At 41.5% G+C, this 72,089-nt stretch overlaps 3 non-coding genes and 3 pseudogenes across 3 annotated transcripts; all 6 read right to left on the bottom strand.

The window, feature by feature from the left end:
- Nucleotides 1-12,933: 12,933 nt before the first annotated feature.
- On the bottom strand, nucleotides 12,934-16,302 carry LOC149574707 (25S ribosomal RNA). The gene has a single exon (XR_016361073.1). It is a non-coding gene; the product is annotated as a 25S ribosomal RNA (ribosomal RNA).
- Nucleotides 16,303-16,409: 107 nt separating this feature from the next.
- On the bottom strand, nucleotides 16,410-16,550 carry LOC149574708 (5.8S ribosomal RNA; annotated as a pseudogene).
- A 702-nt stretch (nucleotides 16,551-17,252) lies between these two features.
- Nucleotides 17,253-18,960, bottom strand: LOC149574709 (18S ribosomal RNA; annotated as a pseudogene).
- A 10,704-nt stretch (nucleotides 18,961-29,664) lies between these two features.
- Nucleotides 29,665-33,014, bottom strand: LOC149574710 (25S ribosomal RNA). Its single transcript, XR_016361071.1, has one exon. It is a non-coding gene; the product is annotated as a 25S ribosomal RNA (ribosomal RNA).
- A 219-nt stretch (nucleotides 33,015-33,233) lies between these two features.
- On the bottom strand, nucleotides 33,234-33,387 carry LOC149574711 (5.8S ribosomal RNA). The gene has a single exon (XR_016361273.1). It is a non-coding gene; the product is annotated as a 5.8S ribosomal RNA (ribosomal RNA).
- A 702-nt stretch (nucleotides 33,388-34,089) lies between these two features.
- LOC149574712 (18S ribosomal RNA) lies at nucleotides 34,090-35,188 on the bottom strand (annotated as a pseudogene).
- Nucleotides 35,189-72,089: the final 36,901 nt, after the last annotated feature.

Consider the following 72,089-nt stretch of genomic DNA (forward strand, 5'->3'; position numbering starts at 1 on the left):
GGTGGGAGTACTTGGTGGGCCAACCTGGTGGGGTGACTTGATGAGTAGACTTAAAGAGTCAACTTGGTGAGAGTACTTGTTCTAGTGACTTGATGAACGGACTTAAAGGGTCAACTTGGCGAGGTGACTTGATGAACGGACCTAAAGAGTTGACTTGGTGAGAGTAGTTGGTGGGGTGACTTGATGAATAGACTTAAAGAACCAACTTGATGAGAGTAGTTGGTGGGGTGACTTGATGAATGCACTGGAAGAATCGACTTGGTTAGAGTTCTTGGTATGGTGACTTGATGAACGGACTTAAAGAGTCGACTTGGTGAGAGTACTTGGTGGCACGACTTGATTAGCGGACTTAAAGAGTCAACTTGGTGAGAGTACTTGGCGGGGTGAACTGATGAACAGAGTTAAAGAGTCAACTTGGTAGGAGTACTTAGTGGGCTGACCTTGTGGGGTGATTTGATGAATGCACTTTAAGAATCGACTTGGTTAGAGTACTTGGTAGGGTGACTTGATGAACGAACTCAAAGAGTCAACTTGGTGAGAGTACTTGGTGGCGTGACTTGATGAGAAAACTTAAAGATTCAACTTGGTGGGAGTACTTGGTAGGGTGAACTAATGAATTGACTTAAAGATTCCACTTGGTGGGCCGACCTGGTGGGGTGACTTTATGAACGGACCTAAAGAGTCAAATTGGTGAGAGTACTTGTTCTGGTGAGTTGATGAACAGACTTAAAGAGTCAATTTGGTGGGGTGACTTGATGAAAGGACTTAAATTTTTGACTTGGTAGGGTGACTTTATGAATGAACCTTAAGAGTTGACTTGGTGACAGTACTTGGTGGGGTGACTTGATGAACAGACTTAAAGAGTCGACTTGGTTAGAGTACTTGGTGGGGTGACTTGACGAACGCACTTGAATAATCAACTTGGTTAGAGTAGCTGGTGGGGTGAATTGATGAACGAACTTAAAGAGTTGACTTGGTGAGAGTACTTGGTGGCTCGACTTGATGAGCAGACTGAAAGAGTCAAATTGGTGAGAGTACTTGGTGGGGAGAACTGATGAACGGATTTAAAGAGTCAACTATGTGGGAGTACATGGTGGGCCGACCTGGTGGGGTGACTTGATGAACAGACTTATATAGTTGACTTGGTGAGAGTACGTGTTCTAGTGACTTGATGAACAGACTTAAAGAATTGACTAGGTTGGGTGAATTGATGACAGGACTTAAAGAGTTGACTTGGTGAGAGTACTTGGTGGGGTGACTTGATGAATGAACTTAAAGGGTCAACTTGGAGGGGTGACTTGATGAACAGACCTAAAGAGTTGACTTGGTGAGAGTACTTGGTGGGGTGACTTGACAAACAAACTTAAAGAGTCGAGTTGGTGAGAGTACTTGGTGGGGTGACTTGATGAACGCACTTGACAAAGTGACTTGGTTAGAGAACTTGGTGGGGTGACGTGATGAACGGACTTAAAGAGTCGACTTGATGAGAGTACTTGGTGGCTCGAATTGATGACTAGACTTAAAGAGTCAACTTGGTGAGTGTACTTGGCAGGGTGAACTCATGAACATAGTTAAAGAGTCGAATTGGTGGGAGTACTTGGTGGGCCATCCTGGTGGGGTGACTTGATGAACGGACTTAAAGAGTCAACTTGGTGAGAGTTCTTGTTCTTGTGACTTGATGAATAGACTTAAAGAGTCGACTTGGTGGGGTGACTTGATGAAAGGAAATAAAGAGTCAACTTGGTGAGAGTACTTGGTGGGGTGACTTGATGAACGGACTTAAAGTGTCGACTTGGCAGGGTGACTTGATGAGCAAACCTAAAGAGTTGACTTGGTGAGAGTACTTGGTGGGGTGACTTGATGAACAAACTTAAAGAGTTGACTTGGTGAGAGTACATGGTGGGGTGACTTGATGAACACACTTGACGAATCGACTTGGTTAGAGTACTTGGTGGGGTGACTTTATGAACAGACTTAAAGAGTTGACTTGGTGGGGTGACTTGATGAAAGGACTTAAAGAGTCGACTTGGTGAGAGTACTTGGTGGGGTGACTTGATGAACGAACTTTAAGGGTTGACTTTGCGGCGTGACTTGATGAAAAAACCTAAAGAGTTGACTTGGTGACAGTACTTAGTGGGGTTACTTGATGAACGAACTTAAAGAGTCGACTTGGTCAGAGTACTTGGTGGGGTGGCTTGATGAACGCACTTGAAGAATCAACTTGGTTAGAGTTCTTGGTGGGGTAAATTGATGAATGGACTTAAAGAGTGTACTTGGTGAGAGTGTTTGATGGCGCAACTTGATGAGCAGACTTAAAGGGTCAGCTTGGTGAGAGTACTAGGTGGGGTGAACTAATGAACAAACTTAAAGAGGTTACTTGGTGGGAGTACTTGGTGGGCCGACCTGGTGGGGTGACTTGATGAATGGACTTCAAGAGTCAACTTGGTGAGAGTACTTGTTCTTGTGTCTTGATGAATGGACTTAAAGAGTCAACTTGGTGGGGTGACTTGATGAAAGGAGTTAAAGTGTTGACTTGGTGAGAGTGCTTGGTGGGGTGACTTAATGAACACACTTGAAGAATCAGCTTGGTTAAAGTACTTGGTGGGGTGACTTGATGAATGGACTCAAAGAGTCGACTTGGCGAGAGTACTTGGTGGTGCGACTTGATGAGTGGACTTAAAGAGTCAACTTAGTGAGAGTACTTGGTAGGGTGAACTAATGAACAAACTTAAAGAGTCGACTTGGTGGGAGTACTTGGTGGGCCGACCTGGTTGGGTGACTTGATGAACGAACTTAAAGAGTCGACTTGGTGAGAGTACTTGTTCTGATGACTTGATGAAAAGACTTAAAGAGTCAACTTGGTGGGGTGACTTGATGAAAGGACTTAAAGAGTCAACTTGGTGAGAGTGCTTGGTGGGGTGAGTTGATGAACAAACTTAAAGGGTCGACTTGGCGGGATGACTTGATGAAAGGACCTAAAGAGTTGACCTGGTGAAAGTACTTGGTGGGGTGACTTGATGAATAGACTTAAAGTATCGACTTGGTGAGAGTACTTGGTGGGGTGACTTGATGAACGCACTTGAAGAATTGACCTGGTTAGAGTACTTGGTGGGGTGACTTGATGAACAGACTTAAAGAGTAAACTTGGTGAGAGTACTTGGTGGCTCGACTTGATGGGCAAAGTTAAAGAGTCAACTTGGTGAGCGTACTTGGCTGGCTGAACTGATGAACAGACTTAAAGAGTCGACTTGATGGGAGTACTTGGTGGGCTGACTTGGTTGGGTGACTTGGTGAACGGGCTTAAAGAGTCAACTTGGTGAGAGTACTTGTTCTGGTGACCTGATGAACAAACTTAAAGAGTCAACTTGGTGGGGTGACTTGATGAAAGGACTTATTGAGTTGACTTGGTGAGAGTACTTGGTGGAGTGACTTGATGAATGGGCTTAAAGGGTCGACTTGGCAAGGTGACTTGATGAACAAACCTAAAGAATTGATTTGGTGAGAGTACTTGGTGGGGTGACTTGTGGAACAGACTTGAAGAGTCGATTTGGTGAGAGTACTCGGTGGGGTCACTTTATGAACGCATTTGAAGAATCGACTTGGTTAGAGTACTTGGTGGGGTTACTTGGTGAAAGGACTTAAAGAGTCGACTTGGTGAGAGTACTTGGTGGGATGACTTGATGAACAGACTTAAAGGGACAACTTGGCAGGGTGACTTGATGAACGGACCTAAAGAGCTGACTTGGTGAGAGTACTTGGTCAGGTGACTTGATGAACAGACTTAAAGAGTCAACTTGGTGAGAGTACTTGGTGGGGTGACTTGATGAAAACACTTGAAGAATCGACTTGGTTAGAGTTCTCGGTGGGGTGACTTGATGAGATTACTTGGTGGGGTGAATTGATGAATGAACAGACTTAAAGCGTCAACTTGGTGGGGTGACTTGATGAATAGACCTAAAGAGTTGACCTGGTGAGAGTACTTGGTGTGGTGATTTGATGAATAAACTTAAAGAGTCAATTTGGTGAGAGTACTTGGTGAAGTGACTTGATGAACGCGCTTAGAGAATCGACTTTGTTAGAGTACTTGGTGGGGTGACTTGATGAATGAACTTAAAGGGTTGACTTGGTGAGAGTACTTGGTGGCACGACTTGATGAGCAAACTTAAAGAGTGAACATGGTTAGAGTATTTGGTGGGGTAAACTGATGAATGGACTTAAAGAGTCGACTTGGTTGGCCGACCTGGTGGGGTGACTTGATGAGCGAACTTAAAGAGTCAACTTGGTGAGAGTACTTGTTCTGGTGACTTGATTAACAGACTTGAAGAGTCAACTTCATTGGGTGACTTGATGAAAGGACTTAAAGAGTCAACTTGGTGAGAGTACTTGGTGGGGTGATTTGATGAACGGACTTAAAGGGTCAACTAGGTGGGGTGACTCGATGAACGAACCTAAAGAGTTGACTTGGTAGGAGTAATTGGTGTGGTGACTTGATGAACAAACCTAAAGAGTTAACTTGGTGAGAGTACTTTGCGGGGTGGCTTTATTAACAGACTTAAAGAGTCGACTTGGTGAGAGTACTTGGTGGGGTGACTTGATGAACGCACTTGAAGAATTGACTTGGTTAGAGTAGTTGGTGGGGTGACTTGATGAATGGACTTAAAGAGTCAACTTGCTAAGAGTACTTGGTGGCATGACTTGATGAAGGAACTTAAAGAGTAAACTTGGTGAGAGTAGTTAGCGGGGTGAATTGATGAATAGACTTAAAGAGTCCACATGGTGAGAGTACTTGGTGGGCCAACCTGGTGGGGTGACTTTATGAACAGACTTAAAGAGTCGACTTCATGAGAGTACTTTTTCTGGTGACCTGATGAATGGAATTGAAAAGTCGATTTCGTGGGGTGACATGATGAACAAACTTAAAGGGTCGACTTCGTGGGGTGACTAGATGAGCGGACCTAAAGAGTTGACTTGGTGAGAGTACTTGGTGGGGTGACTTGATGAATGCACTTGAAGAATCAACTTGGTTAGAGTACTTGGTGGGGTGACTTGATGAACAGACTCAAAGAGTTGACTTGGTGAGAGTACTTGGTGGCGTGACTTGCTGAGCGGACTTAAAGAGTCAACTTGGTGAGAGTACTTGGTGGGGTAAACTGATGAACAGACTTAAAGAGTCAACTTGGTGGACCGACTTGGTGGGGTGACTTGATGAACAGACTTAAAGAGTCAACTTGGTGAGAGTACTTGTTCTGGTGACTTGATGAATAGACTTAAAGGGTCGACTTGGTGCTGTGACTTGATGAAGGGACTTGAAGAGTCAACTTGGTGAGGGTACTTGGTGGGGTGACTTGATGAACGTACTTAAATGGTCGACTTGGTGGGGTGACCTGATGAACGGACCTAAAGAGTTGACTTGGTGAGAGTACTTGGTGGGGTGACTTAATGAACAGACTTAAAGAGTTGTATTGGTGAGAGTACTTTGTGGGGTGACTTGATGAATGCACTTGAAGAATCGACTTGGTTAGAGTACTTCGGTGGGTGACTTGATGAATGGACTTAAAGAGTCGACTTGGTGAGAGTACTTGGTGGCTCGACTTGATGAGTAGACTTAAAGAGTCAACTTGGTTAGAGTATTTGGTGGGGTGAACTAATGAACGAACTTAAAGAGTCAACTTGGTTGGAGTACTTGGTGGGCCAACCTGGTGGGGTGACATGATGAATGAACTTAAAGAGTTGACTTGGTGAGAGTACTTATTCTGGTGACTTGATGAACGAACTTAAAGAGTCAACTTGGTGGGGTGACTTGATGAAAGGACTTAATGAGTCGACTTGGTGAGTGTACTTGGTGTGGTGACTTGATGAATGAACTTAAAAAGTTGAGTTGGTGAGAGTACTTGTTCTGGTGACTTGATGAATGGACTTAAAGAGTTGACTTAGTGGGGTGAAATGATGAAAGGACTTAAAGAGTTGACTTGGAGAGAGTACTTGGTGGGGTGACTTGATGAACGGACTTGATGAACGAATGTAAGGAGTTGACTTGGTGAGAGAACTTGGTGGGGTGACTTGATGAAAAGAATTAAAGAGTCGATTCGATTCGATGAGAGTAGTTGTTGGGGTGACTTGATGAATGCACTTGAAGAATCGACTTGGTTAGAGTAGTTGGTGGGGTGACTTGATGAATGAACTTAAAGAGTTGAGTTGGTGAGAGTACTTGGTGGCATGAATTGATGAGAAGACTAAAAGAGTGAACTTGGTGAGAGTACTTCGCAGGGTGAACTGATGAACGTACTTAAAGAGTCAACTTGGTGAGAGTACTTGGTGGCACGACTTGATGAGCAGACTTAAAGAGTCAACTTTGTGGGCTGACCTGCTGGGGTGACTTGATGAACGGACTTAAAGAGTCGACTTGGTGAGAGTACTTATTCTGGTGACTTGATGAATGGACTTAAAGAGTCGACTTGGTGGGGTGACTTGATGAAAGGACTTCAAGAGTTGACTTGGTGAGAGTACTTGTTATGGTGACTTGATGAACGAACTTAAACGGTTGACTTGGTGGGGTGACTTGATGAACAAACCTAAAGAAGTTTCTTGGTGAGAGTACTTGGTGGGGTGACTTGATGAACAGACTTAAAGAGTCAACTTGGTGAGAATACTTGGTGGGGTGAATTTATGAATGGACTTGAAGAATCAACGTGTTTAGAGTACTTGGTGGGGTGACTTGATGAACGAACTCAAAGAGTCGACTTGATGAGAGTACTTGGTGGCGCGACTTGATGAGCAGACTTAAAGAGTCAATTTGGTGAGAGTACTTGGTAGGGTGAACTGATGAACAAACTTATAGATTTGACTTTGTGGGAGTACTTGGTGGGCCGACCTGGTAGGGTGACTTGATGAACAAACATAAATAGTCAACTTGGTGAGAGTACTTATTCTAGTGACTTGATGAATGGACTTGAAGAGTTGACTTGGTGGGGTGACTTGATGAAAGGACTTGAAGAGTCAACTTGGTGAGAGTACTTGGTTGGGTGACTTGATGAATGAACTTAAAGGGTCGACTTGGGAGGGTGACTTGATGGACGGACCTAAAGAGTTGACTTGGTGAGAGTACTTGGTGGGGTGACTTGATGAACAAACTTAAAGAGTTGACTTGTCGAGAGTACTTGGTGGGGTGACTTGATGAACGCACTTGAAGAATCAACTTGGTTAGAGTACTTGGTGGGGTGATGTGATGAAAAAACTTAAAGAGTCGACTTGGTGAGAGTACTTGGTGGCACGACTTGATGAGAAAATTGAAGGAGTCAACTTGGTGAGAGTACTTGGCGGGGTGAATCGATGAATGGACTTAAAGAGTCCACTTGGTGAGAGTACTTGGTGGGCTGACCTGGTGGGGTGACTTGATGAACAAACTTAAAGAGTCAACTTGGTGAGAGTACTTGTTCTGGTTACTTGATGAACTTACTTAAAGAGTCAACTTGGTGGTGTGACTTGATGAAAGGACTTATAGAGTTGACTTGGTGAGAGTACTTGGTGGGTTGACTTGATGAATGGACTTAAAGGGTCAACTTGGTGGGGTGACCTAATGAACAGACCTAAAGAGTTTACTTGGGTAGAGTACTTGGTGGGGTGACTTGGTGAACGGATCTAAAGAGTTGACTTGGTGAGAGTACTTGTTGGTGTGACTTGATGAACAGACTTAAAGAGTCGACTTGGTGAGAGTACTTATTTTAGTGACTTGATGAACGAACTCAAAGGGTCGACATGGTGGGGTGACTTGATGAAAGGACTTAAAGAGTCGACTTGGTGAGAGTACTTGGTGGAGTGACTTGATGAACGGACTTAAAGGGTCGTCTTGGTTGGGCGACTTGATGAACAGACCTAAAGAGTTGACTTGGTGAGAGTAAGTGGTGGGGTGACTTGATGAACAAACTTAAAGAGTCAACTCAATGAGAGTACTTGGTGGGGTGACTTGATGAACATACTTGAAGAATCTACTTGGTTAGTGTACTTGGTGGGGTGACTTGATGAACGAACTTAAAGAGTTGACTTGGTGAGAGTACTTGGCGGCGCGACTTGATGAGTGGACTTAAAGAGTCAACTTGGTGAGAGTACTTGGCGGGGTGAATTGATGAACAGACTTAAAAAGTCAACTTGGTGAGAGTACTTTTTTGGGGTGACTTGACGAACGAACTTAAAGAGTCGACTTGGTGAGAGTACTTGATGGGCTGACCTGGTGGGGTGACTTGATGAACGAACTCTGAGAGTCGACTTGGTGAGAGTACTTGTTCGGCTGACCTGGTTGGGTGACTTCATGAATGGACTTAAAGAGTCAACTTGGTGAGAGTACTTGGTGTGCCAACCTTGTGGGGTGGCTTGGTGAAAGGACTTAAAGAGTCAAGTTGGTGCGTCGACCTCGTGGGGTGACTTGATGATCGAACTTAAAGAGTCAACTTGGTGAGAGCACTTGGAGCACCCAACTGGGGAGCCGAGCTGGTGAGTTGAATTGGTGAGTGAGTTTAAAAAGGCAACTTGGTTGGGAAAGTTGGTGAGGGGAGATGGTAGGCTGACCTGGTGAGCCAACTTGTTGTGCAAACTGAAAGAGTGAACTTGTTGAGACTACTTGGTGGGGTGACCTAATGACCCCACTTGGTGAGGTAACTCAGTGAGAGAACCTATCCAACCCTTGGTCGCCAGCCCTGAGGAGAGGCAACTTGGCGAGCTGACTTGGTGAGAAAACTTAAAGAGTCAACTTGGTGAGGCAACTAGATGAGTTGGGTCATTGAGGTGACTTGGTGGGGTGACTCGATGAGCTGACCATGTGAGAAGACCTTATGAGTGAACTAAAAGTGTCAACTTGGCGAGCATGCTTGAACAGTCGACTTGTTGAGCTAACTTGGAAAGCCGACATGGTGGGCAGGGCTTAAGACGTGACTTGTTAAGGTGACACAGTAAGCTCCCCTTAATAACATAAACTTATAACAGAACCATAGAAATAATAGAAAATGCAAGAATAAAATGTGGTCTTGTCATTTGGACCACAGAAGTGGAATTGCATAATTCATAAGCACAATATGCTATCCCACATAGGTGCCTTCACTGCAGCACTCTGCAAGACAAGTTGCCAGCTATCACCCAGAGTTGTCCTAGATAACTTTTGAGCCTTTCTTAAATAGGCAATTATATGCCGACCGAGAAGGTTCTAGATGCTCAGACTTAATACCTATGGCTGGAAGACCCTAACAATACATATAAGTCTGCCTAATACATCAGAAATGCCAACTCCTAGTCTACTCGATGAGCTGACTTGGGGAGCTGTGAGCGGACCTAAAGAGTCAATTCTTTGAGGAAACTTGGTGGAGTGATTTGGCACAGACCACATGGTCAGATTACTTGGTGAGCTAACATTGCTAGCAAAATTGGCAAGCTAACTTATAGAATCGACTTGCTATCCCTAGCTAGGATCACACACCTGGGTCGACCCAACTTGGGTCACCTGATTAGGTCAACCCATCTCTATCATCCTAGCCTCGGGCGACCTGACTAGGTTGCCAGAGTGGGTCAACAAGGAAAAAAAAAATCATGGGAGGCCCTGTACAAAAAAAAGCTCTAAATTTTGGGCATTACAAAATAAAACAAGTTACCCACTTTTGGATCGCGCACAAGTTCTAGTTCACGTATTGCCAAGCCGACTCGAGGTGTTACGCCTAGCTAGCCAGATTCGAGGTAGGGTAGCCGAAACAATCTAATTTGAGAATTTTCTTTATAAAAAGAGATGATGATAGGCCCTGTAACGCGAAAAAGAATGAAATTTTGGGAGCTCAAAAAAAATGTTACCCGACTTTGGATTGCACACAGGGCTCAGGTCACATAGCATCGAGGTGCCTTGGGTGACATTATTCGAGTGAAAAGTTGATGATGGCATGAGTCATGCAAAACCATTTGAGGCCATTAAGGCTTGAGGCACTTTGAGTCGAGGTTGCTGAGGCAGGTTGGGTTGAAAACTTTGGGCATTAACAAAAAAGAAAAAGTTAACTACTTTTGGATCACGTACACGACTCGGGGCACTTAGAATCAAGTTGAGCACGGTGACATGAGTTGTGCAAAAAATTTGGAGATGACTCAAGTTGGGGTATCTAACTCTATTCAAGTTCAAAACTTTGGGAGATGACAAAAAAAAGAAAGAAGAAAAAAGAAAAAGTTACCCGATTTTGGATCATGTAAGTGACTCAGGCCACTCAGAATCAAGGAAAGTGTGGTGACATGAGACAAGCGAAAAAAAAATGGAGGTGGTTAAGGCTCAAGGCAATTCAAGTTGGGGTAGCTGAGTCGATTCGAAAACTTTGGCTGTTAGCCAAAAAAAGAGTTAATCGCTTTTGGATCATGTACATGACTTGGGTCACATAGAATCAAGTCAAGCACGGTGATATGAGTGGTGCAAAAAAATTGCAGGCGATTAAGGCTCAAGGAAATTTGAGTCGGGGTTGCTGACACAATTCGGGTTGAAATCTTTGTGTGTTAACCAAAAAAGGAAGAAATTAATTTCTTTTGGATCATGTACATGACTTGAGGCACCAAGTTGAGCACAATGACATGAGTCCTGCGAAAAAATTGGAGGCGGTTAAGGCTCGAGGTGATATGAGTCGGGGTTGCTGACACAATTTGGGTTGAAAACTTTGGCCATTAACCCAAAAAAAAAGTTGACCACCTTTGGATTAGACACATCACTTGGCACACTTAGAATCAAGGTTAGCACGGTGACATGAGTCATGCAAAAAAGTTTGAGGTAGTTAAGGCTCGACGCGATTCGAGTCGGTGTTGGGTTAGTTTTGCCGATTTGTGTTGGGGTTACCGACACGGTTCGAGTTGAAAACATTGGGCATTAACCCAAAAAAAAATATTGACCTCTTTTGGACCACGTACATAACTCGAGGCACTTAGAATCAAGTCAAGCATAGTGACATGGGTTGTGTAAAAAATTCGGAGGCAATTCGTGTCGGGGTAGCCGACTCAATTTGAGTTCAAAACTTTGGGCGTTAACCAAAAAAATAAGTTAACCAATTTTGGATCACGTACATGAGTCGTCTGCCCTCATGAAAATTACAAAACCCCACCCGCCTGGAATTTGCAGTTGGAAGATATTTATGCCCTCATGAAAATTTACAAACCCACCTACTCGAAATTTAGACTTGGAAGATTTTTCCACCCTCACGAAATTTACAAACCCCACCCGCTTCGAATTTGGCACTTGGAAATTATGAAACCCCACCCGCCCAAAATTTGGACTTGGAAGATTTTTTCGCCCTTACAAAAATTGCAAACCTGACCCGCCTGAAATTGCACTAATTACAAACCTGACCCACATGGAAATTGCACTTGGAAGACTTTTTCGCTCTCGAGGAAACTTTGGCACTTGAGATATTTTTTCGCACTTGCGGAAATCACAAAACCCCACCCACCAGGAATTTGGCACTTGGGAGACTTTTTCGCCCTTCAAAATATTGCAAACCCCACTAGCTCAGAATTTGGGACTTGGGAGATTTTTTTCCCCCTCATGGAAATTTTAAAAAACCCCACTCGCCCAAAATTTGGCACTCGGGAGATTTTTCTACCTTGACAAAAATTTCTACAAAACCCCTCCCTCCCACCTAGAATTTGGCACTCGGGAGATTTTTCTGCCATGGTAGAAATTACAAACCCCACTTGCTAGGAATTTGGCACTTGGGAGATTTTTACGCCCTCGCAAAAATTGCAAACTGCACTCACCGAGAATTTGGCACTTGGGAGATTTTTTCGCCCTCGTAGAAATTGCAAACCCCACCCACCCAAAATTTGGCACTTGGGAGATTTTTTTGCCCTCGTGAAATTTTTTATAAAACCCCACCCACCCAGAATGTGGCACTTGGGAGATTTTTTTGCCCCGGCAGAAATTACAAACCCCACCCGCCGGGAATTTGGCACTTGGGAGATTTTTTTGCCCTCACGAAAATTGCAAAGCCCACCCGCTCGAAATTTGGCACCTGGAATATTTTTCCGCGCTTGCACAAATTACAAACCCCACCACCAAGAATTTGGCACTTAGAAGATTTTTTCACCCTCGGGGAAATTTTTACAAAACCCCACCCGTTGAGAATATGGCACTTGGGATATTTTTTCACCCTCACAGAAATTTTCACAAAACCCCACTCGCCCTCAAAATTTGGCACTTGGGAGATTTTTCCATCCTGGTGGAAATTACAAACTCTACCTGCTGAGAATTTGGCACTTGGGAGATTTTTTCACCCTCACGAAAATTTTTACAAAACCCCACCTGCCGATAATTTGAAACTTGGGAGATTTTTCCGTGCTGGCAGAAATTACAAACCCCACCCGCCGAGAATTTGGGACTTGGGAGATTTTTTCCCCCTCGCAAAAATTTTCACAAAACCCCACCTGCTCAAAATTTGGCACTTGGGAGATTTTTCGTCCTGGCGAAAATTACAAACCCCACCTGCCGAGAATTTGGCACTTGGGATATTTTTTTGCCCATGTGAAAATTTTTACAAAACCCCACCCGCTAGGAATTTTGCACTTGGGAGATTTTTCCACCGTCGCAGAAATTTTCACAAAGCCCCACCTGCTCAAAATTTTGCACTTGGGAGATTTTTTTCATACTGGCAGAAATTGCAAACCCCACTTGCCGAGAATTTGGCACTTGGGAGATTTTTTTGCTATCGTGAAATTTTTTACAAAACCCCACCCACTGAGAATTTTGCACTTGGGAGATTTTTTCACCTTCGCAAAAATTTTCACAAAACCCCACCTGCTCGAAATTTGGCACTTGGGAGATTTTTTTGCCCTGGCAAAAATTACTAATCCTGGCCGAGAATTTGGCACCTGGAAGAGTTTTTCGCCCTCGCAAAAATTGTAAACCCCACCCACTTCAGAGTCAAAAATGTTTTTACGAATCGAGGCGATAGAGGGCTGAATCTCAGTGAATGTGGTAGCAAGGCCACTCTGCCACTTACAATACCCCGTCAGTTATTTAAGTCATCTACAAAATATTCTTCTCGCCGACCACTTGAAATTAATATCAAAGGTTGCTCCAATGGGCTAATGCACCAATTGGAGATGGCCAATGACACGAGCCCCTGGGAGTGCAAGAGCACCCCTACTATGGGTTGTGATGCAACCGGAGAGAGATATGCGCTGCATCTAGTGTGGATTCTGACTTAGAGGCATTCAGTCATAATCTGAGACATGGTAGCTTCGTGCCACTAACTTTTCAACCAAGCGCGATGACCAAATGTGTGAATCAACAGTTCCTCTCGTACTAAGTTGAATTACTATCATATTGTAGATCATCAATAGGGTAAAACTAACCTGTCTCACGAGGGTCTAAACCCAGCTCACATTCCCTATTGGTGGGTGAACAATCAAACACCATGTGAATTCTACTTCACAATGCTAGGAAGAGCCGACATCGAAGGATCAAATAGTAATGTCACTATGAACGTTGTGCTACCACAAGCTAGTTATCCCTATGGTAACTTTTTTGACACCTCTAGCTTCAAATTCTGAAAGTGTAAAGGATCGATAGGCCACGCTTTCACGATTTGTATTTGTACTAAAAATCAAAATCAAATGAGATTTTACCCTTTTGTTCCACACGAGATTTCTGTTCTCGTCGAGCTCATCTTGGACACCTGCGTTATCTTTTAACAAATGTGTCGCCCCAGCTAAACTCCCCACCTAGCAATGTCTTTTGCCTAGATTAGCATGCCCAGACGCACCTTAAGGCCAAAAATAGGGGCATTTCCCCATCTCGGCCTCACAAAATAAGTAAAATAATGTTAAAAGTAGTGGTATTTCACTTGCACCCAAAAGCTCCCACTTATTCTACACCTCTCAAGTCATTTCAAAAAGTCAGACTAGAGTCAAGCTCAACAGGGTCTTCTTTCCCCGCTGATTTTTCCAAGCTTGTTCCCTTGGTTGTGGTTTTGCTAGATAGCAGATAGAGATAGTGGGAATCTCATTAATCCATTCATGTGCATCACTAATTAGATGATGAGGCATTTGGCTACCTTAAGAGAGTCATAGTTACTCCTGCCATTTACTCGTGCTTGGTTGAATTTCTTCACTTTGACATTTAGAGCACTGGGTAGAAATCACATTGCGTTAGCATCTGTAGGGACCATCGCAATGCTTTGTTTTAATTAAATAGTCAAATTCCCCTTGTCTATACAAGTTCTGAGTCGACTGTTCGCCGCCTAGCGAATGCCCTCCGAAGGGGGCATTCTGTGTCTGCGACCTGATCGGCATGCGATGGCCTACCCTCACCGTGGGAGTAGCTCAGGTAGGCCACCAACAACCCATTAGTTTAGGGTGCAGACCCCTAGGCCTAGCCCTTAGAGCCAATCCTTTTCCTGAAGTTACGGATCCATTTTGCCGACTTCCCTTACCTACATTTTTCTATTGACCAGAGGCTATTCACCTTGGAGACCTAATTTGGTTATGAGTATGATCGGGTGTGAACAATACTTAGTACTCTAGATTTTCAAGTGCCATCAAAGGCGCACCATACACCGTGGGACGTGCGGTGCTCTTCCAGCTGCTGGACCCTATCTCTGCTTGAACTGATTTTTGGGTGGGCAGGTTGTTAAAAAGAAAAGATAACTCTTCCCGAGGCCCTCGCCAACGTCTCCAGATTTCCTAATGTTGTCATATGCCGCCACGTCTAGGTTCAAAAATATTAACCCAATTCCCTTTCAATGATCGTGTAAAGTGCACCCTTGAAATAGGGTTTCCCCATCTCTTAGGATTGACTAACCCATGTCCAAGTGCTGCTCACATGGAACCTTTCCCCACTTCAGTCTTCAAAGTTCTCATTTGAATATTTGCTACTACCACCAAGATCTACACCGAGGGCCGGTCCACCTAGGCTCACGCCCAAGGTTTCACAACAACCCCCACATCCTCCTATGCATCAAAGCCTAGCACTTGACCCGATGGCCGAGTATAGGTTGTGCACTTTAGCGCCATCCATTTTTGAGGCTAGTTGATTCAGCAGGTGAGTTGTTACACACTCCTTAGTGAATTTTGACTTCCATGAAGACTGTCCTGCTGTCTTAATCAACCAACACCCTTTGTGGGATCTGGGTTAGCCCACAATTTGGCACCGTAACTAGGCTTTTGGTTCATCCCACATCGCCAGTTTTGCTTACCAAAAATGGCCCACTTGGAGCTTGCAATTCCATGGCCCGTCTCAACAGAGCAGCCACGCCGACTTACCTATTTAAAGTTTGAGAATAGGTTGAGGGAATTATGCCCCTAATGCCTCTAATCATTTGCTTTACCCGATAAAAATCGCACATGAGCTCCAGCTATCCTGAGGGAAACTTCGAAGGAAACTAGCTACTGGACGGTTTGATTAGTCTTTCGCCCCTATACACAAGTACGATGAACGATTTGCATGTCAGTATCACTGCGGGCCTCCACCAGAGTTTCCTCTGGCTTTGCCTTGCCTAGGCATAGTTCACCATCTTTCAGGTCCCAACAGGTGTGCTTGCACTTGAACCCTTCATAGAAGATCAGGGTTGGTCGGTGGTACACCCCTCGAGAGGGGATCTTGCCAGTCAGCTTCCTTGCACCTCGTAGGTTTTCACAACTCGCCAACTCGCACACATGTTAGACTCCTTTGTCTATGTTTCGAGATGGTCAGATGGAAATCCCACTGGCTAGTGCCATGAGTACGTATGTGCCAGAGAGCCCACCATAAAGGCGCGTACTTCGCTCCTCGACTACTCACTTGTGCAACTAGAAGGTTTCACTTGTGCCGTCGCAACAGCCCATGCTGGAACGTCCCCCGAACCGAGTGACAGATTGGCTCACACCATTCCACATCTGACTAGGGCACATTGCCAGCCTCCATCTGCTTCCCTCCTAGTAATTTAAAACATTCTTTAACTCTCTTTGCAAAGTCCTTTTCATCTTTGCCTCACAGTACTTGTTCGCTATCGATCTCTCGCTCGTATTTAGCCTTGGATGGAATTTACCACCCAATTAGGGATGCATTCCCAAATAACCTGAGTCACTAACAGTGCCTCATGGTGTGATAGGGTCCAAGCCCGATGGGGCTCTCACCCTCTCTAGCGCCGCCTTATAGGGGACTTGGGCCTAGTCTGTCGCTAAGGATGCTTCTACAGACTACAATTCGACAGGCACAGCCATCCATTTTCATGCTGGGCTATTCCAAATGTTCTCATCATTACTAGGGGAATCTTGATTTGATGCAGCATGCCTGTATTGTGGTAGGCCGCTGGATCAAGAATAAATTTCCTCACGAGGAATTGTTCGATTAGCGCAAACAAATGCCGGCCTTTGGGAGCCACTGCTCGTCGTAACGGATCAATGGACCTTGTGCTCATTTCAGCTGACCATGCCACTTGCAAACATGGACGACCATCACAAATCACGTTCAAAGACTTGATGATTCATGGGATTCTGCAATTCACACTAAGTATCACATTTCACTACATTCTTCATCGTGGCGAGAGCTTAGATATCCATTGTCGAGAGTCATGCTTTTGTTATGTTTTTGTCTTTCGGTGACCCAATTGTGGTAGGCACTGGATCACACTTCATTCTTTGGATTTGTAAGGTGCGCGTTGCACTTGTGTGTTGGGTGTTGACACATCCTGAACCCCGAGCACTCGATGGGTGTGACGAGGAACGCTGTGGTGTGTCCCTGCAACATCGCCTTGCAAAGGTGGGAGTTGACACATGGGAGAGTCATGTCATCAGACAGGGCCCCTACCTTGCAAATCATGTGAGTGCACCCATCCTAAACATAGAACACTCCAAGCAATGAGTTAACACACCTGGGCAAGGCAACGAAGGGTTGTAGCAGTCCTGACTTGGCATCGTCGAAATGACAGATCCCTAGCACAACACCGCACATGCGATCAGGCCATGAAATCTCAATGGGGGATGAGGCTCAAACTCCCTCTAAACTAAAACCAAGTAGAGACCTCTCACTCTAACACATACATTGTTTGAAGGCACCGATCATAATCCAGATTGCATCCGAGTGTCTTCGCCCCACGGGGAATCTATGCTTTCGATCACGGCATTCGATGTGACCCTTGACCTTAACGGTGCTAGACTCATAGCTTGGCTATCTAGCACATCGCTGTAGGGCCAAGTTTCTACACATCACTAAGATTTTGGGGGCGGGGAGGAGGCTAGCTCCATCCCTTAAATGATTCAGGGTCTCAAACTGACAATGATCCTACCATAGGTTCACCTATGGAAAACTTGTTATCACTTCTCCTTCCTCTAAATGATAAGGTTCAATGAACTTCTCATGATGTTGCTAACAGGAACCACCATCATCGCTATGATTCGAACACTTCATTGAATCATTCAATTGGTAGGAGCGACGGGTGGTGTATACATAGGGCAGGGACATAGTCAACGTGAGCTGATTACTCACACTTACTAGAAATTCCTCGTTGAAGATCAATAATTGAAATGGTCTATCCCCATCATGATGCAATTTGCCAAGATTTCCCAAACCCTTCAGGCCAGGGAGAGAAACTCGTTGGTTGCATTAGTGTAGTGTGTGTGCGGCCCAGAACATCTAAGGGCATCATAAACTTGTTATTGCCTCAAACTTCCATGGCCTAGGAGGCCATAGTCCCTTTAAGAAGCTGGCCGCGAAGGGGAACCTCCACATAGCTAGTTAGTAGGCTAAGGTCTCATTCGTTAACTGAATTAACCAGACAAATTTCTCCAACAACTAAGAATGACCATTGACCACCACCGATAGAATTAAGAAAGAGCTCTCAATCTATCAATCCTTACTATGTCTAGACCTGGTAAGTTTCCCCGTGTTGAGTCAAATTAAGCCACAGGCTCCACTCCTGGTGGTGCCCTTCCGTCAATTCCTTTAAGTTTCAGCCTTGCAAGCATACTCCCCCTAGAACCCAAAAACTCTGATTTCTTAGAAGGTGCTGGCAGAGTCCTTAGTGCAACATCCGTCGATCCTTGGTTGGCCTCATTGATGGTTGAGACTAGGATGGTATCTAATCATCTTTGAGCCCCCAACTTTTGTTCTTGATTAATTAAAACATCCTTAGCAAATGCTTTTGCAGTGGTTCGTCTTCCATAAATCCAAGAATTTCACCTTTGACAATGAAATATGAATGTCCCCGATAGTCCCTATTAATCATTACTCCGGTCTCGAAGGCGAACAGAATAGGACTAGACTCCTATCAAATTATTCCAGGCTAATGTATTCAGAGCGTAGGCTTTCTTTGAGCACTCTAATTTTTTCAAAGTAACAACACCCAAACTGTGACCCAGCCAGTTAAGGCCAGGAACATGCCGCTGACAGAAGGGATGTGAGGGCGAGTGCACACAAAGAAGGTGAACCAACCGTATCTACCCAAGGTCCAACGAAAAGCTTTCTAAATGCAACAACTTAAATATATGCTATTGGAGCTGGACTTACCGCGGCTGCTGGCACTAGACTTGCCCTCCAGTGGATCCTCATTAAGGGATTTAGATTGTACTCAGTCCAATTACCAAACTCGACGAGCCTAGTATTGTTATTTATTGTCACTACCTCCCCGTGTTAGGATTGGGTAATTTGCATGACTTCTTCCTTCCTTGGATTGTGGTAATTTGAATGAAGCGTCACTAGCACAAAGACCGTGCGATCCATCAAGTTATCATGAATCATTGAAATAATTGGTGAGCCCGCGCCGACCTTTTATGAAATAAATTCATCCCTTCCAAGAGTCAAGATTTGGTGCATGTATTAGCTCTAGAATTACTACAGATATCCGAGTAGAAAAGTACCATCAAAGAAACTATAACTGATTTAATGAGCCTTCCACAGTTTCACAGTCTAAAATAGTTCATACTTAGACATGCATGGCTTAGTCATTGAGACAAGCATACGAGTACTGGCAGGATTGTAAGGCCACTCAGAGACATTCATTTCCTAGGCATATGCCTCCTACACGCCTGTTGAGGTGCACCCGCACAGACAAAAGTCTTCTTGATCGCAACAAACATTTTTCCCATGATGAAGGGCTAGTTGCTAAAGTGCCAATGGAGAACACTGTGCTGAAGGGTGAAGGGCCATGCAAGTTGAAAACATGGCTGGTCATCTGATTGGTAGGGGGGCATCACTGTGCATGTGACAACCTCAATTATAAGGCCGCTCAAGGGCATCATGTATAACACCCCCTACACACATTTATAGGTGATGAGAGCCCACTCGCATACACAAACATGTCTCAACCTCTACCAAATATCTCCCTTCCCAGCACAACTTTGCTAACCATTCCCCGTAAAACATGATCTGCCAGCATAGGTACAAAAAAGTTCCTATGGGTGAACACTCACACTAGTGTTGTCGAACAAGCTTCAATCACATGCACATGCACATACTGAAGAACTGCACTGTGAGGGAACCACCCATGAGCACCCACATCTTGGTAAAAAGCATTCATGCAATTTCTTCCCCTAGATAGACATGTTGGGCCTGCACTTGTTGGAGCATTGCAAAGATGAGCTCTCTAGTTCACAGGAGCCTGAGAAGAACATCTCGTACAAAACCTGTTCCCCCAAAATGCTCGAATCACAAATGCTCGCAGCAGAGTCGTAATGCAAAGATGTACATCACGCATGTGACCGAGTAAGGACACTCAAACACATCCATTTCCTAGGCATATGCCCCCTACATGCTTTTTTGGTCCACTCCATACAAATGGCCATACTCCAACAAGCCCTTCTAGAATTTTGCATCTGAAGAGAGATGAAATGCCTTGGGCTTTTTTTCCACACAATGCAACACCGAATGCTCTATTTAGGGGAAAGCTGAAGAAGAGTATCTCCTGCAAAACCCATGAGCCGCAACCTCTCAGATCGCACACGTAGGACAGGGCATGGAGAGTTTCCACATCCAAACAAAAATTAATAGTAATACTCTACGCTTCTACTGACCCATACCACAAAAGCTATCGCCACAGTGCCATGCACTTCTGTAGGATGAGATAGTGAAGAGGTGAGCACACACTGAGAATGTACTAGTGACTAAATTATGCGGCAACCAAACCTTTCGCCATCCCCTCTCAATCCCAAGACCCTACCAATTGGCAAAACTTGACATGGAGAGTGGACCCTTGATGAAATTAGGGACGTTGAGCAATGCACCCGTGCAACCGTCTCTTTCCTTCTTGCCGTCCGTAATGGATAAAAATGCAATGATAGAATGTGCCAAGAGACGGAGCCCTTGGCTAAAAGATACAACTCTATACAAAGCAACAAGTGCATCTTAGAATCAAACACCAAATGTGCAGTGTGTTGCGAGCCATGCAAACACTTACATTAAGGGTATCCAACAAAACAAAGCGACAAGTACCTCCCACCAGCTCCGCCATTGTGATTACCAAATGAGATATACTCACCGCCACAGATTAATGACCATCATTACTGTCTCGGAATAGATACAAGCACATCAAGCTCATCCAATCAACTAGATGAATTTCACCTTGAAGGGACCCAATCCAAAAGTTTTGGAGGTCATCTCCTAGAACTATCAAGAACAAGGCCAATCTTACATGCGAACTCTACTACTATGCAAACATAGGTCGACTTGGCAAGGTGACTTGATGAATGGACTTAAAGAGTCAACTTGGTGAGAGTACTTGGTGGCATGACTTGATGAGCGGACTTATAGAGTCAACTTGGTGAGAGTACTTGGCAAGGTGAACTGATGAATGAACTTAAAGAGTTGACTTGGTGGGAGTACTTGGTGGGTCGAACTAGAGGGGTGACTTGATGAACAGAAAAGAGTCGACTTGGTGGAGTGACTTGATGAAAGGACTTAAAGAGTCCACTTGGTGAGAGTACTTGGTGGGGTGACTTGATGAACAAACTTAAAGGGTTGACTTGGTGGGGTGACTTGATGAACGAACCTAAAGAGTTGACTTGGTGAGAGTACTTGGTGGGGTGACTTGATGAATAGACTTAAAGAGTCAACATAGGGAAAGTACTTGGTGGTGTGACTTGATGAGTGCACTTGAAGAATCGACTTGGTTAGAGTACTTGGTGGGGTGACTTGATGAACGGACTTAAAGAGTAGACTTGGTGAGAGCACTTTGTGGCACGGCTTGATGAGCAGACTTAAAGAGTCAACTTGGTGAGAGTACTTGGCAGGGTGAACTAATGAACAGAATTAAAGATTCGACTTGGTGGGAGTACTTGGTGGTCTGACCTGGTGGGGTCAGTTGATGAACAAACTCAAAGAGTCAACCTGGTGGGAGTACTTGGTGGTCCAACCTGGTGGGTTGACTTGATGAACGAACTTAAAAAGTAGACTTGGTGAGAGTACTTGTTCTGGTGACTTGATGAACGGTCTTACAGATTTGACTTGGTGGGGTGACTTGATGAAAGGACTTAAATAATCGACTTGGTGAGAGTGCTTGGTGGGGTGACTTGATGAATGAACTTAAAGGGTCGACTTGGCAGAGTGACTTGATAAATGAACCTAAAGAGTTGACTTGGTGAGAAAACTTGGTGGGGTGACTTGATGAAAAGACTTAAAGAGTTGACTCGGTGAGAGTACTTGGTGGGGTGACTTGATGAACGTAGTTGAAGAATCGACTTAGTTAGAGTACTTGGTGGGGTGAATTGATGAATGGACTTAAAGAGTCAACTTGGTGAGAGTACTTGGTGGCGTGACTTGATGAGCAGACATAAAGAGTCAACTTGGTGAGAGTACTTGACGGGGTTAACGGATGAACAAACTTAAGGAGTCAACTTGGTGAGAGTACTTGGTGGGGTGACTTGATGAACAAACTTAGAGGGTCGACTTGGTGGGGTGACTTGATGAACGAACCTCAAGAGTTGACTTGGTGAGAGTACTTGGTGGAGTGAATTGATGAACAAAGTTAAAGAGTCAACTTGGTGAGAGTACTTTGTGGGGTGATTTGATGAACGCACTTGAAGAATCGACTTGGTTAGAGTACTTGGTGGGGTGACCTGATGAATGGACTCAAAGAGTCAACTTGGTGAGAGTACTTGGTGGCGCAACTTGATGAGAAGACTTAAAGAGTCAACTTGGTGAGAGTACTTGGTAGGGTGAACTGATGAATGGACTTAAAGAGTCAACTTGGTGAGAGTACTTGGTGAGCTGACCTAGTAGGGTGACTTGATGAATGGACTTAAAGAGTCAACTTGGTGAGAGTACTTGTTCTGGTGACTTGATGAACAGACTTAAAGAGTCAAATTGGTTGGATAACTTGATGAAAGGACTTAAAGAGTCAATTTGGTGAGAGTACTTGGTGGGGTTACTTGATGAACAGACTTAAAGGGTCGACTTGGCAGGGTGACTTGATGAACTGACCTAAAGAGTTGACTTGGTGAGAGTACTTTGTCGGGTGATTTGATGAATAGACTTAAAGAGTCGACTCGGTTAGAGTACTTGGTGGGGTGACTTGATGAACGCACCTGAAGAATTGACTTGGTTAGAGTACTTGGTGGGGTGACTTGATGAACAAACTTAAAGAGTCGACTTGGTGAGAGTACTTGGTAGCACAACTTCATGAGAGGACTTAAAGAGTCAACTTGGTGAGAGTACTTGGTGGGGTGAACTGATGAACAGACTTAAAGAGTCAATTTGGTGAGAGTACTTTATGGGTCGACCTATTGGGGTGACATGATGAATAAACTTAAAGAGTCAACTTGGTAAGAGTACTTGTTCTGGTGACTTGATGAACGGAGTTAAAGAGTCGACTTGGTGGGGTGACTTGATGAAAGGACTTAAAGAGTCAACTTGGTGAGAGAGTACTTGTTGGGGAGACTTGATGAACGTACTTAAAGGGTCAACTTGGTTGGGTGACTTGATGAATGGACCTAAAGAGTTGACTTGGTGAGAGTACTTGGTGGGGTGACTTGATGTACAAACTTAAAGAGTTGACTTGGTGAGAGTACTTGGTGGGGTGACTTGATGAACGCACTTGAGGAATCGACTTGTTTAGAGTACTTGGTGGGGTGACTTGATGAATGGACTTAAAGAGTCGACTTGGTGAGAGTACTTGGTGGCTCGACTTGATTAGCAGACTTAAGAAGTCAACTTGGTGAGAGTACTTGGTGGGGTGAACTAATGAACAGACTTAAAGAGTCGAATTGGTGGGAGTACTTGGTGGGCTGACCTTGTGGGGTGACTTGATGAACAAACCTAAAGAGTCAACTTGGTGAGAGTACTTGTTCTGGCAACTTGATGAATGAACTTAAAGAGTCGACTTGGTGGGGTGACTTGATTAAAGGACTTAAAGAGTCAACTTGGTGAGAGTACTTGGTGGGGTGACTTGATGAACGAACTTAAAGGGTCAACTTGGTGGGGTGACTCGATGAACAGACCTAAAGAGTTGACTTGGTGAGAGTACTTGGTTGGGTGACTTGATGAACAGACTTAAAGAGTTGACTTGGTGAGAGTACTTGGTGGGGTGACTTGATGAACACAGTTGAAGAATCGACTTGGTTAGAGTACTTGGTGGGGTGACTTGATTAACGAACTCAAAGAGTCAACTTGGTGAGAGTACTTTGTGGTGCGACTTGATGAGCGAACTTAAAGAGTCAACTTGGTGAGAGTACTTGGTAGGGTGAACTAATGAACAAACTTAAAGAGTCAACTTGGTGAGAGTACTTGGTGGGCCGACCTGGTGGGGTGACTTGATGAACGGACTTAAAGAGTCCACTTGGTGAGAGTACTTGTTTTGGTGACTTGATGAATGGACTTAAAGAGTTGACTTGGTGGGGTGACTTGATGAAATGACTTAAAGAGTCGACTTGGTGAGAGTACTTGGTGGGGTGACTTGATGAACAGACTTAAAGAGTCGACTTGGTGAGAGTACTTGGTGGGGTGACTTGATGAACACACTTGAAGAATCGACTTGGTTAGAGTACTTGGTGGGGTGACTTGATGAATGAACTTAAAGAGTCAACTTGGTGAGAGTACTTCTTGGTGCAACTTGATGAGCGGACTGAAAGGGTCAACTTGGTGAGAGTACTTGGCGGGGTGAACTGATGAACGGACTTAACGAGTCAACTTGGTGAGAGTACTTGGTGGGCCGACCTGGTGGGGTGACTTGATGAATAGACATAAAGAGTCAACTTGGTGAGAGTACTTGTTCTGGTGACTTGATGAATGGACTTAAAGTGTCGACTTGGTGGGATGACTTGATGAAAGGACTTAAAGAGTGAACTTGGTGAGAGTATTTGGTGGGGTGAGTTGATGAAACAACTTAAAGGGTCGACCTGGTGGGGTGACTTGATGAACTGACCTAAAGAGTTGACTTGGCGAGAGTACTTGGTGGGGTGACTTGATGAATGAACCTAAAGAGTTGACTTGGTGAGAGTACTTGGTTGGGTGACTTGATGAACAAACTTAAAGAGTCGACTTGGTGAGAGTACTTGGTGGGGTGACTTGGTGAATGAACTTAAAGAGGTGACTTGGTGAGAGTACTTGGAGACAAGAATTGATGAGCGGACTTAAAGAGTCAACTTGGTGAGAGTACTCGGCTGGGTGAATTGATGAACAAACTTAAAGAGTTGACTTGGTGGCAGTACTTGGTGGGCCGACCTGGCGGGGTGACTCGATGAACGAACTTAAAGAGTCAACTTGGTGAGAGTACTTGTTTTTGTGACTTGATGAACGGACTTAAAGGGTTGACTTGGTGGGGTGACTTGATGAAAGGACGTAAAGAGTTGTGTTGGTGAGAGTACTTGGTGGGGTGACTTGGTGAACAGACTTAAAGGGTCAACTTGGTGGGGTGACTTGATGAACGAACCTAAAGAGTTGACTTGGTGAGAGTACTTGGTGGGGTTGACTTGATGAATAGACTTAAAGAGTCAACTCGATGAGAGTACTTGGTGGGGTGACTTGATGAATAGACTTAAAGAGTCAACTCGGACCTAAAGAGTTGACTTGGTGAGAGTACTTGGTGGGGTGAGTTGATGAATAGACTTAAAGAGTCAACTCGGTTTGAGTACTTGGTGGCGTGACTTAATGAACACACTTGAAGAATCGACTTGGTTAGAGTACTTGGTGGGGTGACTTGATGAACGAACTTAAAGAGTCGACTTGGTGAGAGTACTTGGTGGCACAACTTGATGAGTGGACTTAAAGGGTCAACTTTTTGAGAGTACTTGGCATGGTGAATTGATGAACAAACTTAAAGAGTCAACTTGGTAAGAGTACTTGGTTGGGTGACTTGATGAACGGACTTAAAGAGTTGACTTGGTGAGAGTACTTGGTGGGCCGACCTGATGGGGTGACTTGATGAACAAACTTAGAGAGTCAACTTGGTGAGAGTAATTGGTGGGATGACCTATTTGGGTGACTTCATAAACAGACTTAAAGAGTCGAGTTGGTGAGAGTACTTGGTTTGCCGACCTTGTGGGGTGGCTTGATGAACAGACTTAAAGAGTCAACTTGGTGTGCTGACCTCATGGGGTGACTTGATGATCAAACTTAAAGAGTTGACCTGGTGAGAGCACTTGGTGTGCCGACTTGGGGAGCCTAGCTGGTGTGTCAAATTTGTGAGCAAGCTTAAAATGACAACTTGGTTGGGAAAGTTGGCAAGGCGAGATGGTAGGCCGCCTAGGTGAGCCAACTTATTGAGCAAACTTAAAGAGTCAACTTTTTGGGCTACTTGGTGGGGTATCTTGGCAAGCCCACTTGGTGAGGCAATCTGGTGAGTGAACCTATCTAACCCTTGGCCGCCAGCCCTGAAGAGAGGCAACTTGGCAAGCTGACTTGGTGAGCAAACTTAAAGAGTCAACTTGGTGGGGCAATTAGATGAGTTGGGTCATTGAGGTGACTTGGTGGGGTGACTGGATGAGCTAACCATGCGAGAAGACCTTGAGAGTGAACTAAAAGTGTCAAATTGGCAAGCGTGCTTGAATAGTCGACTTGTTCAGCTGACTTGGAAAGTTGACATGGTGAGCAGGGTTTAAGATGTGACTTGGTGAGGTGATGCAGGAAGCTCCCCTTAATACCATAAACTTATAAGAGACTTGGCGAGTTGACCTAGCGAGAGAACTTAAAGAGTCAACTTGGCAATGTACTCGAGTCGGCTTGGTGAGATGACCTGGCGAGTGGGCTCAAAAAGTCAACATGGTGAGGTGACTTGGTGGGCCTACTTGATTAGTTGACTTGGTGAGCCGACCTGACGAGCTGACATGGTAAGCGAGCTTAAAGAGGTGACTTGGTGGGGTAACTCAACAAGCCAACTTATCGAGGCGATATGGTGAGTCAACTTGGTGAGCACACTTAAAGACTCAACTTTGTGAGGTGACTAAGTGAGTTAGCTTGTTGATACGAGTTGAGTGGGAGAACGTGGCGAGCAAACTTAAAGAGCTAACTTGGGCAGGCTGACCTGGTGAGCGAACTTAAAGAGTTGACTTGGCAACATACTTAAACAACCGACTTGGTGAGCTGACATGGTGAGTGGCCTTAGAGAAACAACTCGGTGGGGCAACTTGGTGAGCACACTTGCTGGGGCAAGGTGGTAAAATGACTAGGTGAGTCAACTTGGTGAGATGACTTAGGGAGCTGACTTGGTGAGCAAACTTAAGGATTTGACTTGGTGAGGCAACCTAAATAGTCAACTCTGTGAGCTGACTTGGGGAGCCAACATGGTGAGTGGTCTTAAAGAAGAGGTGACCTGGTGGGTCAACCTGGTGAGGCAAGATGGTAAGTCATCTTGGTGAGCCTATTTGACGAGCTGTGAGTGGAGTCAAAGAGTCAATTCTTTGAAGCAACTTGTTGGGGTTATTTGGCAAAGACCACATGGTCAGATGACTTGGTGAGCTATCCTAGCTAGCAAAATTGACAAGAAAACTTATATAATTGACTTGCTATCCCCAGCCAGGATCGCACACCTGGGTCAACCCAACTTGGGTCACCCGACTGGGTAAACCCATCTCCATCGCCCTAGCCTCGGGTGACTCAATTGGGTGGCCAGAGTGGGTCGACGAGGGAAAAATAAATCATGGGAGGCCCTATATAGCGAAAAGTGCTAAATTTTGGGCATTATGAAAAAAAAAAACAAGTTACCCACTTTTGGATCATGCACAGTTCTTAGTTCACTTATTTCTAAGCTGACTCGAGGTGTTATGCCTAGCTAGCGAGATTTGAGGTAGGGTAGCCAAAACGATCTAATTTGAGAATTTCCTTTATAAAAAGAGATCATGATAGGCCCCGTAAGGTGAAAAAGAATGAAAATTTGGGAGTTCAAAAAAAAATGTTACCCAATTTTGGATCGCGCATAGGGCTCGGGTCACGTAGCATCGAGGTGCCCTCGGTGACATGATTCGTGCGAAAAGTTGACGGTGGCATGAGTTATGCAAAAAAATTAGAGGCCATTAAGGCTCGAGGTGCTTCGAGTTGAGGTTACTGAGGTGGGTCGGGTTGAAAACTTTGGGCATTAACCAAAAAGAAAAAGTTAACTGCTTTTGGATCACGTACACGGCTCGGGGCACTTAGAATCAAGTCGAGCACGGTGACATGAGTCGTGCAAAAAATTTGGAGACAAATCGAGTCGGGGTATTTGACTCTATTTTAGTTTAAAACTTTTAGACTTGAAAAAAAAAAGAAAAAAGAAAAAAGAAAACGTTACCCAGTTTTGGATCATGTAAGTGACTTGGGCCACTCGGAATCAAGGCGAGTGCGATGACATGAGTCGAGCGAAAAAAATGGAGGCGGTTAAGGCTCGAGGCAATTTGAGTCAAGGTAGCTGATTCGATTCAAAAACTTTGGCCATTAGCCAAAAAAAGAGTTAATTGCTTTTGGATCATGTACATGACTCGGGGCGCATAGAATCAAGTCAAGCATGATGACATGAGTGGTGCAAAAAAATTGCATGCGATTAAGGCTCGAGACGATTTGAGTCAGGGTTGTTGACATAATTCAGGTTGAAATCTTTGGATGTTAACCAAAAAAGGAAGAAGTTAACCACTTTTGGATCACATACATGACTCGGGGCATCAAGTCGAGCACAGTGACATGAGTCCTGCGAGAAAATTGGAGGCTGTTAAGGCTTGAGGCAATACGAGTCAGGGTTGTCGACACAATTTGGGTTGAAAACTTTGGGCGTTAACACAAAAAAAATTGACTGCCTTTGGATCATGCACATGACTCGACGCACTTAGAATCAAGTCGAGCATGGTGACATGAGTCATTCGAAAAAATTGGAGGTGGTTAAGGCTCAACGAGATTTGAGTCAGGGTTGGGGTAGTTCGGGCGATTCGTGTCAGTGTTGCCGACATGGTTTGAGTTGAAAACTTTGGGCATTAACCCAAAAAAAAAGTTGACCTCTTTTGGACCACGTACATGACTCGGGGCACTTAGAATCAAGTCGAGCGCGGTGACATGGGTTGTGCAAAAAATTCAGAGGCGATTAGGCTCGAGGTGATTCGAGTCAGGGTAGTTGACTCGATTTGAGTTCAAAACTTTGGGCGTTAACCAAAAAAACAAGTTAACAAATTTTGGATCACGTACATGAGTTGTCTGCCCTCGTGAAAATTACAAAACCCCACCCGCTTGGAATTTCCAATCAAAAGATTTTTTTTCCCTCATGAAAATTTACAAACCCCACCCACTAAAAATTTGGACATGGAAGTTTTTTTGCCCTCACGAAATTTACAAACCCCACCCGCTCAGAATTTGGCACTTGGAAATTATGAAACCCCACCTGCCCAAAATTTGGACTTGGAAGATTTTTTTGCCCTCACAAAAATTGAAAACCCGACCCACCCGCAATTGCACTAATTACAAACTTGACTCACATGGAAATTGCACTTGGAAGACTTATTTTCCCTCGAGGAAGCTTTGGCACTTGAGAGATTTTTTCACACTTTTAGAAATCACAACACCCCACCTGTCGAAAATTTGGCACTTGGGAGATTTTTTCGCCCTTTCGAAAATTGCAAACCCCACCAGCTTAGAATTTGGGACTAGGGAGATTTTTTTTCCCCTCTTGGAAATTTTACAAAACCCCACTTGGCCGAAATTTGGCACTCATGAGATTTTTTTGCCCTGGGAGAAATTTCTACAAAACCCCTCCCTCCTGCCCAAAATTTAGCACTCAAGAGATTTTTCCACCCTGGCAGAAATTACGAACCCCACCGCCAAAAATTTGGCATCTGGGAGATTTTTATGCCCTCGCTAAAATTGCAAACCCCACCTGTCAAGAATTTGGCACTTAGGGAGATTTTTTCACCCTCCCAAAAATTGCAAACCCCACCCACCTGGAATTTGACACTTGGGAGATTTTTTTGCCGTCGTGAAATTTTTTACAAAACCCCACCCGCCTGAAATGTGGCGCTTGGTAGTTTTTTTCGCCTCGGCAGAAATTAAAAACCCCACCTGTCGGGAATTTGGCACCTGGGAGATTTTTCCAGCCTTGCAAAAATTGCAAACCCCACCCGTAGAGAATTTGGCACTTGGTAGATTTTTTTGCCCTCGCAAAAATTTTCACAAAACCCCACTCGCCCTCAAAATTTGGCACTTGGGAGCTTTTTCTGTCGTGGCAAAAATTACAAACCCCACCTGCTGAGAATTTAGCACTTGGGATATTTTTTCACCCTTGCAAAATTTTTTACAAAACCCCACCCACCGGGAATTTGACACTTGGGAGATTTTTTCTTCCTGGTAGAAATTACAAACCCAACCCATCGAGAATTTGGCACTTGGGAGATTTTTTGCCCTTGCAAAAATTTTCACAAAACCCCACCCACTCAGAATTTGGCACTTGGGAGATTTTTTCATCCTAGTAGAAATTACAAACCCCACCTATCGAGAATTTGGCATTTGGGAGATTTTTTTGCCCTCACGATTGCGATGAAACTAGAGAGAGATATGCACCGCATCTGGCATGGATTCTGACTTAGAGGCGTTCAGTCATAATTTGACACACAGTAGCTTCATGCCATTGGCTTTTCAACCAAGCGCGATGACCAAATGTGTGAATCAATAGTTCCTCTCGTACTAAGTTGAATTACTATCGCAACGCGGATCATCAGTAGGGTAAAACTAACCTATCTCACGACGGTCTAAACCCAGCTCACATTTCCTATTGGTGGGTGAATAATCCAACACTTGGTGAATTTTGCTTCACAATGATAGGAAGAGTCAACATTGCAGGATCAAAAAGCAACATCGCTATAAACGCTTGGCTGCCACAAGCCAGTTATCCCTGTGGTAAATTTTTTGACACCTCTAGCTTCAAATTCCAAAAGTCTAAAGGATCGATAGGCCATGCTTTCACAGTTTGTATTCATACTGAAAATCAAAATCAAATGAGCTTTTACCCTTTTGTTTGACACGAGATTTTTTTTCTCGTTGAGCTCATCTTAGGACACTTGCATTATCTTTTAACAGATGTGTTGCCCCAGCCAAACTCCCCGCCTGAAAATGTCTTCCACCCAGATCGGTGCACCTAGATGCACCTTAAGGCCAAAAATAGGGGCATTTCCCCATCTCTGCCTCACGGAATAAGTAAAATAACATTAAAAGTAGTAGTATTTCACTTGCGCTCAAAAACTCCCACTTATTCACACCTCTCAAGTCATTTCACAAAGTCAGATTGGAGTCAAGCTCAACAGGGTCTTCTTTCCCCATTGATTTTGCCAAGCCCGTTCCCTTGCCTGTGGTTTTGCTAGATAGTAGATAGGGACAGTGAGAATCTCGTCAATCCATTCATGTACGTCACTAATTAGATGATGAGGCATTTGGCTACCTTAAGAGAGTCATAGTTACACTCGCCATTTATCGGTGCTTGGTTGAATTTCTTCACTTTGACATTCAAAGCACTGGGCAGAAATCAGATTGCGTCAGCATCCGCAGGGACCATCGCAATGCTTTGTTTTAATTAAACAGTCAGATTCCCCTTGTTTGTACCAGTTCTGAGTTGATTGTTTGCTGGCTAGGGAAAGCCCTCTGAAGGGGGCATGTTGTGTTCATCGCCCGATCGACACACGACGGACCACCCTCACCACGGGAGTAGCTCGTGCAGGCCATCAACAGCCCACGAGTTCGGGGTGCAGACTCCTAGGCCTAGCCCTCAGAGCCAATCCTTTTATTGAAGTTACGGATCCATCTTACTGACTTCCCTTACCTACATTATTCTATTGAGCAGAGGTTGTTCACCTTGGAGACCTGATGCGGTTATGAGTATGACTGAGTGTGAATGGTACTTGGTCCTCTAAATTTTCAAGGGCCACTGAAGGTACATCGCACACTGCAGGATGTGCAGTGCTCTCCTAGCCGTTGGACCCTATCTCAATTGAACCGATTTTAGGGTGGGCAGGCTATTAAAAAGAAAAGAAAACTCTCCCCAGGGCCCTCGCCGACATCTCTAGATTATCTAATGTTGTCGTCCATCGCCATGTCTCAGTTTGAGAATATTAACCCGATTCCCTTTCGATGATCGCACAAAGTGCGCCCTTGAAATAGGGTTTCCCCATCTCTTAGGATCATCTAACCCATGTCCAAGTTCTATTCACATGAAACCTTTCCCCACTTCAGTCTTCAAAGTTCTCATTTGAATATTTGCTACTACAAGCAAGATCTGCACTAGGGGCCAGTCCACCTAGGCTCATGCCCAAGGTTTTGCAACAACCCCCATGTCCTCCTACACATTGGAGCCTGGCACTTGCCCTGATAGCCGAGTATAGGTTGTGCACTTCAGTACCATCCATTTTCGAGGGTAGTTGATTTGGTAGGTGAGTTGTTACACACTCCTTAGTAGATTTCAACTTCTATGACCACCGTCCTGCTATCTTAATCAACCAACACCCTTTGCGGGATCTGGGTTAGCACACAATTTAGCACCGTAACTTGGCTTTTGGTTCATGTTGCATCGCCAATTTTGCTTACCAAAAATGGCCCACTTGGAGCTCACAATTCTATGGTGTGGCTCAATAGAGCAGCCTTACTGACTTACCTATTTAAATTTTGAGAATAGGTCGAGGGTGTTATGCCCCCAATGCCTTTAATCATTTTCTTTACTCGATAAAACTTGCACGTGAGCTCTAGCTATCTTGAGGAAAAATTTAGAGGAAACCAGCTACTAGATGGTTCGATTAGCCTTTTGCCCCTATACCCAAGTCAGACAAACAATTTGCATGTCAGTATTGCTCCGGGCCTCCACCAGAGTTTCCTCTGGCTTCACCCTACTCAGGCATAGTTCACCATCTTTCGGGTCCCAACAGGTGTGGTCGCACTCAAACCCTTCATAGAAGATCAGGGTCAGTCGGCTGTGCACCCCTCGAGAGGGGATCTCGCTAGTCAGCTTCCTTGCACCTGTGGGTTTTTTGAACCCACCAAATCGCACACATGTTAGATTCCTTGGTTCGTGTTTCAAGATAGGTCGGATGGAAATCCCATTGGGTAGTGCCATGAGCACGCAAGTGCCTAAGAGTCTACCGTAAAGGCACGCGCTTGTGCTGCCGTGACAGCCCACGCTGGCACGTCTCATGAACCAAGTGGCAGACTGGCTCACACCATTTTGCATTTGATTAGGGCACATCGTCGGCCTCCATCAACTTCCCTCCTGGCAATTTCAAGCACTCTTTAACTCTCTTTTAAAAGTCCTTTTCATCTTTCGCTCATGGTACTTGTTCGCTATTGGTCTCTCACCTGTATTTAGCCTTGGACAGAATTTACCGCTCGATTAGGGCTGCATTCGCAAACAACTTGACTCATCGATAGCGCCTCGTGGTGCAACAGGGTCCAGGCCTGACAGGGCTCTCACTCTCTCCGGCATCCCCTTCTAGGGGACTTGGGCCTAGTCCGTCGCTGAGGATGCTTCTACAGACTACAATTCAATAGGCACGACCGTTAATTTTCATGCCAGGCTCTTCCTGGTTCGCTCACCATTACTAGGGGAATCTTGGTAAGTTTCCTTTCCTCTGCTTATTGATATGCTTAAACTTAGCCGGTATTCATGCTTGACTTGGGGATGCGGTAGAGATGCAGCATGCCTGCACTATGACGGGCCACTGGACCCAGAATAAAGTTCCTCGTGAGGAATCGTTTGATCAGCGCAAACCAACGCTGGCCTTTGGGAGCCACCACTCATTGCAATGGATCGATGAACCTCATGCTCATTTTAGCCGACCATGCCACTTGCAGACACAGACAACCATCTCTGCTTCTCACTAGGAAGGGAAATTTTGTAGTGTGACACCCAAGTAGACGTTCCCTTGGTCGAGGCCTTGGGTACAACTTGCATTCAAAGACTTGATGATTCATGGGATTCTGCAATTCACACTAAGTATCGTATTTTGCTACATTCTTCATCGTGGCGAGAATCGAGATATCCATTGCCGAGAGTTGTGATTTTGTTATGTTTTTATCTTTTGGCGACCCAAGTGCACAAGGAACTAGATTGTGCTTCATTTTTTGGATTTCTAAGGTGCGTGTTGCACCCATGTTTTGGGTGTTGACACATCCTGAACCCTGAGCACCCAATGGGTGTGACGAGGAATGCTATGGTGTGTCCCTGCCCCATCGCTTTGCAAAGGTGGTAGTCGACTCATGGGAGAGCCGTGTCATCGGATGGGGCCCCTGCCTTGCAAATCATGCGAGTGCACCCATCCTCAACATAGAATGCTCCAAGCGACGAGTTAACACACCTGGGCGAGGAAACAGGGGGTTGTGGCAGTACCAACTTGCCGCCATTGAAACAATGGATCCCTGGCACATCACCACGCACACGATCGGGCCATGAAATCTCAATGGGGGATGAAGCCTAATCTCCCTCTGAACTACAACTGAGTAGGGACCTCTCTCTCTGATGTAGACCTTGTTCAAAGGCACCGATCATAATCTAGATTGCATTCGAGTCTCTTTGCCCCGTAGGGAATCCACACTTTCAATCACGACATTTGATGTGACCCTCAACCTTGATGGTGTTGGAATCGTAGCTTGGCCATCCAGCACATCACTGTAGGGCCAAGTGTTCACATGTTGCCAAGATTTTAGGGGCGGGGAGGAGGCCAGCTCCATCCCCTACACGATTTAGGGTCTTGAACCAATAATGATCCTACCGAAGGTTCACCTACGGTCCTTAGAGCAACATTTGTCGATCCCTAGTCGGCATCATTTATGGTTGAGACTAGGATGGTATCTGATCATCTTCGAGCCCCCAAATTTCATTCTTGATTTATGAAAATATAATTGGCAAATGCTTTCGCAGTGGTTCATCTTCCATAAATCTAAGAGTTTCACCTCTGACAATGAAATACGAATGCCCCCGACAGTCCCTATTAATCATTACTCTAGTCCCCAAGGCCAACAGAACATGACTAGACTCTTATCATGTTATTCCATGCTAATGTATTCACAACATAGGCTTTCTTTGAGCACTCTAATTTTTTCAAAGTAACGGCACCAGAACTATGACCCAGCTAGTTAAGGCCAAGAAAATGCCATTGGCAGAAGGGACGTGAGGGCCAGTGCACACCAAGAAGGTGGACCGACTGTGATGACCCAACGTCCAACTACGAGCTTTTTAATTGCAACGACTTAAATATACACTATTGGAGATGGAATTACCATGGTTGTTGGAACCACACTTGCCCTACAATGGATCCTTTTTAAGGGATTTAGATTGTACTCATTCCAATTTCCAGACTCGATGAGCCCAGTATTCTTATTTATTGTCACTACCTCCCCATGTCAGGATTGGGTAATTTGCGTGCCTGCTACCTTCCTTGGATGTGGTAGCCATTTCTTAGGCTTCCTCTCTGGAATCGAACCCTAATTCTCCATCACTCGTCACCACCATGGTAGGCCTATATCCTACCATCGAAAGTTGATAGAGCAGAAATTTATATGAAGCGTCGCCAGCACAAAGGTAGTGCAATCCGTTGAGTTATCATGAATCACCAGAATAGTGGGCAAGCCCACACCGACCTTTTATCTAATAAATGCATCCCTTCCAAGAGTTGAGATTTGGTGCATGTATTAGCTCTAGAATTACTATAGTTATCCGAGTAGCAAAGTACCATCAAAGAAACTATAACTGATTTAATGAGCCGTCCACAGTTTCACACTCTGAAATAGTTCATACTTAGACATGCATGGCTTAATCTTTGAGACAAGCATATGACTACTAGCAGGATCAACTAGGTTTCTTCTAACAATGAGGGGACACCCAAGACTTGCTATAGCCAAGGGATGCCTGCCGCGATTGGAAACTGAAATTTGCATTCGTTCCATCATGCATCCTAACATAATCCTCGACACAAGCAACAAGAATGACATTCACAGCACAAGCAGGACTTGTAATGCTCAAAGAATTCACACAAGAGGAAAGTTTCCCATCATTGACCGGAGAGGACCAAATAGGGAGCCTCAGTTCACAGACACCTGGGAAGAATATCTCATACGAAACCCTTTACCCTCGAGCTCGCTGTCACCACTACTCGAAAAGAAGTCTCAAGTCTGTATGAGATGCACCGCGCACGTAGCCACCTCAATTGTAAGGCCACTCAGAGACATCCATTTCCCAAGCATATGGCTCCTACATTCTTGTTGAGGTGCACTCGCATAGACAAAAGTCTTCTCGATCGCAAAAAATATTTTCCCCATGACGAAGGGTTGGTTGTCGAAGTTCCTACAGAGACCACCGTGCTGAAGGGGGAAGGGCCGTGTGAGTCAAAAACATGGCTGGTCATGCGATTGGCGGGGGGGCATCACTGTGCACGCGACTACCTCAATTATAAGGCAACTCAAGGGCATCATGTATAAAACCCCCTATGCACATTTTTAGGTGATGAGAGCCCTCCCGGATACATAGACATGTCTCAACCTCTGCCAAATATCTCCTTTCCCAGCACAACTTCACTAACTGTTCCCTGTGACACGTGATCTGCCAGCGTAGGTACATAAAAGTTCCTACGAGTGAACACTCACACTAGCATTGTCGGACAAGCTTCAATCACATGAACATGCAGATAGCAAAGAACTGCACCATGAGGGAACCACCCGTGAGCACCCACATCTTGGCAAAAAGCATTCGTGTGATTTCTTCCCCTAGACAGACATGTTGGGCCTGCACTTATTAGAGCATTGCAAAGATGAGTGCTCTAGTTTGTAGGAGCTTGAGAAGAACATCTCGTATGAAACCCATTCCCCCAAAATTCTCTAATTACAAATGCTTGCAGCAGAGTCGTAATGCAAAGATGTACACCATGCACGCAACTGAGTAAGGACACTCAAAGACATCCATTTCCCAAGCATATGCCCCCTACACGCTTTTTTGGTGCACTCCGTACAAATGGCCACACTTTGACAAGCCCTCCCAAAATTTTGAATCTGAAGAGAGATGAAACGCCTTGGGATTTTTTCCCACACAATGCAACACTGAATACTCTATTTAGGGTGAAGCTTAAGAAGAGTATCTCCCGCAGTACCCATGAGCTGTAGCCATTTGGATTGCACGCACAGGATAGGGCATGGAGAGTTTCTGCATCCAAACAAAAATTAATGGTAATAGTCTATGCTTCTACTGGCCTAGACCACAAAAGCTGTCATGACAGTGCCATGCACTTTTGTAGGATGAGATAGTGAAGAGGCGAGCACACACCAAGAACGCACTAGCGACTAAATTATGTGGTAACCAAACCTTTCGCCAACCCCTCTCAATCCTAAGACCCTACCAATCGGAAAAACTTGAGGTGGAGAGTGGACCCTTGAAGAAATTAGGGACGTCGAGCAATGCACCCATGCAACCATCTCTTTCCTTCTTGCCATCTAGGTAGGATAAAAAAGCAATGATAGAACGTGCCAAGAGAATGAGCCGTTGGCTAAAAGATACCACTCCATACACTCAGCAACAAGCGTATCCTAGAATCGAACACCAAATGTGCAGTGTGTTGCGAGCCATGCAAACACTTACATTAAGGGTATCCAACAAAACAAAGCGACAAGTACCTCCCACCAGCTCTGCCATTGTGATTACCAAATGGGACATACTCACCACCATAAATTAATGACCATCATTACCATCTTGGAATAGATACAAGCACATCGAGCTCATCCGATCAACTGGATGAATTTCACCTTGAAAGGTCCCAATCCAAAAGTTTCAGAGTTCATCTCCTAGAACTATCAAGAACAAGGCCAATCTTACATGCAAACTCTGCTACTTTGCAAACATAGGTTACAATTAAAGAGCAATTGCAAAGCCATCACAATGGCCCGAGGCTAATGCTCTGAATAGGTCAATTTTCTCTTGCAACCACCATGTCGCCATTTATCGAGAGCTCTCTCCATTCACTTCATTCTGCACTTATACAGATCTGATGTCGTTGATTTTGTTTGGAATCTGAGGCCGCGTTTTTCCTTTCTCACACAAGCAATGGCTCTTCTGATCAATAGCCACAGGGAGCTTTCAATAAAAAAGGCTCCCTTGTCACTCGTGATGCATAGCCCAACTGCTAGATGACAGCTTGCCCTTCAGATTGCCATCCAGGCAACCACCACAACAGCACCATTGGAACAACAACCACTGCCGAACCATTCTGACAATTTTGTGCTGAAGAAGTTATTGCAAAGAGACGACTTTTGGGAGAGAGCCCTCCCAATGGAAATGATGCTGGTGCCAATATTTGAAATTTGAACAATGTGTTTTCCTTGAACACCAGCACTAATTATATTGGGGAGGGTCACCGAGAGATTTTTTTTATCAAAGCTCCCATTGTAGCCAGGATAGGCACAGAAAAAATTACTAGAGCACGAAGAACCCACCTCATGGCTAGACAATGGCTCGCCATTAGATCAACTCCCAAATCACTGAACAGAAACGCAGTAGAATGGCAACCGCTACCAAGTATCTTTCGTAATTGCGTTGGTCGAGTGATCAAAGAAGGTGATCTAAGAGAGAGTCCAAGGGTAGGCATTCATTGGGGGATTCATGCTGATGGCAAAAATTTATGTAATACCTGAGCAAACACCGGATGGAGGTGCTAGACGAGGGCTCCCATTTAGATCAAGTTTTAAAATCATGAAGTACACGCGGTGAGGGTTGAAAACCGCTACCAAACATTTTTTTGAAATTTCGTGAGTCGATTGATAAGAAAACATGATCTAAAGGAGAGTCAAGAAATAACACCTTGAGGGTGGGCTTCATGCACCTCTAATTGATTCAACATCAGTGTCCACCGTTTTGAAAATTGACACATCCATCTGCCTAGACACCAACGTTGAATCAATGAGAGGGGCATGGGAGAGGCTTGTGGAAACCACCTCTCCTATATTAGCTATTAGTGCAAGGCTCGCTCTGCATTAGAAATTAGCGAACACATTGACAACTGCCTTAAAAATCCAAATCGTTGAAAAATGTGACCAAACAGCCATCCACAACCCCATTTTTTATGAGGTCGACAGAGGAGCAAAAGATTGTCATCAGTTAGGAGATGTGAATTCATTGAGCCAAGGGAGTGAAATGGTCAACTTTTGGAGATCGGGTGGAACAGCTCAGGTGGGACAACTCGACAATACCATTTGCCTTGGTGCCTTTTTTGAGGTTTACTTGAGATGAGCGAACACAATGTCGGCCTTGATCGTCTAGGAGTCCAAGTAAGATGGCATGGCAACAACGGCTTGGTATTTGGAGTGCCCATGGTAGCTGGATGGGATTTTTTATGTTAGGTTGATTAACATTGATAGAGGATGAGACCAACTTGACATTTGGAGTTTCCTCAATAGCTTGTTAAGGATAGGTTGAATAGCAAAGACAGGCACAAAAATGGCTTGCAGGTTCACCGAGAGCTTTCAGTATCAAAGCTCCCATATAGCCATGATATGTACACCATGAAAAATTGCTAGAGCGCCAAGCACCCACCTAAATTTCTAGACAAGGGCTCACCATTAGATTGACTTCAAACTCAATGGACAGAGATGCTATATAATGGAAAATGTTGCTGCCATGCCTACACAAAATTGCATCAGTCAAGTTGTCGAAGAAGATGATCTAAGAGACAGTCCAGGCATAGCATTCGTTGGAGGATTCATGCCCATAGAAAATTGCCATTATACCAAGCAATGCTAGACTGCTAGACAAGGGCTCAAGTTTAGATCAAGTTTTAAAATCTCCAAAAAGACACGCCATGGGTCGGTAACCACTACCTCACCTTTTCCAAAATTGAGTGATTAGAAGACATGATCTAAAAGAGAGCTGAGGAGAAGCACTCAGAGGTCGCTTCACACCCCTTTAATTGATTCAACATTAGCATACACCAGTTGAAAATCCAACAATCCGATCCGCCTAGACACGAATGTTGAATCAATGAAAGGGGCATGGGAGAGGCTCACGGCAACCACCTCTCCTATATAAGCTATTAGTGCAAGGCTCGGCCACCATTTGTCAAGCACACTACCTCTCCTATATAAACTATTAGTGCAAGGCTTACTCTACATTAGAAATGTACATTCAATGGACAAGTACCTTAAAACCCAATTCAATGAAAAATGTGATCGAATTGCCATCCACAACCCCATTTTTTATGAGGTTGTCAATGGAGACAAATATTGGCATTGGTTAGGTGATTTGATTGCATTAGTTAAGGGAGTAAATTGATTAATTTTTGGAGACCTACTAGAATTTCTTGACTACCATTTTATATCGAAAGCTACCTGATTTGAAAATTATGACTCAAGTAAAATGGCTCGGGTGCCCATTTTATATCGCAAGCTAACCAAATTTGAAAATTATGGCTCGGCTTGAATTTTGTATCATAGCCAACAGAATTTGAAATTTATGGCTCAGCTAGAACGGCTCAACTTCCATTTTATATCCAAGGCTATCTGATTTGAAAATTATGACTCGACTTCATTTCGAGCACACTACCTCTGATATATAAGATATTAGTGCAAGGCTTGCTCTGCATTAGAAATATGCATTGATGTAGACAAGTGCCTTAAAAAATCAATTCATTGAAAAATGTAATCGAATAGCCATCCATGACCCCATTTTTGTTGAGTTTGGTAACAGAGCCAAAAACTGACATCGGTGACTTGGCGAGCAGACCTGGCTAGCAGAATTGGTAAGACTACTTGGTGAGCCGACATGGTGGGGTCACTTGATGAATGAAATTAAAGAGTCGACCTGGTGAGAGTACTTGGTGAGCCAACTTGGTGAGGTGACTTGGTGAACGAACTTAAATAGTCGACTTGCTGAGAGTACTCAGTGGGCAGACCTGGTGGGGTTACTTGATGAACAAACTTAAATAGTCAACATGGTGAGAGTACTTGGTGCGCCGACCTAGTGGGGTGACTTGATGAATAAACTTAAACAATTGACTTGGTGAGAGTACTCGATGGGCTGACCTGGTGGGGTGACTTGATGAATGGACTTAAAGAATTGACTTAGTGAGAGTACTCGGTGGGCCAACCTGGTGGGGTGACTTGATGAGAGTACTTGGTGGGCTGACCTGGTGGGGTGATTTGATGAACGAACTTAAAGAGTTGACTTGGTGGTCCAACTTTGTGGGGTGACTATATGAACAGACTTAAATAGTCGACTTGGTGAGATTAATTTGTGTTGTGACTTGATGAATAGACTTAAAGAGTGGACTTGGTTAGAGTACTTGGTGGAATGACCTGGTGGGGTGACTTGATGAACAAACTTAAAGAGTCGACTTGATGAGAGTACTTGGTGGGCCGACCTGGTTGGGTGACTTGATGAAAGAACTTAAAGACTCAACTTGGCAAGAGTACTTGGTGTGCTGACCTGGTGGGGTGATTTGATGAACACACTTAAAGAGTTGACTTGGTGAGAATACTTGGTGGGCCAACCTGGCAGGGTGACTCGATGAACGAACTTAAACAGTTAGCTTGGTGAGACTACATGGTTGGCCAACCTGGTGGGGTGACTTGATGAAAATACTTAAAGAGTCAACTTGGTGAGAGTACTTGGTGGGATGACCTCGTGGGGTGACTTGATGAATGCAATTAAAGAGTTAACTTGGTGAGAGTACTTGGTGGGCTGACCTAGTGAGGTGACTTGATGAATGAACTTAAAGAGTTGACTTGGTTAGAGTTCTTTGTGGGGTGACTTGATGAATGGACTTAAAGAGTCAACATGGTGAGAGTACTCAGCCTTGTGGGGTGACTTGATGGACAGACTTAAAGAGTCGACTTGGTGAGAGTACTTGTTGGGGTGACTTGATGAATGGACTTAAAGAGTCAACCTAATGAGAGTACTTGGTGGCCGGACCTGGTTGGATGACTTGATGAACAAACTTAAAGAATCAACTTGGTGAGAGTACTTGGTGGGCCAATCTGGTGGGGTAACTTGATGAACGGACTTAAAGAGTCGACTTGGTGAGAGTACTTGGTGGGCCGACCTAGTGGGGTGATTTGATGAACGAACTTAAAGAGTCAACTTGGTGAGAGTTCTTGGTGGGCCGACCAGGTGGAGTGACTTGATGAACAAACTTAAAGAGTAAACTTGGTGAGAGTACTCGGTGGGTTGACTTGATGAATGAACTTAAACAGTCAACTTGGTGAGAGTACTTGGTGGGGTGACTTGATGAATGAACTTAAAGATTCGACTTGGTGAGAGTACTTGGTGGGGTGACTTGATGAACAAACTTAAAGAGTCGACTTGGTAGGGTGAAATGATGAACGGACTTAAAGGGTTGACTTGGTGGGTTGACTTGATGAACAGACCTAAAGAATTTACTTGGTGAGAGTACTTGGTGGGGTGACTTGATGAACAGACTTAAAGAGTCAACTTGGTGAGAGTACTTGGTGGGGTGACTTGATGAACGCACTTGAAGAATCAACTTGGATAGAGTACTTGGTGGGGTGACTTGATGAACATACTTAAAGAGTCGACTTGGTGAGAGTACTTCTTGGCGCGAGTTTATGAGTGGACTTAAAAGTCAACTTGGTGAGAGTACTTGGCGGGGTGAACTGATGAACAAACTTAAAGAGTTGACTTGGTGGGCCAACCTGGTGGGGTTACTTGATGAACGGGCTTAAAGAGTCGACTTGGTGAGAGTACTTGTTCTGGTAACTTGATGAACGAATGTAAAGAGTCAACTTGGTGGCACGACTTGATGAGCGAACTTAAAGACTCAACTTGGTGAGTGTACTTGGCGGGGTGAATTGATGAATGGACTCAAAGAGTTGACTTGGTGAGAGTACTTGGTGGGCCGACCTATTTGGGTGACTTGATGAATGCACTTAAATAGTCAACTTGGTGAGAGTACTTGTTCTGGTGACTTGATGAATGGACTTAAAGAGTAGACTTGGTGGGGTGACTTGATAAAAGGACTTAAAGAGTTGACTTGGTGAGAGTACTTGGTGGGGTGACTTGATGAAAGGACTTAAAGGGTTGACTTGGTAGGGTGACTTGATGAATAGACCTAAAGAGTTATCTTGGTGAGAATACTTGGTGGGGTCACTTGATGAATAGACTTAAAGAGTTGACTTGGTGAGAGTACTTGGTGGGGTGACTTGATGAACGCACTTGAAGAATTGACTTGGTTAGAGTACTTGGTGGGGTGACTTGATGAACGGAATTAAAGAGTCAACTTGGTGATAGTAATTGGTTGCGCGACTTGATGAGCGGACTGAGAGAGTCAACTTGGTGAGAGTACTTGTCGGGGTGAATTGATGAACAGACTTAAAGAGTCGACTTGGTGAGAGTACTTGGTGGGCCGAACTAGTGGGGTGACTTGATGAACGGACTTAAAGAGTTGACTTCATGAGAGTACTTGTTCTGGTGACTTGATGAATAGACTTAAAGAGTCAACTTGGTCGGGTGACTTGATGAAAGGACTTAAAGAGTCGACTTGGTGAGAGTACCTTGTGGGGTGACTTGATGAATGTACTTAAAGGGTCGACTTGGTGGGGTGACTTGATGAATGGACCTAAACAATTGACTTGGTGAGAGTACTTGGTGGGGTGACTTGATGAACGCACTTGAAGAATTGACTTGGTTAGAGTACTTGGTGGGGTGACTTGATGAACGAACTCAAAGAGTCGACTTGGTGAGAGTACTTAGTGGCATGACTTGATGAGTGGACTTAAAGAGTCAACTTGGTGAGAGTACTTTGTAGGGTGAACTGATGAATAGACTTAAAGAGTCGACATGGTGGGCTGACCTAGTGGGATGACTTGATGAACGGACTTAAAGTGTTGACTTGGTGAGAGTACTTGTTTTGGTGACTTGATGAATGGACTTAAACAGTTGATTTGGTGGGGTGACTTGATGAAAGGACTTAAAGAGTCAACTTGGTGAGGGTAATTGGTGGGGTGACTTGATGAATGGACTTAAAGGGTCAACTTGGCGAGGTGACTTGATGAACGGATCTAAAGAGTTGACTTGGTGAGAGTACTTGGTGGGGTGACTTGATGAACAAACTTAAAGAGTCAACTTGGTGAGTATAATTGGTTAGGTGACTCGATGAACGCACTCACAGAATTGACTTGGTTAGAGTACTTGGTCGGGTGACTTGATGAATAGACTAAAAGAGTTGACTTGGTTAGAGTACTTGGTGGCTCAACTTAGTGAGCAAACTTAAAGAGTCAACTTGGTGAGAGCACTTGGTGGGGTGAACAGATGAACAAACTTAAAGAGTCAATTTGGTGGGAGGACTTGGTGGGCTGACTTGGTAGGGTGACTTGATGAATGGACTTAAAGAGTTGACTTGGTGTGAGTACTTGTTCTGGTGACTTGATGAATAGACTTAAAGAGTCAGCTTGGTGGGGTGACTTGATGAAAGGACTCAAAGAGTTTACTTGGTGAGAGTACTTGGTGGGGTGACTTGATGAACAGACTTAAAGGGTCGACTTGGCGGGGTGACTTGATGAATGGACCTAAAGAGTTGACTTGGTGAGGGTACTTTGTTGGGTGACTTGATGAATAGTTTTAAAGAGTCAACTTGGTGAGAATACTTGGTGGGGTGACTTGATGAGCACCTTTCAAGAATCAACTTGGTTAGAGTACTTTTTGGGGTGACTTGATGAATGGAATCAAAGAGTCAACTTGGTGAGAGTACTTGGTGGGTCGACTTGATGAGCAGACATAAAGAGTCAACTTGGTGAGAGTACTTGGTGGGGTGAACTGATGAACGGACTTAAAGTGTCGACTTGGTGGGAGTACTTGATGGGCTGACCTGGTGGGGAGACTTGATGAATAGACTTAAAGAGTCGACTTGGTGAGATTACTTTTTCTGGTGAATTGATGAACAAACTTCAAGAGTCAACTTGGTGGGGTGACTTGACGGAAGGACTTAAATAGTCGACTTGGTGAGAGTACTTGGTGGGGTGACTTGATGAAGGGACCTAAGGAGTTGACTTGGTGAGAGTACTTGGTGGGGTGGCTTGATGAACAGACTTAAAGAGTCGACTTGGTGAGAGTACTTGGTGGGGTGACTTGATGAATGCACTTGAAGAATTGACTTGGTTAGAGTACTTGGTGGGGTGACTTGATGAACGGACTCAAAGAGTCAACTTGGTGAGAGTATTTGTTGGTGCGACTTGATGAGCTGAATTAAAGAGTCAACTTGGTGAGAGGACTTGGCGGGGTGAACTGATGAACGGACTTAAAGAGTCGACTTGGTGGGCCGACCTGGTGGGGTGACTTGATGAACAAACTTAAAGAGTCAACTTGGTGAGAGTACTTGTTCTGTTGACTTGATGAACAGACTTAAATAGTCAACTTGGTGGGGTGACTTGATGAAAGGACTTAAAAAGTCAACTTGGTGAGAGTACTTAATGTGGTGACATGATGAACGGACTTAAAGGGTCAACTTGGTGGGGTGACTTGATGAACGAACCTAAAGAGTTGACTTGGTGAGAGTAGTTGGTGAGGTGACTTGATGAACAGACTTAAAGAGTCGACTTGGTGAGAGTACTTGGTGGGGTGACTTGATGAATGCACTTGAAGAATCAACTTGGTTAGAGTACTTGGTGGGGTGACTTGATGAACGGACTTAAAGAGTCGACTTGGTGAGAGTACTTGGTGGCTCAAATTTATGAGTAGACTTAAAGAGTCAACTTGGTGAGAGTACTTGGTGGGGTGAACTGATGAACAGACTTAAAGAGTCAAGTTGGTGGGAGTACTTGGTGGGTCGACCTGGTGGGGTGACTTGATGAACGAACTTAAAGAGTCAACTTGGTGAGAGTACTTGTTCTGGTGACTTGATGAACGGACTTAAAGAGTGGACTTGGTGGGGTGACTTGATGAAAGGACTTAAAGAGTCAACTTGGTGAGAGTACTTGGTGGGGTGACATGATTAATGGACTTAAAGGGTCAACTTGGCAGGGTGACTTGATGAACAGACCTAAAGAGTTGACATGGTGAGAGTACTTGGTGGGGTGAGTTAATGAACAGACTTAAAGAGTCGACTTGGTGAGAGGACTTGGTGAGGTGACTTGATGAATGCACTTAAAGAATCAACTTGGTTAGAGTACTTGGTGGGGTGACTTGATGAACAAACTTAAAGAGTCAACTTGGTGAGAGTACTTGGTGGTGCGACTTGATGAGTAGACGTAAAGAGTCAACTTGGTGAGAGTACTTGGCAGGGTGAACTGATGAATGGACTTAAAGAGTCGACTTGGTTGGCTGACCTAGTGGGGTGACTTGATGAACGAACTTAAAGAGTCAACTTGGTGAGAGTAGTTGTTTTGGTAACTTGATGAACATAGTTAAAGAGTCAACTTGGTCAGGTGACTTGATGAAAGGACTTAAAGAGTCGACTTGGTGAGAGTGTACTTGGTGGGGTGAGTTGATGAATGGACTTAAAGGGTCGACTTGGTGGGGTGGCTTGATGAACAGACTTAAAGAGTCGATTTGGTGCGCCGACCTCATGAGGTGACTTCATGATCAAACTTAAAGAGTTGACTTGGTGAGAGCACTTGGTGCACCAACCTGGGGAGCCGAGTTGGTGAGTCAAATTGGTGAGCGAGCTTTAAAAGGAAACTTGGTTGGGAAAGTTGGAGAGGCAAGATGGTAGGCCGACTTGGTGAGCCAACTTGTCGAGAAAATTGAAAGAGTCAACTTATTGAGGCTACTTGGTGGGGGACCTGGCAACCCCACTTGGTGAGGTGACCCGATGAGCGAACCTATCCAAACCTTGGTCACCAGCCTTGAGGAGAGGCAACTTGGCAAGCTGACTTGGTGAGAAGACTTAAAGAGTCAACATGGCGAGGCAACTAGATGAGTCTGGTCATTGAGGCAACTTGGTGGGGTGACACGATGAGCTGACCATGCGAGAATACCTTGTGAGCGAACTAAAAGTGTCGACTTAGCGAGCGTGCTTGAAAAGTTGACTTGTTGAGCTGACTTGGAAAGCCGACATGGTGAGTAGGGCTTAAGACATGACTTGGTGAGGTGACGCAAGAAACTCCCCTTAATACCATTAAATTATAACAGAACCATAGAAATAATAGAAAATGCGAGAACAAAATGTGGTCTTGTCATTTGGACCGCAAAAGTGGAATTTCATAATTCATAAGCACAATATGCTAACCCATAGGAGTGCCTTCACTGCAACAGTTTGCAAGACAAGCTGCTAGCTATCACCCAGAGTTGTCCTAGACGATGTTCGGGCCTTTCTTAAATAAGCAATTGTATGCCAGCCGAGAAGGTTCTAGATGCTTAGACTTAATACCTATGGTTGGAAGACCTTGAAAATACACATAAGTCTGCCTAATACATCTTTGACAAATTATTTTAGAAATTTTGGTAGCCCAACTTCCAAAGGCCATAACTCACAAATCGTTGCTCCGATTGGCTATTATGACCACTTTTCAAAAATGCTAGCTCCTGATCTATAGGCTTGAAACGTCGCATGCACCCTTCCCTCAATTTTTTGGACCTCATCTGGGCAGTCTAAGTCCTCCAATGATGAGCCTGAAGATTTTTAGCATATTTTTACAGCAAAAAACTGAAATAACTTCTCAACACTTATGCTTGAGGTAACTTGGTGGGTGGACTTAGAGGGTCAACTCATTGAGGTGACTTGGTGGGGTTGACCTGGCAAGGTGAAATCCACTTGGTGAGAAAACTGCAAGAGTCAGCTTGGTGAGTGCACTGGAATTGTCAGCTTGGCAAGTGGGCTTAACGAGGCGAGTTGGTGGGGCAACTTGGCGAGTGGAATTAAAGAGCCAACTTGGTGAGGCGACTCGGTGAGTTAGTTCATTTAGATGACATGGTGAGCCGAACTGGGGAGGCGACTTGGTGAGTGAACTTGGTGAGCTGACTTGGTGAGCCGAATTGGGGAGTCAACCTCGCGAGCAAACTTGAAGAGTCAACTCATTAAGGAAACTTTGCAAGTCTACCTTGTGAGCCAACCTTGGGAGATGACCTAGGGGCAAACTTGGTGAGCATGCTTGAATTATCGGTGATAAGTCTAAAAAATGCCTTTATTTTGTTATGTTTAAGATACTTTATTATACTCTGTTTATCCTTGTTTTAACACTTATAAGCCTATGTTTGATAAACCCTTGATGATTTATGGGGTAGAAAAACTATTTTATCCTTTGCCTAAATTATATCTAATATGCAGTATTTCATATGAATATTCAAATGTGCATTCTTATGCTTGAATTTAGTTTGATGGATGCTTATTTGAAAATGTGTCTTATATCATAACTAACTTGATGATAAGGATTAAAGGATGAGCGAAAGAATCTAGAAGTTGGTTGCCAAAAGTATTCAAGGAGAAACGAGCATCAAGGAACAACCACGAAAAGGAAGTTATGACCACTCTAGGAAACATGGCAGCGAATAAGGAAGAGTTTTTATGAGCCATTACCTTCTCTGCATTTACATTGTAACAAGTGATTGCCGCCACTTCATTACTCACTCCTCAATTCTGTTATCCTACCTTTCCACTTTCAGTTGTTCTCCTATATTCTCTCCTGCAGACTTAACTTAGGATAGTTACTTTTCTATTATGTAATAAAGAGTAGATTCCTTATATATGTCGAGATCGACTCTTGTGTGTGAAGTTTTTAGTTTTAGATTTTGGTTTTGATAAGTTTTATCGAGTAAGAGAGAACACTAATTCACGGTTTGTTGCAGTTGTGTTTTACAATTCTGAATTATGTAATGACTGATTAATGAAATAAATTAGTTCTCTTTAGTTTCTATCTTGCGTTGGTAGATTAGAGAAGCCAACCAAGGGGGCCCACTTGGAAGGTGGATTAGATTAGGATAGAATAGATTCATTTTACTAAGCATTAGCAATATTTTAAGTAAGATGTAGCTAGTTAATTCCTTCCTGTAGCATCACACTTCATGAATGTTCCGTCAGCATCTGCGAGAATAGTCTAATTGATGAGTCAAAATGAAATCTCTGTTATCTTGTCATTATGTTTTCAACATTCATAGATTCATTAGTTTCCTTTCCACAGCAGTAGTGTAGTTTCTTTCCTTTGCATTTTTACTTTCCTGTAGCACAAACATAATGACTCATCAAGGTACCTAGTGCACATACTGTGCCGACCATTTCAAGTATACGTCCCTGGGTTGACAATCTAAATGCACCTCATGGTAGGGGAAAATTAGTCCTTAGCTTGAATAGATTATTCCTAAGCCAGGTCTAGTGCATGACTATGGAACACCTAGGCGGTTCATTTTTGGCACTGTTGCCGGGGATGGTGTCAAGCCAGGAGCATTTTTTAGTCATAGTTTTTAGATTAAGTTCTTTTTACCAGTGTGAAAATTTTAGTTGCATGCATCGAAGAGGAAGACGATGAGATGAATATGGCAGATTTCTTCCACAGGGATTTGTTAATTTGAATGAAGAAGTTGAGTTGCCCTTTGAAGACGCAAGTCCTATTTTCCCCACAGTATCATCATCAAGAGCTGAATCCCTAGATATATTTGGTCTCCAAGATTTCACTATAATATTGACCAATTTTCTTGATAAGACTACCTTGAATCCACCAGTTGTTAATCACCCAGTGCCTAACCTTCCTTTTCAGCAGCAACCTCATAATCTAGTCCCACCAGTAATGGGTCAACCCACTTTTCCATTTCCACTTCCAAGTCTCATAACCAATGCCAATCTCAAGAATATACCTCCCACTACTCTTCCAAAGTTCTATGGCCTTGCAACTGAAGACCCCGATACCTTCTTGTATGAGTTCGACATCCTTTGTCATAGTTTTGACTACAACACTGATGCCCATAAGCTTAAATTATTTCTAGCCACATTGAAAGAATCAGCTTTACAATGGATCATGGGCTTAGGATGATGAGAAAGTATTCTTTGTTGCTCAACACCGACCATGGGCTCAATGTCAAGGTATGCCTCAAGACCCCTTGCAAAATTTAAATTCATATGGTAATCAATGGCAAAACCGCAATACCCAAGGTCCTCCAGAAAACCTACCCAATTGGAATAATGCTGGAAATAATAACCCACAATAGTCTCAATGGTCTCAAAATTTCCAACAACCTTGGCTTAACCAGTAGAATAACCAATGGGCCAAGAACTAGCAGAACCAATGGCAACCACCCCAAGGGTATTGGAAATCTTCAAGCCAAGGGAATTGGCAATCTCTAAACCAATGGAAGGGATCTCAACAATGGCCTAACCAAAATACTAGTGTTCCACAATTACCCCCTCCAGCTCAACAACCTGCTTTAATGCCACCACCTACAAATAGTGGACCTCAAAAGCAAACATAGCTACCTGCACAGCCTCAACCAAATCCAAATAGAAAACCACAGCAGCCCATGTATAGTATTGATATCTAGGAGTACCCTGCTTATGCCCTAGATGTCACAGATATACATTTGAGATCTGGAACGACCTTACCAGCACCAAGGCCAACTCTTATAACTGAAGTATCAGACTCTCCTACAACATTAGAACCTTTGGTTGATGAACCTGTTGACCCAACTAATGTTACCATACCAATACCAGATCAACTAGTAGTAGATCCTTCTTTTCTAGACCAACTAATACAAAAGGAACAAAGTAAGGAACAACCCTTTGACATTGTTAACCAGTTGAAGAATATGCATGTCCGAATACCTTTGTTTCAAGCTATTAAGGACATTCCTGCTTATGGAAAAGATATAAGGGAAGCTTTTCTAAAGAAACCTGGAAGGAAGAAGAAGGATCCTACCACAGTTCATGTTGTTGGACATTTAGCTGATATCATGTTAGGAAGAGTGCTTTCACAAAAATATTCTGACCCAGGGAGTCCAGTAGTAAGTGTCAGCATCAATGGTCAATTTGTTAAAAATGCCTTAATAGATTTGGGAGCTGCTATAAATGTGATGACTAAAGAAACCATGAAGAAGTTACAAATAGAAGGATTAAGGCCCACACAACCTATTCTGCAGCTTGTAGATAGTTCCACTATCACTCCTGATGGAATGATAGAAAATATTGTTGTGACCTTAGATTCCTTTGAATATCTTGCAGACTTCATGATTTTGTCCCCTAAAGTAAACCTATCTGGCTATCCTGTCATTCTAGGTAGACCATGGTTGGCCACAACTGATGCAAACATAAATTGCAGATCAGGGAATATGGCCATATCAAATGGCCAAGCAACCAAGCAATTTGATCTATATCCTCCTCCACAACTATTACCAGATTTGAGTACATCTTTTTTGCCAGATTTAGGAGCTGAAGAAGAAGTGATAAATTCCATAGTACAACTTATGCTGTTACATAGGCAATCTTTTGCAAAGTTGCAAGAAGAAGATTCAATAATCTAGAGCATCCTTACCAACACCTGTGTGGTAGGAAAAGATGTGTCTGAAAGTTTAGTATTAGAATTGATTACATATGAGTAGTGTGATACAAGTTGTACTTTACTTAAGGAACCTAAAAATCTTTGTTCACTACTTCCCTGTGAAGTAGAAGGAAGCCCAATCTCTGAAATTGCTATGGTAGACTCCACTATTCCTATTGAACTGAGTAAAGGCCATAAACTGCATGTTAACCCCAAATTGACATCCGTATAGATGGAACAGTTAAAAGAATTGCTTCAGAAGCATGAGAAGAATTTTTCTTGGGATTATGATGATATGAAAGGATTAAGCCCTACACTATGTACCCATAGGATATACATTAATAAAGGTTGTCTACCACTTCGTCAACCTCAGAGAAGGATAAATCCAAGCCTCAGAGAAATAGTCAAAGCAGAATTGCAGAAATTGCTTCATGCTAGCTTTATCTATCCTATATCTAATAGTAAATGGGTATCACTACTAGTTATAGTACCTAAGAAAGGAGGAAAATGGATAATTTGTGTGGATTATAGGGAGTTGAATAAGGCTACTAAAAAGGATCATTTTCCTTTACCCTTCATAAATCAATTTTTGGATACACTAGCTGGAAAGAAGTACTTCTCCTTTTTACATGGATACAGTGGCTATAATCAAAACAGTAATTCTCCTGAAGACCAAGACAAAATTACATTTACCTGTCCATGGGGTACTTTTGCATACTCTGGTTTACTGTTTGGTATTTGTAACACTCCTGCAACGTTTCAATGAGCTATAATTAGTATTTTTCCTGATATATCACATGATTGTATGGAAATCTATATGGATGACTTTACAACATTTGGAGTGACTTTTGAAGAAGCAATGATAAATCTTGAAAAAGTTTTGGTAAGATGTTAAGAACATAATTTGTCACTAAATAGTGAAAATTATTTCATGTTCATGCAAGAGGGTTTGGTACTCAGTCATTTCATATCTACTGTAGGTATATAAGTAGACTCAGCTAAAATTGAGGTAATTCAAACATTACCCATACCCACTAAATTAAAAGATATCATATCTTTTCTGGGACATGCCAGATATTACAGAAATTTTATAAAAGACTTCAGTAAAATAGCCAGTCCCTTGTATAAGTTGCTTACAAAAGAAGCTGAATTCAAATGGACACTTGAGTGTGATAAAGCTTTCCTACAGCTTAAGCAACTTTTGACCACATCCTCAATTTTACAAGGCCCTGATTGGAACCTACCTTTTAATATATATATATATATATATATATATATATATATATATATATACACACACACACACACACAGATGGTTCTGATTATGCCATAGGAGCAGTTTTAGCACAGAAACACTCAAATTTTGAGAATGCCATTTATTATATTAGTAAGAGTCTTCATGGTCTAGAACTGAATTACACAGTGACTAAAAAAGAATTTTTAGTAGTAGTCTATGCTCTTAATAAATTTCGGCATTACGTCACAGGTTATCCTATCTATGTTCATACTGATCATGCAGCAATCAAGTATCTCATGAACAAACCTACTATAACTGGTAGGTTAGCAAGATGGTTACTATTGATACAAGAATTTGACATAATCATAGTAGATAAGCTTGGAAAAATAAATTTCGTAGCTGATTATTTGTCAAGAATCAATCATCATGATACTGACACTACCCTGGTAGATGATGTATTTCTAGATGAACATTTGTTTCATATTGCTGTTAAAGTTCCATGGTATGAAGATATTGCTAACTACATTGCAACTAATAAGACACCAAAAAATTTTTCTTATAAGGAGAGAAAGCTGCTCATACAGAAAAGCTTCCATTTCTCATGTATAGAAAATTTTTTGTTCTATACTAGACCTAATCAAGTTATGCGCAGATGTGTAAGAGAAGATGAGACATATGATATTTTGCATGCATGTCATAATGAGCCCTGCGAAGGAAATTTTGCAGCCAACAGAATAGCTTTCAAAATCTTAGCCATTGGTTACTATTGGCCTACCCTTCATAAAGATGCAATCAGTTATACAAGAAAGTGTGACCAATGCCAAAGAATGGGTCGCCCAACCAAAATAGATGAAATGCGTCTGAACCCTCAAATGGTGTTAACACCATTTGACAAATGGGGAATGGACTTCATCGGTTGTATTGATCCTCCATCCAATGGGAAGTCTTATATTTTGGTTTTTACTGACTACCTAACCAAATGGGTTGAGGTTAAAGCTATGAAACATGCCCATGATGAAAAAGTTGCCAAATTTCTGTATGAAGAGATTTTTACACGTTATGGAGTTCCTAAAGAATTGGTTATTGATCAAGGCACACAATTTACTTCTAACCTGATTTTAGAATTGACAAAATAATATAACATCAGGCATCGCAAATCCAGTCCTTACCATCCACAAGCCAATGGACAAGGAGAAGTTACCAACTGTGAGCTGGTAAATATTCTAACTAAAACAGTCCATTTGCATCATCGGGATTGGACCAACCGGTTACAAGAAGTTGTTTGGGCTTATAGAATAACTTGGAAAACCAGTACCAGATTCACACTATTTGAGGTTTTGTATGGGAAAGTGGTAATGCTTCCAATTGAATTTGAACACAAGACTTCAAGAATAGCCTTGACCTTAGATATTGATCTTCCTGCAGCACAAAGATAACGTCTCCTACATCTTAATTCTTTGGATGAAATGCACAAGACTTCTTTAGAACATACTGAACTGGTGCAAAATAGAGAAAACATTGGCATGATTCTCATATCCTCAACAAACAGTTCAAAGCTAGTGACTAGGCATTATTGTATGGTTTTCGCTTTAAGGATATGCCAGGGAAGCTGCAGATGCGATGGTTAAGACCATATCAAATCATTCATGTCTTTGACAATGGAACAGTTCAACTAACCAAAATTGATGATATGCCTTTCAAAATACTGATCAATGGTCATCGACTTAACCTTTACAAATAGCCTCAAACAAAAGATGAGTTCATGCAACAGTTCGAACAACTGGATCCAACAACAACTCAAGTATCTCTTCCTACAGCCGAAGTTGAAAACCTTTCGCCTACTCTTCTTCAACATTAATTCTAATTTGCATCTCCATAATAATAACTTTATGTTCACATAAGGTCTATTTTCTTTTCAGGATATATCTTTCCATTCATATCTTAATCTTCCATCCACCCACCTCACTCCATTTCTTAATCTTCCATCGACTCACTTTCTACATATGTTTTTGTGTTTTTAATCAAGTCTACACATGCTAATGGATGCTACCATTTACATTATTTCTGCCACTTTTTTTTTGGAGCATGTGACAATTTGCTTGGCAGGTATAAACATTTTCAAACTATTATTCATTTATAAGTTTGCAGATTTTGTTAATTATATCTAATACTGCATAATCTTTATAATTACGACATATTCCACTCGCTAACCCATACTAGTCTGACACGTGAGGACACTTGTCGTAAAATTAGCAGGGGGCAGAGGAGTGTCGTACTATCCAATGACATGCCTGATTAACAATGATGATTTTTGAAAATCTTGGCATTACCCTTTATTAATGAGAACTTTTTTCCATAAGTATGCCATGTCAAGTGTTGTACTCCCACTTTCTAAATGAATTTTTCTTTATTCATGCCAAATTTTTTGTGCTAAGCCATGATGTGACCTATTTCTTTTAAAATTTTTGCATTTGAACCATATTTTCGGATGATTTCCATGCAAATTAATGATTTAATTTTACCTAAAATTTAATTATGGCACATAAAAATTGGTTATGGCAATTAATGTTCCCAAAAAGAAGCGGTGAAGCGTTTGAGAAATAACGCAAAGTTTTGAAGTTTGCATTCAGAAAGGGAGAGGAAAACGGAGTAGCAGAATTATCAAGAAATGGGAGGAGGTTTATAGAGAAAAGAGCTGGTTGAGCACATTTTGTTGCTCTTTGATGTAGAAGCAGTAAGAAGATTCAATGCATGTGGGTGGTGTTGGTGTTTTAAAAAGTACTAAAACTACTAAGCGACAAAATGCTTAATACCAGAATGGTAGTACATACACAATCTAAAGACTAGCCTATTCTTATTAACAATTGCATATGTAAGGTATTTGGACCCAACTTGAACAAAACCATAGATGGTTTTCTACTCTTTTGGCTCTACAAAACCAGGGTGGGTGTACCCAGGGATGGTTTAAAACTGAAACAACTGTATGAGGATTATTCTTAGTTTCATTTTGATTCTCATTTCAAGATCCTCAAACATATACATAATTCTTATTAACTTGATAAACACATCCCATAAACATATATGGCCAAGAATTCTTCTATAGATCTCCAAATTTTTTTAACAACAATGGCTAACTGAAGCTAAAACATTCCATGTAGACAAGTGCTGGCCAACTTTGAAGATCTATAGGAAATAAAAGTAAAATTTGATTTGATGATGCATTTGAATAACCATTTATAATATATTTCTCCTTTAGCTGAAATCACTTGATCAGTGCCTAATCCATTGGGGTTCAGAGTCTATAGCAAATTCTTAGATCTAATTTGTTGCTTTACAACAAATTCTATTAGCAATTTTTATCAGAATTTATCATTCAAAATCCTTTTCAATACTTAAGGAATCTTATGACATTCATCAAAGCCTTTATTTAATCCATTGAATTAACAACAATGATAAATGGATATACAACCTAACTAGATTGCATTCAATTGCACAAGCTTTTAATCATACAACATCAAGGTCGCTAAGTATTTAAAAGGAGACAAAATTTAGAAAGAACTAATATGGGGATAGTTCATAATTTGTATTCATTTCCTTTGAAATGGGTATATCTTTTACAATAGACTCAGAATGGCCTTCAGAAAGAAACACAACTCATTCTATATTCATGTATTCTTAGAGAATTGAAAGAAAAATTCATTACAAACTTGCTTTCAAAATTTGGACCAAAAACCAGACTAAGCACAATACTTAGAAGAAATAGAATTCGGACCCTTCTTTAGCCTTGGGATCTCACTTAAATAGTGTGAGATGCAACAAGCTTCAAGCTAAAGACAAATGATAGGTGTCCTTTTAAAAAGGCACTCACCTAAAATTTTGACAAAAAGACAAGAACAAAATAACGGAAAGGCTTATTACAACAAACATTCCTTGGTGGGTCCCTTTCTGTTATGCTTCTTAGTTGTTGAGACAAGAAAATATGATCTGATCTTACAATCATTCTTCATCCTTGGATTACATAGCCATGAGGTTTGAAAGTGATGTATCATCTTCAGTTACCTGCAAACTCACTTTAACCTGGAGATCTTCCATGTCTTCATTACTAACTACGAGGGTAACTGTTACTTTTGCATCTTCCTCCTCATCGTCTCCTAACATCTGTTCCATAAACTAATTTTTCCATTTATTAAAAGCATCATCATCTGGAAAATCAAAACTTAGAGCTTCTCTTTGTATCTTTATTAAACAATTTGCACTTTCTTCTAAATCATCAAATTCTTTTCTCATAGCAGTATAAAATAACTATATTTTTACTAGCTCTTCATTTGTCTTTGCTCAGAACCAGTGGCCAATCTCACTCATGATGTTTATTATTATTTCATTAAATAACTCATCCAACTCCCTTTTCCACTTTTCCTTTTCCTTTATTGTATCAACAGATTCTAAAGCACAAGAAAATAAAGTGATTTTTTCAGGCATATATTGGGAAAAATAGAGTGTTAATCTTCTCTGTAAAGAATCTCTTTCATCATCAAAATTCTCTAGCTTATTTTAAAAATAAAAAATATTCTCAACTTGATGATAATGCATTTGGACTGCAGATATACATATGATTGTAATATCATTATTTCTCTCCCTCCATTTCTATGCAAGAAGAATCAGTTTATCCTTATCTCTGTTCAACTCATCCATGAGGGTTACAATTCTTGTCAACTGATCATAAAAAGTTGACCATTGTATTTTATCCCTCAAATATTTCACAATCTGCTTTAATTTTTCTTCTTGTTGATTTCTAAATTCTATCTGCAACTCATGTAATTTTGTTTTTTTTGCTTCAAAGTCCTCTGCAGTATAGAATTGGGGCCTTTCAAGGGTGTTAGGTATTTCAATGATAGGGGTTGATTGAACAAATGACTGTGAAGGGTATGCAATTCTAAGTGTACTAGATTCTCCCACCTTTATTTTCCCAACTATCTTCTCCAATTGAGATACCTTGTTTTTCAGCTCAATTTTCTTTTTTACTTCTTTATTGTAGGCATCCACCACTATTTCATACTTACTCAGCAGATTAGTCATTTCCTTTTCTTCTTTTTCTATAGTGGCCAAGGCAAATTTAGAATAGTCCACATTCATGTGGGCTGCTTGTACATGTGAAGTATCAGCAACCCTCCTCACAATGATACTCCTTGTTATTCCTAAATCATCAGGCTGTAATAGAGTAGTCCTAGATCCTCTTCTTAATGACCACATAACAAGGGCAACTTGATCATTACAGAATGCTGTTCCCAATAATTCCTCTTTATCTAGATCTTGTAATCCTAAATTATTTGACACAGAATTAAAAATTAAGGCATCAACAATATCCCAATTGGGAAATAATTAAATATTTGCATCTTTCACCATCTGTCTACCCTCTTCAAGGGTTATATTCTAGAACTCTTGTATCATTTCTTCCTTTATTTGATTCTGAATAGAGGCTTCATCCATTTATGGATGCTTTGTTTTCATATTCCTACATCTTTGTTCAAAAATGTGCATGTTTTCCCTCCATGCAAACTGATGGAAAGCCCTAGATTTTACAAAACTATTATCAGACAAAAATTGCTAACTGGCTTGTTCCAAAACAGGGTCTAATTCCCTTCCTCTGAAATCTGCTACAGTTAATTCAAAACTCGACATAGGAGGCTCCTAGGGGTTCCCTTCATCAATTTCTGCTTGAGTAACAAAAACTCCTCCTTGTGACCCCATTTGTTCAATTTGCTCATTGGTGAGCTCCTCTTCCTTAATTCTGATTGGAGTTTGGGAAGGTGAGTAACCTTCGTCATGGGATTCCTCTTCCCTTATTATTTTTCTTCTTTAGGGAGAAGGTTCAGGGGGTCTTTCTTCAAGGACAGTACTAGTAGATTCAATTATCTATTTTTCTTTATTTACAATGGGTATCTGATCCCGAATAACAGTATATCTTGTCCTCTTTCGCACAACCAATGGACCTGTCCCTATGTTAGGGGTGAAACCCAATTTCCTCATAACTTCTCTAGCTTTATTTGAAAAAAAATCAATAAAATGTTGTTTCTTCTCATTCATTACCTCCATTATTTCCGAGAATGTACTCATGAGCTTATTTATTTTATTTGCATTAGTTGCAACATTACTAAGAGGACTGTAATCCTTGTCAAAAAAATTAATAAACTCCAAAACTTTTGAATAAACTCTCCATTTCTCTTTCTTTGTTTCTTGCTCCTGGAGAGAATATTCATTTCTTATTACATCTTCAGGGAAATAGAATTCATACTGACATGGACGCAGCTTGATCCTATGTCTAAGAGCAGAATTAAAGAAACCTTCTGTGTCACAAAAATCAGCATGAGATACTGCCATCTTATACTGATCCAAAAATTTGTAGAGGAAGATCCACCCTTCTTTAGTTATTACAAACTGGTGAGCTACAGTGCAAGTAGGAAAAATTGATCCTGTTCCCCTTTTTTGCAAAAAGGTCTCCTCCACTCCTCCCAACTGCCATAAAAACTTAGCTACCCCTACCTCTAAAGGCACCTAATAGGGTAGTACATGGGGTGTCCCTTTGAATCCATAGACCCTAATGACAGTTGAGACTGGATATGGGATGGTATCTCCCCAATTATGTGAAACTTTTAGACTATGGGGTCTGTCCATAGGCCTAACAAGGTGCATTAGTGCCTTAGGAATTCTGGGATGGTCACTTAATATGAGGCATCTTAGTTTAGAAGCAAAGTGCCTATCAAATCTAACAAAACTAGCATTTTCTGCTTCCCCAGTCATGTCTGCACTCCACAATTGAATTGGTAATGCTTCCCCCTCTTGGTCCCTATTTAAAATCATTTCTTTACCGAAATATGTAACCCCTTTAAAAAGAAACATATGCATCAATAGGGAGTACTGACCCCAAACCTTTTCCACCTTGCCCTTTGCAATCCCCACCAATCCATTGTGAATCTCATTAGCCAGGTAAGATGCAAAATCAAAAATTATTTCTACATCGAAAGAGGATATTTGGGTGATCATATACATGAAGCTCACAGGAATAAAATCTTCTTCACCCTCTTCAAAGACTCTGCACAGGGTCCTGTATATCTCTACTACCCTGGCATTAAAGCATGATTTATTGAAAGGTTCTTTAGAAGATGATGTTATTGCTGGTTGGTTTCCAATTCTGCCTATGTGGTCTTTCAATGCACCTTGTCTAACTACATCCCTTTTGGACATTTATTCTTTTTCTAACTCTATCAAATCAATGGGCACATGATACCTAGTGAGAGGTCCCAGACTAAAAACTTTCCTAATTTCTTCTGGACTGATGGTAATTAAAACCTCACCATCCATTCTTCTCACTACCTTAGTGGCTTGATCATAACTTTTTGCTACAGCTTCAAGAAGGTCATAATCCATAAACACACTGGGAACAACTAGCTTTCCAAGATCAAAGTTCCATATATTGGCATGAGGGGCATATAATTTCTTTTCTACAAACCACTTTTTGAACAAACTCAAATGAGTTTGAGAAGTTTGAGCATCCTGGACCCAATTACCCTTATCATACAATCCATCAGCTATCCTTAGCCTAGGGTTCAAAGAGGTTAACCTTTTAAATTGCACTATCTCTATAGTAGACTTAGGGAGCAACTCAAGAAGGTCATCATGCACATTTTTATCCAAATAGTTTATTTGACCTGAAAATCCCTTCTTTGGAGGCATTTTGGACTATTTTTTAGAACTGAAAAAACCTACAAAGATTATGGCAGTACTACTTACTTGAATTCCGTCTCTGTTTTCCTCTGTATTTCTGCAATCTTTCCACAACTAGATAATTTTGCAAATTCTACCAGACTTGGGAACACTTTCCTTCAGTAATTGCTTTTGCATAAGAGTGGCTCAAAATCTTTGCTCGCATAAGATGAACTGATGAAATCTTCTATGTTATACTCTATTTTTTCACGTGTGATGCTTTCATGTCTAATTAATACAGAGAGTAGCACCACATTCTGTATTTAAAACTACGCCGTTGATCTTAAAGAATCCTACAATCATGTGATTCAGAGAGAACAACTAGGCATTGCACTTGACATGTTAGTTAATTCACCCAATGAGAACTTACTATGTACATAACTCTTTCCTTGATGGTGCTTATATCCGAACCCACTGGCAACTAAGGACATGTGTCAACATGTCACTACTTTGTTATGCATAAAGAATGAGCACCTTGCCATAGCGAAGTAGCAACAATCATCGATCTGATCCAAAATAGGCATATGATATGTTACTGGGCTTTCTCAGAAAGAAGGTGGTGGGCCCTATTCGCTATGTCACTATAAATATCTCCCTCGCAACTCTTCATAGTGAGAAGACGATGGTTGGTAATCATATATTCAATTAAGGGTGAGGAAACTTCACGGAGTCTTTTGATTCATATTCACTACATTGCATAGCTTAAAGAGCATGCAACTTTTCAAAGCGAGGTAGCAAGGATTGTTGATTCCATTCCAATCTGACGCTCAGGATCTCTTTGTACATTTCATTAGAAGGGCATTGATGAAATACAAAATTCTACATAGTTGGCAGCTTTCAAAATTTTACTGCAGTCCTAATTATCATCCCACGTCACCAAAGGTCCCACCGACTCTTCAATTTCACGGGGCCTTGCTACTTCGCTAATAGTGAAGTGTTTGATTTTTTCGATAGCGAGGTAGCGAGCTTCAACACTTTAATGAATTTCAGCACCGTGAAATACAAGGGGGCATCATACAATTATTTCTATTATTAAACTGCTTCTAAAAATGGCATTTATCACTTGTCATGCCACCAGGTTTAGTTACGGTACCGACAAAATGAAATGTCACCGGCTCTTGATTTCACGGGGCCTCGCTACTTCGCTAATGGTGAAGTGTCAAAATTTTTTGATAGCGAGGTAGTGAAGCATCGAAAAAATCATTATTCTGGCTTGAACTTTAGACTGCTTCTGCTGGGTCCCCTTTCCTATTTTGACAGTAATCTCAAAGTGTACCTGCATAATAAATCAGTTAGAAAACCAAGCTCCGACCGTCGTATCTTCATTTTGCGGTCCCGTTTTATAAATTATTCAGCACTCGCTACCTCACCATACATAGAAAGTGCCCATGTTGGCATAGCGAGGTAATGACATCGGTAGATCTATTTAGATCAGACAGTTGGGGCAATATGAGAGGAAAGGTATCTTGAGGGCACATAAGATAAAAGGTGACAGAATATTCATCTTATTTGAAGATTCAAAAATTTTGTGCCCAACACTTTACAAATAGAAAGAACATAGGGTTTTCATAAGGTTTTTTCAAAGGCTAGCCAATGGATGGATTATCTAGAAACCCTATGTTTCACTTAGAAAAAAAAGTATGACTTTTCTACAATTTGGACAAAAGACTTTTATCACACAAAAAGTCAGACCAACAGGTGGTTAGGTTATTGTTTGAATTTAACAACATATGATAAAGAAGTAGCTGTGGAATTCACTAGGACATTTGATGAAGGTGAAGCTTCTATGTGGGGTTTGATAGTAATTGCAACAGAAGAATGAATTGCAGAAGTAACAGGGTTACCTCCTATCAGAGAGCATTATCCAAGCTCACATGACGCTAGGTCAGCAAGTGCCCAGTTCACTACCCCACATGACCCTCTATTGGATGTTACAAAGCAGGGGTGCAAGAGATTGTCTTTGTCACCTCCATACCCTGACCTAGAAATGCATGTCATCAGGTATTTTACTTGTGAAGGCAGATTTTCTCACTTACATGCACACTATTTTAATTTTCTTACTTCTATAAGGCACAATATTGCTGTGAATCTTCAAAATTTTCTATATAATATGCTCTGTATTAGTGTAGAAGAGACTCAAAAAGGGAAAGATAATTCTATGACTCACCATGCTTTGATTAAGTTGTTAATAGAAAGGTCTCTTAGGGATGTATCCCCTTTGACATGGGATGACTTTGTGAAATTTAAAACCCTACAAACCCAAGTTGACCCTAGTGAACGACAGGGTGAGGAAAACGTAGTTTCCAGTAGTGAGCCTGCAGAGCAAAATATTGAGGGAGCCGAAATAGAAAGTGCACAAGGGATTGAACCAGAATTTTCTTGCACTCAAGTGAATGTGCCTCCACCTAAACAAGAGATCCCTAGGCCCACCACTAGTAAATCTAAAAATAAATGAAAGTCACTAGAAGAAATCGTTGCTCAACAAAAACCTAGTCCTACAATTAAGCAATAGAAGACAACAAAGAAGGTTCCTGCAACAACTAATCCTGCAACAGTGATACCGAAATAGAAAAGTAGGCAAAAGATAATAGTACAAGAAGGGACTCCTTTGCGAAGAAGCCCTAGAATGAGACAGAAGATTTTTAAAAATCTTATATTGTCTAAAGCACCTGCCCCAGAGTCTCCTGTGTAGATAATTTTTGACCATTCTCCCCTTCACACTGAGATGACAAAAGTTTCTGGTAGTCCTCCTGTAGCATGTGAGCAAGAAATTAATGAAACCTTAATGGACTTACTAGGTGTTCCAAGCCATTAGAATGAAGTAGTTCCTGAAACTCATGATTCAGATACTGCCTTAGTCCCCTATAAGTCAACATGGATCAATAGTTTGGCAGAACATCTATGGCAGGAATGGAAAAAGAAAAAGGATTATGAAGAGGATAACAGTGCCATCACCTTGCAAAAACTCCTTTTCCAATTATATGGATAAAATTTATTTTCTGAAGCACTATGGAAAGAGGAGAAGAAAAGAATGAGCAAGATCATAACATCACGAAATGAGGAGATTGAAGAATTGAAAGAACAACTAGAAAGACAGAAACAATGCATGGAACATGCACTTAAATTAGTTGATCAAGCTCTTGCTTGCAGACTACCTCCTTGAGTATATGCTTTTTTTTGGGAAGAACAATATCTTTTTTTTCAGTTGATGCTAACCCTCAGAAATGTAAATGCAGAATTCAAAACTGCACAAGAGTTTTATGGGCTGTATCAAACCTTACCACCATGGCAGAAAAATCTATTGTGTGAGTTGTATATTCATAATTTTGTCATTCTTGCAAAAACTAAGTGGAATCCTTTGCTCTATATAGGAGATGTGCATTTGAAAACTTTAATTTCATGGATGTCTAATGAGGCAAATTATGACAGACAACTGGTTAATTACAGAGATGAAGAGAGAACAAAACCTTTACCCTTGAGGGCAGAAAGTATACAACCAGAAGAAATGTTTGGAGACTAGTTTACATTAACCTATGGGAAGAGTAATCTAGACATTAGAAAGAAGTTATTTACTACTAGAGCCAAAGTATATGCCGATAATGAAAACTTGCCCTACTTTGCGTTCCAGAGAGCTATGATCAGAGTAAGAGGTAGATGGGCACAGTTACCTAATTCTCTCAAGAAATCAGAGCCGCACAGTCCTATTAATTTGGAAGAAGCACTATATAGAGTTCCAAAATATTTAGAACTGGGAAAGCAACTAAGGCCAAAGCTATGGCATCCTTAAACCATGCAACCTCCAATGCTTTTATGGCCCCTGTATGATATTGATGTTGACAAACTTGATAAGTTGCAGGAAGACCACCGGCGAGAATTATGGGAAAGGACCAGAGGATTCTATTACACCTTCAAGGGCAGTAGAAAGGGAAAGACAGAAGTTAGGGAGCTCAAATCTTTGACAAAGAAGTGTAATGCTTGAGGACAAGCATCAGTTTAGCAGGAGGCAGATGATGGTTCTAAAAAATGCCTCTATTTTGTTATGTTTAAGATACTTTATGATACTCCATTTATCCTTGTTTTAACACTTATATGCCTATGTTTGATAAACCTTTGATGATTTATGGGGTAGAAAAACTATGTCATCCTTTGCCTAAATTATATCTAATATGCAATATTTCATATAAATATCCAAATGTACATTCTTATGCTTGAATTTAGTTTGATGGATGTTTATTTGAAAATAGGTCTTATATCATAACTAACTTGATGATAAGGATTAAAGGATGAGCAGAAGAATCCAGAAGTTTGTTGCCGACAGCATTCAAGGAGAAACGAGCATCAAGGAACAACCACAAAAAGGAAGTTATGACCACTCCAAGAAACATGGCAGTGAATAAGGAAGACTTTTTATGAGCCATTACCTTCTCTTCATTGTGTTGTAACAAGCGGATGCCATCACTTCATTGGTCCCTCCTCAATTCCGTTATCCTTCCTTTCCACTTTCAGTTGTTCTCCTATATCCTCTCCTTCAGACTTAACTTAGGATAGTTACTTTTTTGTTATGTAATAAAGAGTAGATTCCCTATATATGTCAGGATCAACTCCTATGTGTGAAGTTTTTAGTTTTTGGTTTTGATAAGTTTTATCGAGTAAGAGGGAACACTGATTCACAGTTTGTTGCAGTTGTGTTTTACAATCCTGAATTATGTAATGACTGATTAATGAAATGAATTAGTTCTCTTTAGTTTCTATCCTACATTGGTAGATTAAAGAAGCCAACCAAGGGGGTCCACTTGGAAGGTGGATTAGATTAGGATAGAATAGATTCATTTTACTAAGCATTAGCAGTATTTTAATTAAGACGTAGCTAGTTAATTCCTTCCTGTAGCATCACACTTCATGAACGTTCCTACAGCATCTATGAGAACAATCTAATGGATGAGTCAAAATGGAATCTCTGTTATCTTGTCATTGTGTTTTCAACATTCATAGATTTAGTAGTTTTCTTTCCACAGCAGTAGTGTAGTTTCCTTCCTTTGCATTTTTACTTTCCTGTAGCACAAACATAATGACTCATCAAGGTACCTAGTGCACATACTGTGCCGACCATTTCAAGTATACGTCCTTGGGTTGATAATCTAAATGCACCTCATGATAGGAGAAAAGTAGTCCTTAGCTTGAATAGATTATTTTAAGCCAGGCCTAGCGCATGACTATGGAACACCTATTGTGAGGCGGTTGACTAAGGAATAACATCTTGAGCATATTAGACAAGTATTGCAGAGGTAGAAAGAGAAAAAGTTGCTACATAATTTGAAAAAGTATTATTTTATGGAAGAGGAGATTGTGTATTTAGGATTTTTGATTTTAGCTGATGGATTGAAGATGGATCCTAAGAAGGTTAAAGAAATTTTAGAATGGCCTACACCTGAGAATGTGGGTGAGGAAAGATCATTTCTTAGTTTGGCTAGTTTTTATAAAAGTTTATAAGGAATTTGAGTGCTATTTGTAATGCTATGACTGAAACAATGAAGGGAGATAAAAAGTAATTCAAGTGGACACATGGAGCTGATAAGAGTTTTGAGACTTTGAAACAAAAGGTTGTTTGAATTACCTATATTGGCTTTGCCTGATTTCAACAAAGTATTTGAAGTTGAATGTGATGCAAGTGGTAATGAAATAGGAGTTGTATTAAGTCAAGAAGGTAAACCTATTTCTTTCTTTAGTGAAAAGTTGAATGATGTCGAAAAGAAGTATTTTTTGTATGATCAAGAGTTTTATGCTATTGTTCAAGCATTGAATAAGTGGAGACATTATTTGATTCCTAAGGAGAGTTTCTTGTATACTAATCATAAAGCCTTACAATACTTGGGAAGTCAACATAAATTTAATCAGAGACATATGAAGTGAGTTGATTAATTGCATAGTTTCATATTTGATATTAAGCATAAGAGTGGAGTTACTAATAGAGTTACTGATGCATTGAGTAGAAGATGTTCTTTGTTGACTGAAATGAAGGTTGAGGTTCTTGGTTTTGATGAAATGAAAGAGTTGTATGATGCTGATCTTAATTTTTCAGAGGCATGGAGAGAGTGCAGAGCACCAAATCTAAAAGATCACATATGTAAGTATGATGAGTATTTCATTCAAGAAGGTATATTGTTTAAAGGCATTCAGTTGTGTATTCTTAGAAGTTCTATGAGGATGAATCTAATTAAGGAAAAACATAGTGGTGGATTAGCTAGAAATTTTGGAATTGATAAGACATTGAGTTTGCAAAAAGAGAAATATTATTGGCCACAAATGTATAAGGATGTTCAGAAAATTATAAAGAGCTGTGGAGTTTGTCAAGTTGCAAAAGAATGAGTTAAAATACTAGTTTGTATACACTTATTACTATTCCTGAGAAACCTTAGAGTGACTTTAGTATGGATTTATTTCTTGGATTACCTAAGATAGTGAAGGGGTATGATTCCATATTTGTTGTAGTGGATAGATTTTCTAAGATGGCTCATTTCATACCATGTAAGAAGACATTAAATGTTGAGCATGTTGCTAAACTTTTTTTTAAAGAGATTGTGAGGTTGCATGGATTACCAAGAAGCATTATTTTTGACAGAGACAATAAGTTTATTGGTTATTTTTGGAAGACTTTGTGGAAGAAGATGGGTACTAAATTAAAGTTTAGTTCTACATTCCATCCACAAATAGATGGACAAGAAGAGGTTGTGAATAGAATCTAGGTAATTTACGAAGATGTATAGTTGGAAATAAGCCAAGTAATTGGGAAATGGTATTGGCACAAGCTTAATTTGCATATAATAATTCTATGAATAGGAGTACAGGGAAGACATCTTTTGAGATTGTTACTAGAGTGAAGCCTAGAGGAGTATCAAATTTGAGAGATGTTGTTGGTGAACAAAAAAGAAGTGCTACAAGAGAAGAACTTGCTGATTTTAAAGTCATTATATAAGGAAGTGAAGTTGAGGTTAGAACAAAGTAATCAGAAGTATAAAGAGAATTCTGATTAGTCTAGGAGACACTATGATTTTCAAGTTGGTGATGAGGGGATGGTTCATCTCAAGAAAGGAAGATTCCTAGTTGAAACATACAATAAGTTGAAGATGAAGAAATTTGGACCTTGTAAGATCTTGAAGAAGTTTGATAGTGTAATGTTTATGAAGTTGAGTTATTTGATGAGATGGATATATCTCATATATTCAATATTACTAATTTGTATAAGTATCATGATTCAAATGATGAAGTTGTTGTATCAGAAGATTATCCTAAGAAGTAGGTTGAAGAAATTGAATAGATATTAGATCAAAGAGTTGGCAAGAGCACAAGAGGAAAATATTACTATGAATATTTGGTGAAGTGGAAGAATAGGCCTATTGAAGATGCTTTATTGATTTTTCAATCTAAGTCAGATTGAACTCAAATTGTGACATATCAATGATTCAAAAGAATCATTTCTTTTAACACCACTTGTCTGATGCAGGAGCATCCTAGGTTGCCTTATTATCCTACTCATTTTTTTCATTCTACAAGTTGGTGTCGAGTTACTATAGCACTTAGTTGGTGTCAAGTTACTATAGCACTCAGTTGGTATTGAGTTTCTGTAGCACTCAATTGGTGTTGAGTTAATGTAGCACTTAGTTGGTGCTGAGTTACTATAACACTCAGTTGGTGCCATTTTTTTGTTGCACTTAATTGGTGCTAAGTTACTATAGCACTTAGTTGGTGCCCAATTACTGTAGCACTTAGTTGGTGTCAAGTTACTATAGCACTTGGTGCCAAGTTACTGTAGCACTTAGTTGGAGCCAAGTTACTATAGCACTTAATTGGTGTCAAGTTACTGTAGCACTTAGTTGGTGCCAAGTTACTGTAGCACTCAGTTGGAGCCAAGTTACTGTAGCACTTGGTGCCAAGTTACTATATCAATCTAGTGTTTTCTGAGTGTTCCTTCATGTGCCAAGTTACCTAGTGTATGCCAAGTGACTCTTCATGTGCCAAGTTACCTAGTGTATGCTGAGTGACCCTTCGTGTGCCAATTTTTCCTACTTATGCTGAGCGTCAATATTTGGATGTGATTTCTGCAAGTTGGCTTGTGAGATTTATTTTGATCACAACATTTATGTTAAGAACTTTTCTTGGGATGTGTCCAAACTATTTTTGGGTTGGGCTTCCTCTTATGTAATGTTCTAGAGTGATCTGTAAGCCATTTTGGCAAGCATATATAGTGTTAAGGCTTAGAGTTAGAGTAGTTTTTTTGAATTTTGGAAAGAAGAACTGGAAAGTGTGAATTTGTTATTGGATCTTTGAATGTGAATGTATTAGTATTTGGCCTTAACTCAAAAGGCCTTATAGCTAGGCATGTATGAAGATATTTTGATAAATCAATAAAAGTATTTCACTCTTCCTCCTCCTTTGGTTGTTATTCTTTATTCTTGCTTCCATTGTGATAACTCTTTTTAGGGTAGTTTGGATAGCTTAGTGAGCCTTTGGCCCTAGTTATTCACCCCTTCCCTATGTCACTAGTACATACTACATTATCTATTTATTACAAGGGTAAGTGTGTAGAACCTAAATCGATAGTGTACAAAAGATATGGTTTATCTATAGAGAACCGAATGGAAACAAAGTATTAGGAAAGAAATTCCTATTGTATGATTGCTGCAGTTCATTACAATTATGGTAAAGGGTTGCATAGTCAAATGGAGATAGTATACTAACTATTGATGATGTTAGAGAGTGTGCATGTATAGAAGTCACATGTGTGAAAGTTTGTGTATAACTGTGAGTCAACATCATTAGTTAAATATGTATTTCATTTAATTAATGTATGATAATCAAGTGTGAGCTCACTCAATGATTTATTATTGAGTGTGGTATAAAGAAAAGATGTTTTCCATGTTTTATTAGTAAAAAGAAGAGAATAATTTTGAATTACTAAGTAGCAGAGTAGAGTAACTTACTAATACATGTAAGTGACTTTAACGGTTACTGTTACTGATCATAGAGCTCTAGATGTAATTGCATGATCTAAAGGAGAAGGAGTCTAACATACTAGACATAGGAAGAAGTAAAAGTCTATTACACATCTGTTATTCTAAAAGGAATAGTATCGAGGTCAATTGGATAGTGGGTTCATTGATATAAACTTGAAGTTATTTGGATAGTGGGTACAACTACCTTCCAAAACTCCTAATAGGGTTTGCACAACTCCTAACAGGGTTGGAATCTCCTAATAGGGATTTAAAGCCTCCTAATAGGAACTCTTGTACTTAATGTTGTAATAGAATCCTAACAAGGTCCGTCCTCTAACAAGGAATATTCATATTAGTACATCATTTTGTGGGCATCATTCCCATTGGGGTTTTCCTCTAATCAAGGGTTTCCCTAGTCAACATATCTAGTGTAATTATGTATGAGCATCTCTTTATGGTTGTTGTTTATATTGGTTGATTAGTCAAGATTATTTAACTGGATAAATGTTTTAATTTTCATATAACTGATTCACCCCCCTAGTTAGATTAGTAACTATTGTTTCTAATAAAAAATTCTGCACTGTTTCAGGACTCCACAACTAAAGTTCTTCTTGGATATTCCACTTGAACCCATTAATATTGTTGGTGTTTGAAAACATTGGAGGGTTTTCAATTATCCCACTGAGAAACTGACATATCTATGAATCAAGTGCATACATGTGGATAATCTGATACTTATTCATATATTCATATATATGATCTATCTATTTACCTTGTAAATAGACATCTATGCTCAATCTGAACATCATTCTTACATGATATCATCATTAGTAAATGTGCAACCCTGTTAATTCCCCGAAGCATTTACGTAACTTGTTGAGTCATAAGCAATAATAAAATAACATACAACCTTGAGGGACTGCAAGTACAACCTAAGATCTTTGTTCAAAGATCATAAAACATTGAAGATCACTGATAAGAGGAGACAAGAATCAAAATAAAACTAACGAATTTGTTGCTTTTTGTCTTAATTTCCTTGAAATTATACAGTCATGTGCATGAAAATGAAAACATAGAAATACCTAATAGATCTGAACTATCTATTTTAACATTCCTAATGCTGTTCATACAAGAGAATTCTGCGTATGGAACACATCAAAATTGGATCCAAAACTTGGTATCTCAGCAGTGACTAGTTTTTCTCCAAAGATTGGAACCAACCAGTTTCTCAGTGAAAAAAATTGGAACCCTTATAATGAAAAAAAGAAAAGAAGATATAGGAGAAGAGTTTATTCTTGGATCTGATTTGAACATGACATCTGTCCACTTGGAAAACCTTCTCAATAGGTTAAAACAACTCTCTAATCTCTCCCCTCAACTGGTGAATTAAATCTTCATCATGAGGCCTCTACAAGCATAGGATATCTCAAATATCTGATTTAACAAGTAACTGATTTCATGCCTAATCTTTACCCATGGTAAAAATGAGAATCAGTTAAAAATGACTTCTAAAAGCCAAGAAAACCATTTATAATCAATTTTCTTCACATCCAGACTTCACCAAGCCTTCATATCTACCTTTTATTTGATCCTGATGCTTTATGCTGAATTCTGCTCATTCCACTAAGAATGCCCTAAAAATTACAAAACTGCTTACAGATTGAACTGATGAATTGCTATGCAAAAATTGATCCCAAAAATAGAAAATTCAGCTTCTCTCGGTTCCAATGATAAATTAAAGTGCCTAATTTTGACAAAAAATGCCCCTATTATGGCCATTTGAATTTTAGGCTCTTGGATTGCATTAGATCATTAAAATTCAAAAATTTAAAAATTATACAATCAAAACTATATAAACTTTTTAAATGTATTCACATTCTTCATTAAAAAAAATTATTCGTTGAAGTTTGAATTTGATTTTGTCTTTATTTATTCTTTATTCTCTACTCATCTTGCCACATGTCTATTCTGAATTCGCCCTAACCTCCTTTTGAAATATTTTTAATTAATTAATTTACCTTAATTCCCTCCCCATAGCATAGGAGGCCTTTGAATTTATCTTTACGTTCATACGTACCATGAATATTTCATTTCTCTCGTAGCATTGGGACCCTTTCTCATCTCCATTTCCACTTCTATAGTTTCAATGACACATAACATTGGGAACTTTGAAAATTTCTCTTATGTCCACATGGCCTCTAGTTTCTCTTATGTCCACATGGCCCCTTTAAACTTTGATTCACGCTCTCATGCTCACTCAATTTTTGTAAGAGTGAAGACTTTTGAGATTTACCTCATGTTATCACTCTGAACACTACCCTTTATGCTCTTATGACCTTGAAGATAGCACCAAAGAACTTCAAAATTTTCCTCTCGCTCCTACAAGAAACTGTTCATAGTCGTAACATCAGAGAAGGTTGAAAATTTCTTCCCGAGCATCTATTGAAAACTTTCTCATAACATTGGGAAGCCTTAGAGATGTGCCTCCTAAACTTATGTTGGGTGTGAGTTCATGAAGCCTTTCAAATATCTTTTCGATCATACGCTTAATCTGAGCATTTTGTGGGTTAAAATATATTTGACTTTAGACCCCACAGCCATGACAGGTGGGCCCCTTCCACATGCACTAGCTTCAATAAGTCGTTGTCTTATTACAACAAAAACATTGTGTTCTATTTAAACACCTAAATATGTCACCCATAGCCAATGTGGGATAAACTAATTTAACCCCTATTCTACTCTTACTCATGACATGGAGCACCTACTATTCAAACTTCTTTATACTAGCATCCCTGCTTGATCAGTGTGAATGCTTCCTTTTAAAGCATGTGAAACTTTTCATCGACTGCGGCTTCTTATTTAGACTACCCTTATTTGGTTGTGTGAGCTCTATTTTGTCTGATGCCTTGACATGCTGCCTAGAGTCTTCTAAGCTTGTAGCTGCTTCATTCATTTGGACTGTGGCTTTCTTGACTTCAATATGCATGTCAATCTTTCTTAACCATGCATGATCTACTGGCATCCCTACTTCGATGCATGCAGGTCTTAAAAACATGGCATGATCTCCGTTAACTAGTTGTTCTCTTTGTTATTGGACAATGTTTCTATTCTTTTCTTTGACTGCCACTAGTTTTCTTTGATTGTGTCCTCTATTTTCATGTGTTGCAATGTGGAGGCCTTTTTCCCTTCAAGTTGTGGGAGCTTTTGTTTGTGATTTCATCTCATCATTTGATTGTGTTGAATCCTCTATTGTTCAAGCTACATGCTTGCTTCTGAATTCTATTTGCTTGATGTGCCTTGAGTGTTTTTTATGGCTTCCCTGCTT

The sequence above is a fragment of the Cupressus sempervirens genome, chromosome 2 (assembly GCF_028749045.1).
Source record: "Cupressus sempervirens isolate cs-2001-9-10 chromosome 2, ASM2874904v1, whole genome shotgun sequence".
NCBI lineage: Eukaryota > Viridiplantae > Streptophyta > Pinopsida > Cupressales > Cupressaceae > Cupressus > Cupressus sempervirens.